At 43.1% G+C, this 50,982-nt stretch overlaps 1 protein-coding gene across 1 annotated transcript; it reads right to left on the bottom strand.

The window, feature by feature from the left end:
• Positions 1–4,527: 4,527 nt before the first annotated feature.
• CBL (Cbl proto-oncogene) lies at positions 4,528–46,820 on the bottom strand. Its single transcript, XM_069947545.1, has 16 exons — positions 46,549–46,820; positions 29,683–29,930; positions 25,566–25,712; positions 23,523–23,679; positions 23,128–23,249; positions 22,183–22,320; positions 21,890–21,977; positions 21,511–21,642; positions 21,233–21,433; positions 20,883–21,014; positions 20,397–20,759; positions 20,194–20,288; positions 18,152–18,304; positions 17,966–18,069; positions 10,526–10,699; positions 4,528–8,655 (listed from the first exon to the last, which is right to left on the bottom strand). Exons 1-16 carry the CDS (start codon positions 46,687–46,689, stop codon positions 8,396–8,398), a joined length of 2,655 nt encoding a protein of 884 aa, XP_069803646.1. The 5' UTR covers positions 46,690–46,820; the 3' UTR covers positions 4,528–8,395.
• Positions 46,821–50,982: the final 4,162 nt, after the last annotated feature.

Raw genomic sequence — 50,982 nt, 5'->3', positions numbered from 1 at the left:
CCTACAGGATGCGCAGCAGATTTGATGATGCAAATCAGCAGCAGATTTGATATCAATGTAACTAAATAACTGAACACAGTATCAAATCTGCATCATCAAATCCACTGCGGATCATGTATGTGTGAAGTCCACGCAACCTATAGGAATATTTCCCTCACCTACTTTCTGCTTGCCCCTTTGTGAATTATAAACCCTTGTTGACAAGAGTCCTCTTACCTTCTCTTCTGTACCAGTCTGTAATTTACTTAGTTCATGTTTATTGTACTTTTTTTCCCGCTGAGTATATACTTTTTATCATCTTGTAGCCATTGTATGTCCTGATTCTAACAGTTTTTACTATCTTGCTATGCCCCCTAGTTCCTGAGATTTTACTATGTGGTTGGCTTTCCTCGGTTTTCACTGAAATGATAGACAGTCAAGCAAACCTATATAACAGGAATTGTGGGGCGTACCAAAAAAACAGAATTACATACGGTAATGATGTTTCCGTAAGCCCATGACAGCACCCCTGGAGAGGACGTCCCACCGCAGGACAGGAAACCTGTGAAGATAAAAGTCTGACACTCCTCTCCACACCTCAGTTCTCAAAGAGTATTCCAGCGGAAAAACATTTTTCAGTTACTAAAATATAAATAATTTAAACAATTGCCAATTAATACTAATCATAATAGTAATAAGGGTGGGTATACCAGAGGGGTGCTGTCATGGGCTTACAGAAACATTACCGTAAGTAATTCTGGTTTTACCCAGACGCCCTATGACAGCACCCCTGGAGGAAAAACTAGAAATTTAATTAGGGAGGGACTACCGCAGAAGGAACTTTCCTACCAAAGGACAGATCGGAAAGAGGGTTTAGCTGAAGTCTATAATGACGAGGAGGTTGCCATAGCCCTTGTAGAGTGAGCTGAGAAGTAAGAAGGTGGCTCCTTACTCTGAGAAGTGTATGCTAGAGTAATAAGCTTGCTTAATCCAGCTACTAATGGTTGGTCTAGAGGCCATCTTCCCTTTATTAATTCCTGAAAACTGGACTAACAGGTTCTCTGATTTTCTAAAATTCTCTGTGGTTTGTATTTAGTGAGGCATTTCTAACATCTAAATTATAAAAGATTCTCTCCATATCATTGGAAGGATTGTTACAAAAGGTAGGAAGGACTATCGTCTGATTCTTGTGGAACTCCGATACTACTTTGGGAAGGAAGGAAGGAAGGGTTTTCATGATTACTCTATCATCTAGGATCTGAGTGTGAGGGGGAAAGGCTGAGAGGGCCTGTATCTCACTAACCCTTCTAGCTGTGGTGATAGCAAGAAGAAAGGAGAGTTTGAGGGATAGAATATTTATAGGCAGGGAGTCTAGAGGCTCAAAGGGAGATTTTGTAAGAGCTTCCAAGACTAAATTTAAGTCCCATAGTGGGACAGTTATCCTGGAAGGAGGATTCAACCTTACCGCCCCTGTGATGAACCTTTTGATTAGCAAGTTGTCAGCTAATTTTGCATTTAGAAAGGTACTAAGAGCAGATATCTGTACCTTGAGGGTACTGGGCCTTAAATTCTTTTCTAGGCCTGCTTGAAGGAAGCTAAGGATAAGAGGGATGTTTGGTTCTCCTAATGGATCTTGTCTGCCTTGTGTAAACCTTAGAAAGGCTCTCTATGTTCTTAGGTATATTGAAGAGGTTACTTCTTTTCACGAGGCCAGCATGGTGTTAATTACTGAATCTGACAGCCCCCTACCTCTCAGAATTAGCCGCTCAGCATCCATGCAAGTGTAAGTGCGGTGATATTGGATGAACTACTGGTCCCTGGGTTAAGAGGTCGTTGATTTTCGGCAGAATCCACGGCTGGTCTACTGAGTTCTCAGGAGTGTGAACCACTGACGTTTTGGCAAAAAGGGAGCTATCAAGATCATTCTGGCCTTGTCCTGGAGTATCTTTTTCAGTAACCTGGGAACTAGATTGATTGGAGGTAAGGCGTATCCCATCTACTTGCTCCAATCTTGAGCAAATGCATCTATTGCTGTTGGATTCTCTGTTGGGTCTAGAGAGCAAAATCTTCTTAGTTTTTTGTTTTTTCTTGAGGCAAACCAGTCTATCATTGGAGAACCGAACCTTTTTACCACCTTGTAAAATATTGTTTGATTGAGGGACCATTCTGTCTGACTGACCCTGGTCCTGCTGAGAAAGTCTGCTTGTTTGTTTAGACTGCCCTTCAGGTGGACTGCTGATATGGACTGTAGGTTGTTCTCTGCAAATAGAAAGATCTGCTGGGAGAGATGGAGGAGATCCTGGCTGCGAGTGCCCCAGTTTGTTGATATAAGCCACTGTTGAGGGGAAAGGTCCCGCAAGGCCTTGAAGACAGCATACAGTTCTTTGTAATTCGAGGACTGGTGTCAGATGTTGAGGCCACCTGCCCTGGACAAAGGTCTGATCTGTATGAGCTCCCCACCCCCAGGGGCTGGCATCTGTTGTGACTCTTATTATCTGTGAAGGGTTCCAATCTACTCCTTTTTCTAGGTTCTGAGGGACTAGCCACCAATGCAGACTTACCCTTGCCGTGGAGCTTAACGGAAATTTCCTGTTGAGAGACTGCTGGTGACCATCCCAGTTCTCTAGAATGTCTCTTTGTAGAAGTCTTGTCCTGTATTGAGCCCACCTCACTGACTGTATGCATGACGTGAGGAGACCCAGAACCAACATTGCTTCTCTTAGTGTAGGTGTCTGAGTAAGGAATAAATCCCAAGTTCTCTGTCTGATCAGATCCTGCTTTGTGGAAGGAAGAAGACATTTGCAGAGATGAGTCGAGAAGAGTTCCAAGAAACACACATTGCTTTGAGGGTAGTAAATTCGATTTTTTTCAGGTTTATATGTTCCACCCTAACCTCTGAATTATCTTGGAAACTAGTGTGATGTGGTGATGAAGTCTTTCTACTGAGTCCAACACTAGGAGGAAGTCGTCCAGATATGGTACAAATATTATGTCCTGCTTCCTGATGAAGGATGCCATATCTGCTATTTTTGTGAATGCTCTTGGTGCTTGTGAGACCCCAAAGGGAAGGGCTCTGTACTGGAGGTGAACCCATTTGTCTACTAGCCAAACAGCCACTCTCAGAAATTTTTGATTGGAATTGTGAATAGGCACATGATAGTAGGCATCCTCCAGATCTATGGAAGCCATCACACAGTCCTGGAATAGAAGGTTTATTGTGGACTTTAAGGTCTTGTTTTTGTATTGTAGAAACTTGTTTAGTCCCTTGAGATTTATAATTACCCTGAATGACCCGTTTAGTTTCTTGACTAGGAAGAGAGGTGAATAGAAACCCTTCTTTTGTTGGTCTAGGGGAACTTGGACTAATACTTGCTTTTGTATTAAGGAGAGAACTTCTGTTTCTATAATTTTTTGTTTCTCTAGGTCTGTAAATCTTCTGGTGGGGAGAAATCTGTCTCTGGGAAAACTCCTGAATTCCAGGATAAGTCCCATGGAAATAGAACTTAAAACCTAAGGGCTGGGGAAGATATCCCCCCAGGCCCCCGAAAAATGAGACAGACGACCCCCCATCAGGAGAACGTCATTGTTGGGAAGATTTTGGTTTGTTGTCTTTAGAGTTAAAGATGTATCCTTTTCCCTTCCCTGGTACTTTTCCCTTCTCTTCCCTATTGTCTTGAGTATTACAAAAGGGCTTTTTGTATTGCTTTTTCTGTCTAAAGTTTTCCTGTTGCTTTGGCTGAGCGGGGAAACCTTTTTTCCTATCAGAGGCTTTCTCTAATAGAGAGTCTACAACAGGCCCGAAAAAAAGATTGCCATTACATGGAATGCCACAAGGTTTTCCCCCAGCAGTAATATCCCCTTTCCATGTCTTGAGCCATAATGCTCTTCTAGCAGAGTTCGAAAGTGCAGCCGCCTTTGCTAATTTAATACTATCCGCAGAGGCATCTGAAAGAAAATCAGCGGCTTTAGCTTGGACAGGGATATCCGCCAGGACCTTCTGACAAGAAGGGTCGTCATTAATCTGAGTCTTTAACTTTGCAAGCCACACCCTTAGAGATCTTGCTACACAGGTAGAAGCTATACTTGTCCTAAGGATACCCGTAGCTGCCTCCCATGTTCTCTTATTATAGTACTCAGATTTTCTATCCATAGGGTCTGATAAAGTACCTATGCCATCAAAGGGAAGGCTATTTTTCTTTGCCAATTTTGCTACTGGTGCATCGATGGCCGGGGAGCTTCATCCCATATGGGACTCTTCAGAGGCTTTCCATCCGCCGGACAGGAAACCTGAACTGAGGTGTGGAGAGGAGTGTCAGACTTTTATCTTCACAGGTTTCCTGTCATGCGGTGGGAGGTCCTCTCCAGGGGTGCTGTCATAGGGCGTCTGGGTAAAAAGAAAAACATCGAAAGGCACCTAAAAGCTACAAGGTGGTATAAAGGAAACCCAATGTTTTTGGACTGACCACAGGCCCTCATTAAACATAGTGCTATAAAATAAACTGAGCGTGTACACATTAAAGACAAACTGCACTGAAATTTAACCAGACAAAAAAAATTTATTTTAAAAATAATTTTCTCCCCAACAACTTGTACAGAAAAACAAAACTGAAAATAAAAGAAAAGCTCTTTAGTCAACAGAAGAAAGTCATTAAATAAATAAGTTGTACTTTTTTTCTTTTTAGTATAATCTACAATCGTTAAAAGAACACAGGCATAAAATACAAACATATCAGGATGAGGGAATTCACGGGGGCCCTCATATGCAAGAATATTTACCTTGGGGTCTTGATTAAATGATCAAGACAGTGCTATAAAAAAAAATAAAAAAAAAAAAAAAGAGAGAGAGAGAGAGAGATAGGCATCGGCTGGGTCCACACATTGTGGTTGAATCTGCGCTGACACACAAGTCAACCTGATTTTCAAAACTGAAGTGGCTAAAAGCCGTGACTTCTACTGGCCACAAGGTATTACGGGTTAAACCGCCATTTAAATGAAAGGCCATTAACAACCAAAGTGCTTCTAGCTGCAGTCAGAAAACCTGTGAAACCAGCTTTATGGTCATAAAACATTCAAGCTTGTAACACTGTTAACACCCGGAGCATGAAACTGCATTGTGTGCTGGAAATGATCAGAGCGTGTTGGTCTTTTCTGGACGCTAGCAGCTGCCAAGTTACCTCTAATACTCTAGCGTTGTATTATAAGGACATAATATGGCAACTGCACAAAACCATCACTGACTGGGGCATAGAGGAGTTCATGGAGGAGAAAATTTTATCTATCTCCAATAGGTCAAACATGGTTGTATGCAACAAATGCCTTTACTGTGAATGGTCATTAGAAGACTGACAGCTCTGCTGAGTTAATCTAATATACAAGTAACCGTATACATACTGCCTTAGGCTGCCCACAGATAAGGGTATTACATGTGCGCTCTAGTGTCTGTGATATTACACACCCATGTTTGGAACTGTGCTCGGCTCAGTTCAGGACTAACATCCATAATACAGACACCAAAAATCCCATGAAATATGCTCGTCTGTGATGATCAATACACTGCACTAAACACAGATCTGCTACTGGATAAGGGGTTATTCATGCTTGCAAAAACACCGCTGCTTTCTTCCAGAAAAAGCGTATTTTTTGTCCTCAGTGTCAATGTGGTTTTATTGAAGTAATACCACGCACAGCCTGGGGAAAGGGGCAGTGCTGTTTTTGCAAGAAAGTAGCTGTGTTTTTTTCTAATCCTGGTTAGTCCCTTTAAAGGTCCTATTACACAGGCCTTAAATTGGCCACACATCTCCCAGTGTAAGGGTGGGTTTACACTACGGAATCCACGTGGATATGTTTCGGCAGATTCAGTCCCCTGTACCCGCTCGCAGCGGAGTGCATCTTCTTCCGTGCCATAGACACCATTCTATGAATGAATACGGAATCTGCCGGAACTTATCCGTGCGGATTACGTAGTGTGAACTCACCCTTTTACGGGAATATGTGTGGCCAATAGCTGCTTAAAGCAAACTGTTGCATAAACTCTAAAATCTAGCGATTGTTCATACAACCCTGGCCACACAAATATAGAGCCATGTAATAGGCTCAGCAGACAAGCGCCGATCAACAAGGTGTAATACAGCTCTTTGTAATACAGCTTTTAAAAAAGGACAAAAAAAAAAAAAAGTGTGATGCATATGCCGCAAACGCTACATAGTTCCTTTGTTTTATACAAGACTGCAAATAAATGTGTCACCAGTGATAGCAGATAACATTGTGATCTCAAATGCCAACATGTGCAAGGTATGCAAATGTAACAGGACCAAAAACCCCACAGCATGAGGTAAGTACAGATATAGAACATGTTACTGTGGAATTATACACACCCTAGGGTTAACACGTATTAACAAATGAATTCTGTTACAGGTCACAGGATTTTATCACAAACCAAAAAATTTAAGGGGAAAATAAAGAAATAAAAGTAAGATGGTAACAGACATGTAAAGGAAGGAGGAGGATGAGACCACACTGCTAAATGCAAAAAAAAAAAAAAAAAGCTAAAGCTGGCCTCAAAGTTGCATCCAGATAAAATGTTGTGCAGGGATAAGGAAATCCATTAACTATACCATTACCAGCCAGGCTGACAATCTGCTATAACCGTATCCCTCTAAATCTTATGGTGGGTCGCCCTATTAGGACCAAGGTCCAAAGAAATGTCATGACAATTGTCAAATAGACGTGTTAAAACACTTTGAAGCTATGTTTACACACCATCAAAATGTTGTCCGTTTTTATTGGGTGGATGTCATTTAAAATCAAACAGATGTTATCTTATTGGCAGTTAGATTATAATAACTGCAGTTTTTTTGTGATTAAATGACAGTCACCCCCAAAAAACGGACAGCATTTTGACGGTGTGTAAACATAGCCTAAAGTTGGCTCCAACACGCTTTAAGACACCTTCACTTTAGGCATGTTATACTAATTTCTCCATTGCCTTTTTGGTTAAATCCCAGGGTGTGAAGAATAAAGTGTTAGTTTTACCTTTCTCACTTCTCTGGATTCCAATTCAACTTTATCTTGGGAAAAAAAAGCAAGGGAAAAACAATGTGGACGTGAAAAGGTCAGTCTAGACCAGTAAAGTGGTTATTGATAGGAAATTACTCTACATCACTGGCACATCTGGATATACAAAGAAGGCAAGTAAAGTATAAATTCCATCATTTTTATAATTCCATAAGTATATAAAAACTGCAAGTGGAGCTCCTCAGGGAACTATATCACTATTTAGAGTAAAACCCAATTGAGCAGTTAAGAATGAATACAATAGATATATCTGTACGTACCTTTTACATACATGTGTGTGTATATATATATATATACACACACACATTTTACATACACATAAATATACTGTATATGTTACATATGTATACAGAGAATTACAGAGTCACAAAACCATCGGTATACTTGGTAATGTATTTTTAGTTAGCTCACTGAATCATGAAGGCTGAGGAGCACAGGTGATGCTGTATCATTACCCCAGATTTCCTTCCTCCCTGCACAAGATCTTTCTCCTTTGTAACTAAGCATTCCCCCTAATCACCCTGAGTTATGCGGCATTAGTTCACCCCTTAAGTTGGGAGTAGTAGAACCCAACTTCTGGAATGCATTATTGCCTTCAGTCACAGGATTCAATAATATAATTAAAAAAAAAAAAAAAAACACAACAAAAATACACAGCAGGTAACAGATACCTTGGGCTAAGAAATATGAGACATGATCAGTAAATGCCAACCATTTTAAAGGGCCATCATCAGGATTTTTATTCCAAGGCAACGTGATTTCAGTGAGTGAGGTCCCCCATTCTGCATCTATACAAGATAGATGTGAAGTATATTAAATAACACTGAATTGTTAAAAACAGGAAAAAAAGAAAAAAAAAAGTTGGCAAAAAAGTCAGGTTTGCCTATTCTCATCTTGAGAGCCGTACGCAAAACACAAAATCATAGGCCAATAGTGACCGACCGGCAGTTAAATTAGAAAGGGTTAAAGGGTGGAGAAGGTGGGTTCAGTGTATCCATGATAATCACCTGAGCCAATCAGAGCTTCCCATATCTGTATTGTCAGAAAGGTTTTTTTTCAGATGATAAAAAGGAAAAATCGGGGAAACTGAGCTTTGTAGAACAGTGTGTTCTGATTGGTTAGGAATCACCTGATTTGTAATGCTTATCAGTGGGCAGGCTTGTGCCCGTACCCTGTATGTTTCCAGTTAGGGGCAGAGTACAGACAACTTCCATTTATCCATGTACCCACAGTTACCCCCCACTGGTCCCATAGCTGCTCCCTGCTGACCATGAGCTTAAGGATCAGAGGTGCTCTTTACTCTTCTCATGACACTGTGTGGGAGTATTCATGGATCCAACTGCTATGTAGCCACATGAGGAGGAGAGGGAATGGCTACAAATTCACGAAGGATATTTCGAGCCATTTCAATGTTGTTATGAGCAATGAGCAAGGCTTTATTCACATCCTGTTGAGAATAGCCCTGGTTTAACAAACTTTCAATCTCACTGGAGAGCGGAGCAGGCCCTACATCACCAGCAGGGGGAGGGCGGCGCTCAGAGTTCATCCTCCTTGGGAAGGGTTTTGGTGGACGTTCTGGAACAGCCGAAGACTCAAAGGCCCCTGTAAACATAATAAAGCCATGTTTCATGTTATCCCAGAGCAATATAGTCACAATATTTAACAAGCCATTTTAATTTGAATTTTGTGCAGAATTCATAGAAGCCAATCAAGACAATGTTATCTGTTCAAGTGCCCCTGTAGTTTGCAAAAACGTATGCGTCAGACGCTGTTGAAGACAAGCTCCACAGATTTAGAATAGAGCAAATGCCGTGCAGTGAGACAGAAAAGGCAGCAAGATCAATAGGGGTCTGAAACCCAGATCCTGACATGTCAAAAGGTGTTTGCAAATTACAGGGACACTTTAAGCTTAAATGCAAACTGCATTAAAGGGGTTATCCAGTGTTAGAAAAACATGGCCACTTTCTTCCAAAGACATGACTCGTCTCCATTTTGGGTGGGATTTTACAACTACGTTCCATTAAAGTGTATAGAGCTTAACTGCAAACTACACCTGAACAGGGGACGAGTGTTGCCATCTCTTGAAGAAATGGAAGAAAAAATTTTTCTAACGCTGGATGGCGTTCACATAACAATACTAACATACTAACTAACTTTGGCCTAATCCCACATATACTGTGAAAGAGCAGAAGGGCCGCTGTTCTTTCATTCAGAAAAAAAAAATGCCAAGGATAGACTATAAACATTAAAAGGGGTTGTCCAGTGGAAATCAACTGGTGTCAGAAAGTTATATAGATTTGTAATTTACTTCTATTAAACAATCTCAAGTCTTCCCATACTTAGCTGCTGTATGTCGTGCAGGAAATGTTCTATTTTTAGTCTGACTCAGTGCTCTCTGCAGACATCTCTGTCCGAGAAATGAACTGTCCAGAGCAGGAGAGGGTTTCTATGGGGATTAATAGAAAACCGAGACAAAGTTCCTGTGTCGATCAGAGATGTCAGCAGAGAGCACTGTGTCAGACTAAAAATAAAACATTTCCTGCATGAAATACAGTTGCTGAGAAGTATGGGAAGACTTGAGATTTTTTTTTAATAGAAGTAAATTACAAATCTATATAACTTTCTGATACCAGTTGATCTGAAAGAAAAAATATTTTGGCTGGACAACCCCTTTTAAGCCACTGCTGATCAGCTGTGTGGCAGAGAAGCATGAGGATGTAAACCATAAACAAAGCGGGATTACTGTAGCTTCACACTACGGAATCCGCATGGATATATTCCGGCAGATTCCGTTGCTCACACCTGTTTGCGGTGGTGCGCCTATGTGTCTGTGCCTTAGACACCATTCTATGGCCGGGCCTATTCCGCTGTCTGCCGTAAGAATAGAAATGTCTGTTCTTTTGAATGGAGTATGAGCCACGGAATCCGCCGGAATTTATCAGCGCAGATTCCGTAGTGTGAACCTACCCTAATGAAGGCTCAGGTGTAACACAGAACACAGCCACAACACAATGTATGGAGCTGTGGTTCTGGCTTTGTTCACAGTGTATATTCAGCCAGAGCTGAGCAGAGGTGTCAGGGGTCTGAACCCTACCAATGAGATATTGATAGCTTTTTCAAGGGATGGACCGTCAGTCACTATGGTCATTTTACCAGGAATTCTTCAACGTCAATATAAGAATTCCGTCTAACAGGGCTCTGTGAAAAAAAGGTTTTTACTTTAACTCTTTCAACTCAAAACTGAACTGTGGCAGACCAGTCGCAACTGCCCATGTGAAGCAATACATGAGAACTCTCATAGTAATGTTTACAAGTGAAACAATAGGTCATCCATGTAAAGCATACCTGTATTAGGTAACTTCTCAGGATAACTGGTTGTGTGTACTTGAGGAATAATAATGTGCTGTAGTGCTCTTTATAAAGAAAAATATTTAAAATCCCTTTCTAAATCTTGTTAAAAGGTTTCCTTTACCTGCTCCAGGGTCTCTGCCAATGGTAATGGGGCTAAAGGCAGGTGCGGCATTAGAGATATCAGAAAGTGTCCGACGGGCTGAAACTATTGGCAAGGGGGGCTTTGGGATATCATAGCCATCATCGTCATCATCATCATCCTCTGGACCATTGCTGGACATTGCAGAGCACTGTTCTGCATTCAGAAGAAAAAACAAATCCCAGTATAAAACATGATACCAAATCTCACATCAGTCATTACCTCAAACAGTTATGGAAGTCACATTTTCTATATAATTAGGTGACAAATATACTAACAACTTTTAAACACTAACTTTTAAACACACACACACATACATACATACATACATACATACATACATACATATATATATATTTATATATATACTCATCCCCATGTCCTAACATGCTTGCATGCCTCCTCCTGCAAACCATGTTACACAGACATGGCTAAGCAGACGGTGATTTATGTGAGACTATCCAGTTCAGAAGGCTTCACAGGAATACATAACGTGTGTGAAGGTAACATGGTCTGACCACAAATGCCTTAAGGCATGAAGCAGGGAGGTAACATATGACTGAGAACAGACTGAACACGACCTGTTTGCTGGCTGTAGCCTTGGAGCTGCATCAAGATTGGTTGCAACACAGCAGGCTATTTCTAACCAAGGTCTGTTTTTGCTTAGTTACTTAGGCCCACGTCACACGGCCGAGAACGTTACCTGGATTTCTTATCAGGTAATCTAGGTAAATTTCTGGACCCATAAGGTTGTATTGGGCATAGATACCCTACAGGACATTTGTCTGGAATTCCATCATGGATGCCCTATAGAATCATATGAGAGCATCCAATATTCCAGACAGCAACAGATGTACATTCAGAATTAGAAATGCATTGCATGATGGCAACCCAGGCACGCTCCTAACCGATATTGTTCACACCTATACCGTGTCATGCTTGTTGCCAGAGTTAAATATAAATGCATGTGTTCACCTAAAAGGTCCAGAGATATGCAGATGACTCATTGACCTCAGACCTATTATTCTGGGGCTGACCAAGCTGTTATAAGTTGTAATAATCTGATATAAAAACTGACAGCTGCATTTAAATGCTGTTATAAAGTGCCACTAGTGCTTTAGTGGCGGTGATCAGGCTTCCCTTGATGTGATCTGGGAAGCCCGATTACATTACCTGTCTGGGACTCCGCATCGCAATGAAGCGGATCCTGGCTTGCAGATCGATTGCTTTGGGCTCCAGCAGCCCTTAGAATTGATGTACAGAAATATGGATTCCATGTAGTAGATATACTACATGGAATCCTATGGAAGATCATTAAAGTGTACAATGTTGCCCCCTAGTGGGGCTAAGTTAATGTAGTTGAAATAAATAAATAAAAAAAGTCTTAATATAAAGCCCCTCCCCATATAAAATTTTTTAAAGACCCACTTTTCCCATTTTATGCATGCATAATAGCCTAAATTTAAATCACCACATTCCTGATCATGGTTTTAATTTTTTTAAAAGCTGACAAAAATAGTAAAAGTTATACAAATTACATATGATTGTAATCGTACCGACTTGAGAAACAAACTTTTCAGTTTTGTCACAGGGTGAACCGCGTAACCCCCCACAATAAAAAATATAAAAAAAATAACGCTTTATTTTTAATTTCACCACGCATATATATATTTTTTCTGGTTTGACAGCATATTTTGCAAAGTACAATCAGTGGCGAAAAAATAAGGACTCATGTGGGTCTGTAGGTGAAAAAACGCAAGCGCTATTGCCTTTTAACCCCTTAAGGACAGAGCCTGAAATGGCCTTAATGACAAGAGACAAATTTTATGAATATGACCAGTGTCACTTTATTCATTAATAACTTCGGGATGCTTTTACCTATCAGTCTGATTCTGAGATTGTTTTCTCGTGACATATTGTACTTTACATTTCTGGTAAATTGGAGTCGATACTCATAACGAATCTTTATGAAAAAAAACCAAATAATGTGAAAAAAATGCATTTTTCCAACTTTGAAACTTTTTTGCTTATACAGAAAGTGGTTATACCACATAAATTATATATTAAATAGCATTAGCAACATGTCTACTTTATGTTGGCGGCATTTATTAAACGATCTTTCATTTTTTTTAGACAATAGGAAGCTTAAAACATTAGCAGCAAATTTCCAAATTTTCTGTAAAATTTCAAAATCAGATATTTTTAGGGACCTGTTCAGGTTTAAAGTGTATTTAATGGGGCCTGTATGTTAGAAAGCCCCACAAAGCACCCCATTTCAGAAACTGCACCCCCCACACTCTGCAAAATCCAGAAAGTGTTTTAACCCTTTAGGGGAGTCACAGAAATAAAAGCCAAGTGTGTAAGAAATTTGAAAATTTTAATTTTCTGTGCAGAGATTTTATTGTAATCCAATATTTTTCATAATTATAAACCTATTACCAGAGAAATGCACCCCAATAATTTTTGCCCCGTTTCTGCAGTTTATAGAAATACCCCATATGTGGCCCTATTGCGCTATTTGACGCAACCACAAGCCTCAGATATAAGGGAGCGCCTAGTGAATTTCAACGCCTCCGTTATATTTGGTCATTTTTGACTGTACCACTTCAGGTTGGCAGAGGCTCTGGGGTGCCAAAACCTAAAAAACACCCCTAAAAGGGACACCATTTAGAAAACTACACCCCTCAAGGAACGTAACAAGGGGTGCAGTGAGCATCTGGACCCCACAGGTGCTTCACATATTTTCCGAACAATATGGCGTGAAAAAATAAAAATTTATTTTTTTAAACTAAAACGTTGTCCTAGCCTTCAATTTTTCATCTCATAGAGGGATAAGAGGAAAAAAAAGACAAAAAATGTGTAGCGCAGTTTCTCCCGAGTACAGAAATACCCCACATGTGGACATAAAGTGCCAAGCGGGTACAGGACGAGCCTCCAAAGGGAAGGAGCGCCAATTGGCTTTTGGAAGCTGAATTTCACTGGAAAGGATTTCAAGGGCCATGTTGCATTTACAGAGCCCTCGTGCTGCCAAGACACTGGAAACCCCCCACAAGTGACCCCATTCTGGAAACTACACCCCTCAAGGAATCTAACAAGGGGTGCAGTGAGCATATGGACCCCACTAGTGACGGGCACACATGTGGAACAATGTGACGTGAAAGGGAAAATTTAAATTTTTTTCACTTTCATGGCACAAATGTGCCCGTCATCAAGGGGTCCATATCCTCACTGCACCCCTTGTTAGATTCCCTGAGGGGTGCAGTTTCCAGAATGGTCTCACTTGTGGGGGGTTTCCAGTGTTTTGGCAGCACGAGGGCTCTGTAAATGCGACATGGCGTTCATAATCCATTCTAGCCAAATCCAACCTCCAAAATCCAAATGGCGCTCCTTCCCTTCGGAGGCTTGCCCTGCGCCCACATGGCGCTTTATGTCCACATGTGGGGTATTTACGGACTCGGGGGAAATTGCTCTACACATTGTTTTTTTTTTCCTCTTTTAACCCCTTGTGAAAATGATAAATTCAAGGCTAAACCAACATTATAGTGTAAAAAGTGTAATATTTCATTTTCACGCCACATTGTTCCACACTTGTGCCCGTCACCAGTGGGGTCCATATGCTCACTACACCCCTTGTTACATTCCCTGATGGGTGTAGTTTCCATAATGGGGTCACTTGTGGGGGGTTTCAACTGTCTTGGCAACACAGGGGCCTTTTGAATGCAACATGGCCCCTCGAAATCCATTCCATCCAAATCCAGCCTTCAAAAACCAAATGGCGCTCCTTCCCCTTGGAGGCTTACCCTGCACCCGCATGGCGCTTTATGTCCACATGTGGGGTATTTCCGTACTCAGGGGAAATTGCGCTACACATTTAGTGTTTTTTTTATCTTTTAGCCCCTTGTGAAAATGAAAAAATCATGACAAGATTAATGATTTAGAGTAAAAATTTTACAAAAATTACACTAAATGTTGGTCTAGCCTTGATTTTTTCCATTTCCACAAGGGGTTAAAAAAAGAAAATGAACACAAAACGTGTAGGGTAGTTTCCCCTGAGTACGAAAATACCCCACATGTGGGCATAATGTGCCATATGGGCACAGGGCAAGCCACCAAAGGGACAGAGCGCCATTTAGAGGCTGGAATGGAGGATGGAGGCCATGTCGCATTTACAAAGCTCCTGTGCTGCCAGGACAGTAGAAACCCCCGACAAGTGACCCCATTCTGGAAACTACACCCCATAAGGAATCTAACAAGGGGTGCAGTGAGCATATGGGCCCCACTGGTGACGGGCACTTACGTAGAACATGTGCCGAGAAAATAAAAAATACAATTTATTTTCATTTTCACGTCCCAAATGTGGCCGTCACCAGGGGGCCATATCCCCGCTGCCCCCCTTGTTAGATTCCTTATCGGGTGTAGTTTCCAGAATTGGGTCACTTGTGGGGGGTTTCTACTGCCCTGGCAGCACAGAGGGCTTTTAATTGCATCATGGCATCCTCTAATGGGAATGGCAGCCATACCTATTTAGCTGGGGAAAAGGGACAATTCTAATTTATTTGGGGGTATTAGGCTAATTATTGGTTTATAAGGTTGAAAATGACAGGTGTCCATCAAATTCAACCTGTGTTGACCCAGAGAAAGGCAAAAAACCCTCGTAAGGCAGACAGTAGCCTCATCACAGGGAAAAAATTCCTTCCCGACTCCATAATGGCGATCAGAATAATCCCCGGATCAACGTGACCCCTGAAATAGGAATAAGGGACAGAATTTAGACAATGTAGAACTTCAATGACGTGTGGTGCGCCTTGAAGCGATCCAGCATGCAGAGGCCGGGGTGATCAAGACAGGTGTCACACTGGAAAATGGTGTCCTTCCTGATCCCCCTGTTACGCCACACTCTGAGCTTCTTCTGGGGTCTCCCGTTCTCCTGTGTGCGGGACGTCACCTGGAAAATGTTGCCCTGGTGCGATACGGGGTCCTTCATATCCAGAAGCGCTGGGTCCGCTCCATGGCTGCTAAATATTAGGGCTTTATTACTGCTTCTGATATGTTCGGATCGTACCGCAAGCTACAGTAGCTCGGGCAGCGAGGGACCGGAAGAGGGGGTGCTGGTATAAAAGATATCCCCGTACAGGTGGTAACCTTTATCCAGCAGTGGGAAGATCAGTTCCCGGACGATCTTCCCACTTGTTCCGAGGATGGGGGGGGGGGGGGGAGGGGGCATCTGGGGCTGGATTCGGGTGTCCCTTCCTACATACACTCTAAGGGTACGTGCACACTGCGGAATCGCGAAAGATAACCCTTTGTGCATTCCGCAGTTGGCACCCGCCGGTGGAGTGATGCGGGCGCATGTCTCCATCCGTGTCATAGACTCCATTCTATGCACGGGCGGATTCCGCTCTCCGTCAAACGTGTTCATTCTTTGGACGGACGATGGAATCCGCCTGTGCATAACATGGAGTCTATGACACGGGTGAAGACACGCGCCCGCATCAGTCCGCCGGTGGGTGCCAGCTGCGGAATGCACAAAGGGTTATCCTTCGCCATTCCGCAGTGTGCACGTACCCAGAGGTACGCTCACAGAGTTTGTAGAATTTCACGCCATACCGTGATCTCTTATTGGGACGGTACTGGCGGAAAAGACGTGTCTGGGGGGCAGCGTACGCTACGCTACCCCCAGACACGTCACTTGATGATGAGGATAATGAGGATAAATGGAGGAAAAAAGGATCCCCCCATTCATCCTCACTGGCTGTTTCAGTGTCGGAGGCAATAATAACGTATGCGTCCGACACCGAAAACACCCTGGAGGCCATCTTTATATGGGGACTAGTATATGGGGTATGTAGTGGTGTAGTGTCAAACTTTATTCAATGTAGTGTGGTGTAATGTAGTGTTTTTTACGTGTTTTTTTACAGTAAGTATAAAAAAAAACTACGCCAACAAAGGCGTTGCTGATAAATGCCGCACTTATGCGCGGCACTTATCAGCAGACCGTGGCAGTAGGATATAGAAAAAAAACACCCTACGCCAAAAAGGAGGAGTTGCTGATTAGCAGCGCACTTTCGTGTGATGCTGATCAACACTCAGCGGCAATAGGGTGCGAAAATTTTTTTCTACATTCTGAACATCCCTGTAGCTGCTGATAAGTGAATTACACATATCAGCCGCTAGGGGGCAGCAGAGCGCAAAATCCGGAAAAAGACCAGGCTGGAGCCGAAAATAGCCGGAAAAAGCCGATGGGGACCGCCGGAAATAGCCGAAGACCGAATGAGAAGACGGAGGACGCCGCGAACCCGGAAGACGCCGATCAGGACCCCGGGACAGGTGAGTAATGTACAAATACCTGCTCTGGACCCCTCAGCTACCTAGCTGAGGGGTCCAGAGCAGGTATTTACTATTTTGGGGGACTCTGATCGCCGTGCCACCGGCCCGATTGCCGTGAACGGCCGGTGCCGGCCGTTCACGGCAATCGGGCCGGTGGCACCGTGACCACCATTACTTTTTACAGTAATGGCGGTCGGTGCGGTCCTTGGACAGCACCGACCGCCATTTTTTTCCGGGTCATAGGCTCACCGATGACCCGAAAAGGTTCCCATCGCCGCTATTGGCTGATCTGAATTGATCAGCCAATAGCGGCGATCGTAAGCACGGGGGGTGTTAACCACCCCCCGTGCCGAGAAGCTAGGATGGCCTGCTATGATTTATAGCAGGCCATCTTCCCCGATCGCTGTGTGCGAACACGCAGCGATCGGGGAAACATCAGGTGTAAATTTACGCCCTGATGCGCTAAGTACCAGGGCACGAGGACGTAAATTTACGCCCGATGTCGTTAAGGGGTTAAACACGAGGAGGAGAAAACAAAAGCGTGAAAATGAAAATTGGCTCTATCCTTAAGGGATTAAACATTAAACATGCGGCCACTAGAAGTCTCCCTTTAAAAAAAAAAAAAAAAAAAGGCGGTCCATACTTCCTCCTGCTGATATTTTGTCTTTTTTTTTTTATTTTTTTTTAAATAGAAAAGGACCTAACTCAGGGATTGACCTGTGCAGTCCCACACATGGCTTAGATACAATATCATTGTCATGGTGTGAGCAACTGCTTGTTATGCGATTGTCCTCCGTGCATAGCTAGTGTGTCAGGTGTGCAGGAATGGTCTTGTTTGACAGAGACAAGTTGGCAAAGTTTCTATTTAATTACAGTGATGAGTGGACATTTTACTTTTATGTAGACCATGTATAACTCCTAATATGTCACAGCAGCTGTAGTGCAGTAGTGAGGAACATAAGAAAATGCACAACTGAGGTTGTTTTTTGTATTGTATGTAAATTAGCATATCGCAGGCTAGGGTTATTGAACTACAACTCCTATCATGCCCTGATCCTCCCTCCCAAGTTCCCTTTTCAAGTCTACAAGTCTCACCTGCTTCTCTTCCCGGCTCCATGACAACTGGCGCAGCTTGGCACTGGATGTTGTACATTGTCTCATATGATTCTCTCTCAATCAGCTGTTCACCAGGCCTAGAACTGAACAGAAAGCAATGCGGTATTCACCCAAACACTATTATATAGGTTATGGCATCAAAGGTGTTAAATTATCTGTGCAAACCTCATCGCAGGAGACATAGCATCCACTGGCCTCTTTGTCTCACATTTGGGTACCACAGGGGGATTTACAGGTCGAGAAGATGGGCACATATACTCTGAGTCATCAGCACTTTCTGAATGATCTCCTAATGGAGGTTTTGGCACTGGGAATGGCCTATATTGAGAGAGGATATGGGGAAATAAATATACCTGCAATCAGATCTACATGTACACACCGTACACAAATGTCCACATCTAAACAATCTCCTTGGTGGATGCAGAGAACGCTTTTACTAAAACATCAGGGGAAAATGAAAACTGGTAATTGTCTGTTATTTTGGCATCTAGAAAGTTTTTTCCCACCATGAAAAAATTCTAAGGATTTGGGCATGGGCCAATAGTTTGTAGATATAACCAGTCAAGTAGAATTCCTAATAATTAATTCAAAATGTGAACTTTGCAAATAAGGTTAAAAATCAAAACTTGGATATGGCATGTGAAAATAAAGCGTCCGTACATGACTTAAAAGGAGTTTCCTTTTTACTGTGGAGTACAGAATAGTCCTGTGTTCACCACATCATCAGTCAACGTTCCTGACAGTTTTAAGAATGTTCACAAAACCATTACAAATGGCTGCATAAATCCAATAGTTCATAAATGACATCATCTGTCGAATATAAACTAATGAAAAAGGTAGAATGGATTAACACTAAACATATTGTAGTATCCGTAAATCTTCCCCTATCAGGGGTGTTAAGAGGATTTTCAATTAAAACTTAGCTTGCCCCCCCTACCCAGAGGATGGGGACAAGTTTGAATCAGAAGACCCCTTTACATGCACTATGCACAGCTCTATGTAATAAAGTAGCAAGGTGTAAGTAATGTGCTGTGATCATAGGATCTACCTGAGCACCATGGAGAGTGCCTCCCAGGGGCTCAATAACAGTATGCACTAAATAACCTTCTCACCTCTTTGAAGGGGTAATGTAACCACCATCAAAGCAAATGTACTGCTAGGTACATCGATTGGCCTTTTTAACATGAATAGATTGGAGCTGGCATGGGGATGCTGGTGCCGTGGTCCTTTTTTGAACTGCCGCCTGGTTCTCGCACTGGGCTTTTACGAAACTCCGGCCATGCATGAAGCACTGGGGGTGGGCTCCCCGGCCCCCAGTGTGAATATCTCCCTTCTGTGACCCGGCTCCATTGATTACAATGGATCCGCTTCATCACACTGGGGGGCCAGTAGGCCCTCATCCAGTGCTTCATTCCCAGCTGGTGCTTGGTAATAGAATGGCACAGCTCAAAAAAGGACCACGTCAATATTTTCAAAATGTATGGTTTGCTTTAAAATCGTTATCCTTGATCAGAAAAACATATCACAGACAACCTGAGGACAAGAGTGGCACTGTTTTTTGTAAAAAGTGGCGAATGTTTTTCTAATCCTGGATAAAATATATAACTTGGGTTTGATAACTGCAGCACCACTAGCCCCTTATGGCTGTTATTGAAATGCTAATCCAATTATTAAACCACTGGGGCACAAGTGATTCACAGCATCATGTCTGGAGCAGAGCCTGAAGGGGCAGTACATGACACAAGGATTCATTTCTAGCTGCTCTCTGAAACCAACTTGCTTTTCAGTGTGTTTTTATGTAGGAAACATGATGAAGCAAGAAATGGTTATCCCCCCTTTAAATCCTCTAGGCCGATATGCTCAGTTGCAATTTTAAATCAATTTCCTCCAGTGACATTTCCTGCTTCAGAGCTGAGTCAGGTTTTCCATTTTAATGAATAAGCTGGATGTAGAGAATTTCTTGGCATTGTATTGTGATGCAAGGACATAGCACAAAGAAAGGAGAACAGAAAACAATGACCACTAGATCATCTAGTATTAAAAAAGGGTACATTACAAGTCTTGTCTAGAAGTAGAGGAAATGCATCCTGTATTTCATTATAATTTCATTGACGTTGAAGCCCTTTATTTAGTTAAAGAAAGTCCCTGGATGCAGCTACTGTGACATTACAAGTTGAGATTACGTTAAAAAAAAAAAGATAAGTTACCTGTTGGCCAAGGAGTAGATGGCATTGGCGGATGAAGACGGCTTCACTTTGGGATCATCTATATCAAGCCCTGCCAATAGCTCCACACATCCACTCTGGAAAAAACAGGAGAATTATCACGTAAACAATGAAAGTTTAATACTGTTGAGGGGCTTATGCAAAGTTAGTTGTTTTTTACACTTACAATTAAGCACTCTACTTACTGTACTAGCATTGTCCAAGCTCTGCGTGCTACCATGACGGTCTACCCTTTTATCATCAACATGTGAAGGCAACGTAAAAGGCAAAGAGTGTCTGTTGGTCAGCTCCTTGCTCCCAGTCCATGGGTCGCTAGGATTTAAGCTGGGCGTTGGAGCTTTGGGAACAGAACGAACAAGCCAAGGGTCTGGACGACTTGAGGGAATGGGCAGTGGCTTTTCGGCAGGTGTGGAGGGAAGAGGTCTCCTCTGAGGTCTGTTGTCACCCACCATTGAATGTGGTCTATCAGGGGGTGGAGGTGGTGGGAGATCTCGAAGTGTTGGGGGGACAGGCAATGGTTTGTCTTTGTGATGTAAACTAGTAGAAGCCTAAAAGATTACAAACATTTTAAAAAATTTGTAAAAAAAAAAAAGAAAAATAATAATAATTGTAAAATAAAACCCCACAAACTTCTGTTTTTGCAAACAGAAGTATGCATTTTTAAGACTTACCTTAGAGCTGGTGGCAGGACTACAAGCCCCTGGGGGATTTGAAGTCCTTTGCTGCAGCAGGTCTAAGCGAGGCGGTACAGGCGGTAGAGCTGTCGGTGGAGCAACTGAAAGTGGAGATGGAGGTCTTTCGACCTAATGGGGAAAAAAAATCCAACATTTTGATTAAATGCCCAGCCACACAATAAAGATTCCTATACTGCATTTAAAACCCATGACAACATGGGATATATAAATCACAAGATTTAAAAAAGTATGTTACCCAAGTTATATATTTTTATGTATAAACCAACCAATCCAATGTTAGACCCCCATTACATCACAAAGACAATCTATAAACATTTAAGGCTCACCTTGGCTCCAGCTAACATGAAGAGAGAATCATTTCCACTGTCGTCATCATCATCCTCATAACAAGGTGAAGGTGCCCCATCTAAACAGTGGCGTAACATTTCTGCCATGCCACCACCTCTAGGGTCAAAAGGGTCCACTACAATAGGTTCTGTTCCTTTTATTTCACAGCGGCAGAAAGGACATCCCTGACCTTCTGACTCCTAGTGAAGGAGAAAATACAGTATTAGAGCAAAGTCCTAACAGAATACAAGAACATTTCACAAGAAGAGACTCTCACCTGCCAGGAAGTGAGGCACAATGTGCACATTAGATGCCCACAGGGTTCAATCTTTACATCTTTATCATTCTCAGCACAAATCTTGCAGAGCTGGAAAGTGGAGCCCATTTCACAATACAGCTCATACTGCTCCTGAAAAAGAAAGAAAAGAATTAACATATAATAATAGCACATTATCCACAGTCAACAAGGGCATCCAAGATTAACAACTCAGTCATCAAAGATCCTCTGTCACACATGCCAAAGTGAATTTGGGTTAATGAAGATAAACTACAACATTAAGGCCTGTCCATGAACAGGAAAAAAAAAAAGAAAGCAAGAAGCAGACAGCCCATTTAAGGTTATGAACAAAACATGAATAGTTGCAGGACTATTTTACCTGAGTAACTTTGATGTGGTCCTGAGGGGTGGGTTCACATAGGCCTGTTAAATCTGGGTTCTGATTTCGGCCGTCAGGGAAAAGATAGCTGGCAAAAAAAACAAAAACTAATTGGCATCATGATCAGTGATTGAACTGTACAAACTCTACAAAAAGCACATCCTATACAGAATATCCTACTTTGTGTAGACTTTAGGTTGCCATGCATACACACACATATATACATTTATTTTACATTACCATATGTGTCCTTCTCTGATAACATGGTAAATCTCTATGCATATAATACTTACAATCCTTCCCGAAAGCCATCAATCAGAGCCTGGAATAGAGGTTTGTTGTGTGGAATGGTCTGCAAAATGTTGCCATCCCCTGTAACATATCCAATTGCCCATTGACCAAGTCTTGTGCAGCTCAGGCGAAATATGTAACTGCAAGAAGTGAAAACGAGCAAAACTTTATTGGATTATCCAGATGTGGTGGAAAAGCTGGGGTAATAGTTAGAGACAGGCTGCGCAACTTAGGGTGGAACATCTGGATTATGCCAGTGTGAGATCAACCTTAGAGCAAATTCGTAAAGGTCAATGCATTTATGGCTTAAAATATTAAATGTGTAAATAGTGTAAATAGTCAGGCTAGAAACATTGCTGTCTTTTCTAAGGCCCCGTTCCCACTGAGGAAAGGTAGCGGAATTCCGCGACGGAATTGTCCGCCGCGGAATGCCGTTAGCCTCCCGCTCATAATGGGAGTCTATGGGAGGCGCGCGCTCCTGCTCTGTCCGCGCTGAAGAATGAACATGTTATTAGGAGGCATCCCGGGCCTCACTGCTATTTGTAAAATATAAAGCAAAAATAAATAAATAATATTATTATTAATAAAAATAAATAAAAGACATAAAACAGAACTTATGAATAAAGAGGTATGATAACAATGCACAGGCCATTACTCAAATGTAATAAGACGCTCTATTCTGATGAAGATAGATTAGGGCTTACACCCATGACATCATAAAAAGGCCAATTCCATGCAAAAATCCACATGGATTAACATAATGCATTATATTCTTGTTTTTCTAAAAGATTTTGTAACACAAGCCAACATGGTGCCTGATGTGCAAAAAGCTGAAGAATTTTGTAACATTTTTGATGTAAACTGCCTTTAACCAAGTCTTTGAGGAACACAGGTCATGAGTTAAAACCATAACTGCGTCCTTCCTGTATTGGAGTTTGTGTGCTCACCTCCCAGGCTTGTGAATAAATTTCTGAAGTCGTGCTTTAACTTCATCGTAAGTCAGGAAAGCCATGTAACCCGGATGAGTCACAGCCAGGCTATTCCAGTTCCTGAGGAGGGAAGACCATGGCTGTTGGAAAAATAAAAGGAAGCATGAGTGGCTAGAATCAGACGCACATTACACCTATGAGAGTAACATGGTTCTACAGCCTGAACATTGGGTCATTAGAACAAGGTGATGGCAAATCATATAGTACTAGGACATTGTCAGTCCAGGTGATCAGAACAGTGGTCAGCTGTAATAAATGCACTAGAGTTACGCTCATGTAAAACTGACATCAATACCATCCCTATAAATAAAGCTGCAAGCTGAAGAAAATTAATCAAGGGGAAAACATTGTACCTGAAAAAGTCGAGTGAAGATGTCAAACTCAAAAACAGAGATGTAATCGTTGCATGTGAGGTCAATGGTGGATTTCAGAGCCATGGCTTCCAGACCAGAAGAAATAGGGTGGACATCGTGCAAGGCATGCCGGAATATTTTCCAAGGGACGATGGTTCTTTAAGAAAAAAAAAAAATTTGTTGAGTCTACCTGACAAGTTATAGGGAAATAACTACATTCCTTGTCTATCCTATCCCAAAGTTTTTCCATGAAACATGGCAAATATTAAATTATCAACTGACGACTAGATATAGGATGTACTATACGTATAGGTACTATACTATAGGGGTTGCAATATTTATCATGATAACTTTATAATGCTCATACTCCAGAGTGAGAAACACATGTTTCCTTAGGTGTGTAATATGTCAGACCTCACTGTACAAGAGGAGAAGGATTGTGATGGAAGCCTGGTGCATGCTATGGGCAGGTATCTGTGACCCCTCACACCAGCTCACTTAGGGTGGGTTCACACTGAGGAATGAACACTGAGAAGTTCTGGCAGATTCCGTTGCTCGTCCCCGCTCACATTTCCGTCCATCCCATAGACTCTAGATTCTATAATCTAGCGAGTTCTGCCGTAAAAATTGACGTGTCAATTCTTATGGTGGACAGCGGAATTCACCTGACCATAGAAAGTCTATGGGACCGGTGGAAATGCACACTGCTAGCCACATGTGTAGGACATAAATTGGTCTTTTCCAGATTTGGGGGGGGGGGGGGGGGGGGTACAAAACAAAACAAAAAAAAAAAAAACAGCGCCACCGAAGTGTATGGAATCAAGTCTTAAGATGAGAAGTGTAAGACATTTAAAAGAAAACGGTTGCTTTTTTCCATAAACATTGCCACATGCCATCAGGTTATGTGTGGTATTGCAACTGAAGTAAATTGAGTTGCAAGCAATGCCACCCACAAACTGAGAACAACCATGGTGCTGTTTCTGAGAGAAAGCAGATATATTTTTTTTAATCATAGATCCTGTTTTTACACTGGTTTTACATGAGCATTGTGGATTTATGCACGTGACATTTAGCACTATGGATCTACTCCTGGCAGGTCAGAAAAGCCTTTGTCATGTCAAAGTCTTCTTTGGAAAAGGCATTCTTGATCTACCAAAACACAATCTGATCCAGTCTCTGCCTATAAATATGCATCTCTGGCATAAAACTAACACTGCTGTATAAAACCAGCTTGGGGCTACAGAATGAGAAGTAAAATGTAGAAATGCATTTGGAAAGAAGAACAGGATGTTATGAGAAACGCTGTAATGTCATAGGGAAATGCAGTGCCATTAGTAGAGGAAGGGCTAATATCACTATCCGTTCTGCATAGAGGGAGTAATGGTAAATATATCTTACTGCAGCCAGCCCCCAGCAGGCAGTTAATGCAGAAACAAAAATTGCACATAAGTAGAAAATCCTGAAATATCAGCTGCTCTGTCATGGTGTAAAAGGGTTCAATGTTTTCTGCACTTTGTTATAAATAGATTTCCTGTTCATCAGGACCTGGACAGAATAGTAAACTCTAGTTTCTTCTAAAGTATAATTTAAAGGGGTTTGAAGGACATAAATGTTTCTTTATATATTTTCTAGAGAGTGCAATAGAAAAGGCATACCGAACTCCTTGGATCGCCTGTAACTTCTAGGGACCAGATGACGTCACCCCAGAAGCTGCAGAGAACCCAGGTAGGTCGGCATACCTTAACCTTTATCTTTAAAACACTCCCAGGAAAGTATGAAAATGGTATTTGCAGGGATAGCACCTTTAAACTATGATGTCAAGAGATTCATTAGCTTTCCACTGGAAATAAACACTACAATGGGGGGCCCTGGTCTCCTCTCTACCCCAATGCCCAACCACTGTAAAGGGGAGTTGAGTGTAACAATCATGACTCCTGTTATTCTATACATGGCGTTCATGACTGACAGAGCAGATTATGGAAATACAGTGACTGCCAATATAGTATTCATGGTCCAAAATAGTCCATTTCAGGGAAGCCATACTTTTCTCCAAAAGCTTTTCTCCAGAAGTCAGCAGCATCTGCCTTGGTAATCCGGAAATTATCTCCTTGAAACAATCCATTGGGAAATATTCCTTTTAACTCTGCAAGCATGTGGCTGAAGATGAGGGACAATTTGGTCAGGTTCCGCCTAGGGGGTAGGAATAAAGGAAACAAAAATTGTCAATATTAAAAATTAAATGCTTACATTAGAATATACTTTCTACAGTACAGCATATTTTGGTCATGAGTTGCTGTGTGACAATTTAGCTGCTAAAGAGTTAAGTCCAGCGTAGCAGGAAGTAGCAGTAACAGTGTCTGTAGGAAAGTTAACCCAGTTGCAAGTATTTCCTCTTTACACAAATGCAAATACTGTCACTAACCCCTGGTCCTCACACCATCTCTGAGCTTTATGCAAGTAACCGTAGCTTGGTTCTCACTACGGCAAGTAGCCAGCATTCCTCACAGTGTCCCACAGCTGGCACAACAGGCCCTGGCATTACAAGACGCTGGTGGGAGTCATCGCTCAATTACAAATTCCTTCCTTTCAGAAAGTTTTCTTAGATCTGCGTACGTACTCCCCTATACATCCTCTCTATACACAAGGGGGGTTGGGTGGATTTATCAATCCAGAAAACTAGTGTAAAAAAAATGTTGTAAGTTTCAAGCAAATCAATGGAAAAGTTGCAAATATTGAAGCCAATTCTTGACTGCTGAAAAATCTGTATCAATTTTACACAAAAACCACTGATAAACTTCTGCCACGGAGTATAACCAGGGAGCTTATCAGTGTGGCCCCTAAAATATCCTTATGAACAAGTGGTGGCAGCACAATGGGTCCAGGGCATTAGAAAGCATGATACAATGGTGCTTCCTAAACACAATTGCACCCTCCACCGCAAATCATTTCTGGAACAGTATCATTTAGGGTAAGCATAAAGAGACCACTATGAGATTATTACAGGCACACAGAATACAGTCAAAATTATTGTGTACACCCATAGATCAGAAATTCAACATATTTTACTTTACAGATAAGATTTGCAAGATAATGTAGACTCTCATAATACCAACAGAGGAGATCACCATCAAACCAGTCCTGTAATGAAAGAAAACCAGTCATCACAACATGCTGCCTGAATCCCAAATCTTTCCAATGGTTCCAGCTTCTCACTTTACCCACAATCTTACCCCCCCCCCCCCAAACCCCTTGTACCTGCTTTTAATCCAAGGTCTGTCCTGGGGTCCGTTCGGCAGGTGATGCAGTTATTGTCCTAAAAAATAACTTTTAAACTTGCAGCCCTGTGTCAAACGGCAGTGGCCTAAAGTGACTATGCATTAGGCTGGCCCAACCTCTCTGTCCCTCCTCTCCGCCCTCTTCATCATTGGGAATGCCCCAGGCAATTATTCTCCTATTCATCACCTGTGTGAATACTGCACATGGCCTGGATTGTTAAGGCACCTGTGTAGTTTTCACTGGAGATGTATAGGAAAAATGCTGCCAGTAGCATTCCTAATGATGAAGAGGGTGGGAAGGAGGGACAGAAGTGGTGCGAGGTTAGGGCACAGATACTCTAGGCCATGGCAGTTTGACACAGGGCTGCAAGTTTAAAAGTTGTTTTTAAGGACAATAACTGCATCACCTGCCAAACGGACCGCAGGACAGATCTTGGATTAAACGCAGCTATCCGAAGGTACAAGTGGTTTGGTGGGGACAGGTTGTGGGTACAGAGTCGCTTTAACAGAACTCAAGCAATAGAAGCAGACTCTGGACTATGTAAGATCAAGGGCACTTTAAAAATAATGTAGAAAATACACCCTGCACCTTCCAGGTCAAGTTATAGGAGTCTGATGAAAAATAGAAACTACTTGAAGCTCCATCACAGGAAGGGTTCTCTGAAAGAGTGATCTTGATGTCATCAAGGAGACAGCCACAATGACAGTTACCCAACATGGCGCAGGAGCATGGGCACATAAATTGACTATGAACCAAGATTATAACACCAACAAAGATAAAGAGTAGAGAATACTGATGCTTTTCTATTTGGCATTATATAGCAGATGTCTGGCAGTGGACATTCTGGCTTATGATCACACGCTCGGGCAGTTATATTTCATTTAACGTACATTTCTTCTTTTTTAGGCACCTACTCCAGACTTGCCATACCATTTACACAGTGATATAGAGCTATAGGGGGCAGCAAGGGATCACTCCTTTTAGAGAGCTTTTCTAGTGTTGCTCTGCTTTAAACAGGCTCCTAATGTAGACCACAAGGAACAAGTTTCACACAGGCCTGGTGGACTCTCTAACCCTAGAAATACTTCATCTATTTCTGTAGCCAAAGGCAGCAACCGTGCATAAAAATAAAATATCACCTCTCCATTTCTCTAGCAAGTTTCACAATGTTAATGCGTCAAAGCCCAATTCGACTGTGGTCACACTCACTTCCTCTCGCTTTTTCCACTGCACCATGTAGAACTTCCTACTTTTACTGCAAAACTTGCTGCAAATCTCAGAACAGTATAAGCCATAGAGTACGAAAATTTATTTCAAGAAAATTAAGTTGTCATTATGATAAACACAAAAAAAAACCTTTTACTTCTTTGCCTAGTACACACAGCAAAGCAAAGGTCATGGCTAGAGATGAGCGAATTTACCGTAGGAATTAAGCAAAGCGCTTAGTTCGTATCAGGATTCTGCTCATCAAGCTGCGGGCTTTGAAGTCCGCTCTACGCAGCTCCTCCCCGGGTGCGGGGAAAAACTGGATCCAGTCCTGGGAAAGTGGGAGAAGTTTCCCAGCACCTGGGGAGGAGTGGCTGCTGTGGAGCAGACTACAAAGTCCGCAGCCTCATGAGCAGAATGCACATAGGAGCAAAGCACTTTACTGCTACTGTAAATTCACTCATCTCTAGTCGTGGCTACAAGCAATAAGCTCTGCTGCTTTTCTAGTCTACTTTAGGCTGGGCTCAAACCTACCAGTTTTGGTGTATCTTCTGATGGTGTTCTTTTTAGCCAAAGAAAAGAGTGGACCAACAAGAAAGAAAACAAAGAAAAGAAAAAGCTCAAAATCCTGCCTGTGTGAATTAAGACCACAAAAAGTACTATCTAGCAAACGCTAAAGGTAAATCTGAACAAAAAAAAAAAAACGTGCTATCACATCAACAAATAGGTGATGTGTGCTCTATGCAAGACAAACAGAAAGCATATGGATGGATTATAAATGTTTTTTCTCTGACACCCACTACTGCATAAAAGTAATTACAAATACCAAGTAGTCACTGCTGTAACAATGAGGACTACATACTGCAGGAATTTTTCAGGTGTAGATCAAACCCCCCTCACCCACACTTAAAAAAAAAAAAAAAAAGGTTCAATGCTCTGTCCTGGACTCACTCCTCCGCTTCACTGCTTACCAAGGAAACCTTAGACAAGAACTAATACTGCTCATGGCTATACATACCTGTCTGTCTTCAATATGTTTAGATACAGCAAACCACGCTCAGAAAGCCTCATCAGTATACAGCCAGCAATGGACTTCTCTGTTAGGTGGTGTTTACACATATGCATTAGGATACAGAACATGAAGAGGTTCCCCAGCCCCATAATAAAATACCCATCTTGCTTCCTTATGAAGTCCTAACATTCTGCAATATGCTGGTCTCCTAGATGGGTAACAGATGGTAAACTTTCTAAAGTTCAAAGGGGTTGTCCAGGCTTAGAAAAACATGTCTTTCTTCCAAAAACAGCACTACTCTTGTTCTCAGTGTGTGGTATTGTAGCTCAGTACCATTGAAGTAATACCATACACAACCTGAGGACAGGGGTGGTGCTGTTTTCACAAGGTGGTAGCTGTACTGTTTCTAATCCTGGATAACCCCTATAATACTTAAATGAGCTTTTCATGCTAGTATGATTGATGGCCTATCGACACTTCCGCCGCACAGCTATTCAGCACATGTTCTACTCAGTGAATGAGCTGGATGTGGTGACCTCCATTCACTGGGTAGTGCAGGATTGCAAACAGCTGATGAGCAGGAGTGAGACGATCAGCAATTGACGACTGAGGACAGGCTATCAATTGTATTAGCTTCAGAATTTTTCCTCTAAGTAGAAAACAAACCTTGGTTGAGAATTTTCCTCATACATGCGTTCTTTGCCTTCCTTGAATAGACTAATTGTTTGCTTTGTCTTCTTTAACAGGTTTTCCATAAAAACTCTGAAGTACTCATTTTCTCCAAGAATCTCCATCTTTCCCTCGTAGCGAGACATAATGGTGCGGAGGTGCTGGTATGTGTCAGGGAGCAGGTCCAAAATATAGGGCGGGCTGTTCTTCAAAGCAAGCCTTTGGTTCTGGCACAACCGAACCACCTACAAAACAGGAACACAGAATAAGTGATTTGATTCATGGTAGATAACTGATGGCTTATACAGAGCAAATATATACTGCAGCACTGTACAGAGATTATCACCATTTACATTAGTCACTGTCACCATTAGGGCTCTTAATCTAAAATCCCCATCTTAGACATACAAAGGAAGAAGCTAGAAGAAACCCACCCACGCTTATCCACTTAATCTGCGGTCTAACTTGCCATGTGATTGAGTCAACCAATGGAAAGTAGAACAGTCGGTGACAACCTGACATTTATACATAGTGACGTGATCAGTGGTGGTAAAGCGAAACCATCAGCAGGATTGTGCATATGAACCTGCTGCTATGGCCCTGTTGCCCCCACCTCCTTTTCTCTGCGCTGATTTTGATATCTTTTTTTATGTGCCAGCCTTTTTGCGATATTTAAACCTAAAGACATATGTAAACAAGCCTTTTATGTGCAATGGGAGAATCCCTCGCCCCCGCGTGCATGCCTATTTATACCTATTCAAGTATGCAAAAAGCAGGGTTGTCTATGACGTGCATAGATATGCATAAGTAGGCGTGCATTCGGGTTGAACGGTACACTAGGGAGCTGAGGAATGCCCCAGTGCACTTAAAGGGAACCAATCACTGGAAAAAAGCATATAGAGCTTTTGAAATGTGCTGTTAGAGCACACAGCACACTTGCCACACGTGTTTCCATAGCCTCCGTGCCTTCCCCGTGTAAGCCGCAAAGTAACTTTATAAAACTGGCGCCCTGTATGCTAATTACCTGAGGTAGTCACCTGGGCGGTGTTCGGCTAGCAGGTAGTCACGGTCCCCTGGGCGTTCTTCCGCTGTAATCACGCCCCTCTGGGCGTGATTCAAATGGCAGAGTGGCTGTGGCGTCACTCGGGAGCGCGCCGTGCCCAACGTCGGCGCGCTTACGTACTGATGCCGGACGCCGCCGCACATGCGCAGTGCAGCCGCTTCCATTCCGGTTGCACTGCACCTGTGCAGAATAGCCTCGAACTCCGGCTAACAGGCTATTCGAGGCTATTCTGCACAGGCGCAGTACCGCCGGAATGGAAGCGGCTGCACTGCGCATGTGCGGCGGCGTCCGGCATCAGAATGTCACAGCTACTCGGCCATTTGAATCACGCCCAGAGGGGCATGATTACAGCGGAAGAACGCCCAGGGGACCGTGACTACCTGCTAGCCGAACACCGCCCAGGTGACTACCTCAGGTAATTAGCATACAGGGCGCCAGTTTTATAAAGTTACTTTGCGGCTTACACGGGGAAGGCACGGAGGCTATGGAAACAGGTGTGGCAAGTGTGCTGTGTGCTCTAACAGCACATTTCAAAAGCTCTATATGCGTTTTTCCGGTGATTGGTTCCCTTTAAAGACCTGATTTACATATCATTTTAGGAATAATTTTTACAAAAACTGTGGCACATAGGAAGATACCAATAGCGGCGGCTCAGGGAAGAGGGAGATATGAGCAGGCTCGTCTGTTTTCCTTTGAGGCCCTGTGCACCCTACTGACTGGGGCTGTGGAACAAAAATTATATCTTATTAGAAATCTCTTATTCGTGGTAATGGGAGAGGTTATGAAGTATGGTGATGCTCCTTTAAAATGAATGACAACTCTTGTACTTGCAATACCTTACTTCCATGTGTAGACACAGCTTCCGTGGGAAGTTTGGGTTGCTGTGGAAGTTTAGGGCTTGTGCGTGGACGTTACAGATGCTTCAGACTGCTGTTTTAAAGGCATCCCAAACTTCCCATCGGTAGCAGTGTCTGCACATGGAAGTTAGGAAGCCAGAATCATGAAAGATAAATAAAAAATAAAATACAAGATTTTGGACCAAATTTATCATACTGGGTAAAAGTGATGTAGGGTGCATTCACACGAAAAGGAGCCACAGGAAATTTTAAAGTTGCAAATTCAAAGCAAATCACATTTGGCCATGAAATCTGCTGTGGATCTGCTGCAGACACTGTACGTGTGAACGCACCCGTAAACTGCTGTTTTTCTAATCCTGAAAAAAAAAAACCTTTAAGAAGATGAGGCAGTTGTACTGTGCCCTCCTGCTTGGCAAGACTCCAATACATAGGGTCAGCCAGACAGAAGTCTTCACCCCTTTGCTTTCTGTGCTGTACTGTAACACCTGTTGCTGTTTTGGGATAGTCAGTGTGTATTTATAGGCTGCTCTGTGTGAGGATTGCACAATATTGCTATAACTAAAACCATGTTCACTTTAAATACAAAAGATGGTCATAGATGGGAGATAGCACTCAACATGTTATGTCAATAGTTGGAGATAAAATGCTACCAGATAACTCTAGAAACAATCATGTCAGAACAGAAAACTGGATAGGACAGACTAAAGTTCACTTTATAAGATCCGTTTACTCAAACTAAAAAACACTCAGAGAATTTGGCTGCAAGGAGCCTTCCTCAAGATGATGGGTTCAGTAGTATCGGTGTCACAACACACCTGGTTCACTCCAGGAGGAACAAGGACTACAGAGACCACCAAGGTAGTCTCCTGATCAAGTTTTTAAAGGAATAAAAAAAAAAGTTTAAAGTGTAACTGTCATGTTTTTTTTATTGCAGAAATCAGTAGTATAAGTGATTTTAATAAACTCTGTAATAGGTTTTATCAGCCAAAAAAGCCTCCTTCTGTACTCAAGAAGCAATCTCCCAGCCTCCCCCCCCCCCGACTTCTTATCTGTGCATTATCAGGCAAACACGTCACTCCTAACAGCCCCTCCCCTCTTCATAGCCACATAATGGAGACAGAAATCCTGCTTTATCTGATGTGAGGGGGGAGGCTGGGAGATTGCTTTTTCAGTACAGAAGGAAACTCTTTTAGTACATAAAACCTATTACAGAGTTTCTTAAAATCGCTTGTACTATTGATATTTAATGTTTTCAGAAAAATGACCTTGAAATGACAGTTACGCTTTAAGCTTGTTTTAGTGTTTTGCCCAATTGTGGGGATCATGTATATGTTTGTACATTGAAGTTTGTGTTTTTTTTTTATTATGCTTGATGAAGGCAAAATTATTGAAGATGAAACATGTCGCTTATTCTTTCTGTGTTCCTTCTGGATCCTGGAGTGAACCTTTGCCTCATACTGTGCTACTACTTGTCTCCATCATCCCAAGGAGGTCTCCCTACAGCCTGGTCCTGGTGGTGTCTTATCCATGCACTTAGTATCCAGGCGGACATGAATTTTATACTCAAGTATTGACTTTTTTCAGGCCTGACTTACATATATGTAGCTGTCTAATCCAACAATGATAAGAAGCTGCCGTGTGTTTGGCAAGATCTGCTTTGGTGGTTTTTACACTCAAACTGTGTGAGAAATTAAGCTACACGGTATGTTTTTCGTGTATTCTTTTGTTGAAAAGTGAGTTTTGGATGTAAAGGTGAGAAACACAAAGGGGGTGAAAAAGCTGCTATTTCCTGTTGTCACTTAAACTAAAAAAAATAAATAGAAATAAATGGGTAACACTTGAAGAGAATTGTAAGAAAATTGAATAAGAGAATTGTAAGAAAATTGAATAATAGATGTCATCTCAGAGACAAACCCTTAGTGTGGGACAGTGTACATATTTTAGAATGAAATTATATATTAGTAGAGAGAAGATAATAGAGAACTTATGCAATAAAGAAACCAATATAACCCTCGCCACCGTTCACACTCTGAGCAGTAAACTATTGTTGGACACTCACGGTTGGTGGTGCTCAGCAACCATGTAGTTAAAGTCCAGTGATACAATCATCTTTGAGCTGCAGCACTCACCAGCATCCTTAGAACTTCTTATTCCAACCTTATGGTTCCTTTTGTCTGTGTCATGAACCATGATGTTGAAATAAAGAAGTTTTGAAGATAATGGTAAGTGCCGCAGATTACTCTTCTGAAGAAGCTAATATAGAACGGCTCTTCTGGACCCGGCCCTTGTCTATTTGCAGCAGAGTTTTTCATGGTTATCATATGGATTGCCAGGATGACTTCAAAGAGATATTGGCCCAAATGTATCAGACTGCAACCATCAATGCTCAGCCCTCTTTTCTCAAAATGAGCTGTGACTGGCTGCTATATGGACGATACTGATACATCTTGGCTAGACTTGGGCTAGGTTCACATCTGTGTTTGACTTTGCACCTCAGTTCTGATTCTCTGTATAGAGTATTATGCCAGGAACAAGGAATGAGAGCAGACATGACTGTCCAGATAGTTACAAAGAGTGATAGATGTAGAGGGTAAGGGGTACACAAGATCCTACGATATCATGGAGACATCAGATCACTATTACCTGGAATCTGACCAGACTGCAATATGAGACTCTCAAACACATATAGGACTCAAGATATATCTAGCCAAATATGCTGTGGACAGACAAGTCTGATGCACAATATATAATTATGCAGCATGTCTAGGGAGCACTATGTGCCACTAACCGTTTCACTGGATACATAAAGCTGTTCTAGGGGCAGACATAACACCTTTAGGGCTGATTTTATTTGTGTATGTGGGTATAAGTCAAACAAAATTTAATATAAATAGTACATTACTGGGAAAAGAAAACTCATCCTTTAAACGGGCACTGAGGCTGAAGGAATGTCTGTTACCTACATCCTTGGCGCCGTTTCGGTGTTGTGTATTCTGAAATACTGTGCCCAGAAAGCTGGGCTACCCCCTCCCCACACACCCTTCAGCACCAATTTGGCCAGATTGGTGCTTAGGAGCAGTAGCCCTATCCCCAGTGCCCCTAACAGCTTACTCAACTTGACTGATGAACTGGAAGAAGTTAACTCCAAGCGCATTCTCTTGGATTTACTTCAAGTGACCAATACGGAATCCATTGTTAGGCCTGCAAAATTTGTTCAGAATGGCAGTCACAATTTCGGTTGTGCCTATTTACACATGTACAATTTTTGCAGATCTCTGAATAGGCTGTGATCCATGACGCAAAAATAAGATGTGGGCAAGTGTGGCCATGCAATTTTGGCACGGGTCACTGTCCAACGTAGTGGTCCGCGAATTGTAGATCAGTACGGATGCACAAAGTGCGACCACCACTACGGACACGTGAATGAAGATTAAGTCAATGGCACTGCTTTGGTTGCAAGTAGAGATGAGCGAACCGGGTTCGAGTCCATCCGAACCCGAACGTTCGGTATTTGATTAGCAGGGGCTGCTGAAGTTGGATAAAGCTCTAAGGTTGTCTGGAAAACATCGATACAGCTAATGACTATATCCATGTTTTCCACAAAGCCTTAGGGCTTTATCCAACTTCAGCAGCCACCGCTAATCAAATGCCGAAAGTTCGGGTTCGGATGGACTCGAGCATGCTCCAGGTTCGCTCATGTCTAGTTGCAAGCACAAACAGCTCAGAAGCATGCTTCTCTCTGCTGGTTCTAGTGATCAGTCTGGGAATGATCACTCAGCCCTTGATCGATCAAAACTTTTTTCACCGGAGCTCACTAATATTCCATTTATACAGCATCCATGACAATGCTACCAATATACAAGGATCTGATGCCCAAGCAAAAAATTCTCAAGAGGAGAATCCAATAAAAGCATAATCCCGCACCCTCAGTGAGAGGCTTGTAGAATAGGTCGCCTAGGAAAGTCACCTCTTACTAAGAGTGGAAACAGATGCAGCAACTGCTACAGAACAAGAGCTTCATTTTAGCAGCGGATACAATACAGCATGCAAGGAAATTAGAATAATCTTGTGAAAACATGTGCAGGTCTAGTAGTCACAGTATACTGTAGACAGGGTCATGGGCGATCAAGGCTCATTCTTGTGCATGCACAGTGTGGTTCCCCCACTTCCACCTCCGGCAGCTGCACACAGGCTGGAGGGGGCTGGGAAGCCATCTTTAGGGAAGGGAAATAGCTCTTTAAAAAAGTACCTACTGGTATTATGTTGGTGCCAGATACCAAAGGACACCTTCAGAGAAACTAAGGAGTCTATGCCTCAAAAGGTCAAAGCTGTTTTGGCAGCACGACAAGGACTTACACAATATAATGCTATAGCTGACTGGCCATGGATGCATGTGTGTAGTTTTCTTCTTTTTACAGCCACTTTACAACCTTTTTACATTCCCCCTACGAAATGCACAAATACTGATTTTCTTTATTTCTGATCACGGTTAGGAAAACTATCACCTATTCAAATAATTGCTGATCTACAGAGCCTCTTACCTACTTATTGGAAGAAGAATTTGCCTGTAAACAATTGTTGCTGTTTTAGCCTCTCATCTAGGGGACAGGTCCATTCTATTGATTATGAGGCATGGTGCTAATGTCACAGAATTGATCCTATATATCGGATATCATTTAAGACGCCCAGCATACATTGCCAGGACATACTTAGTCTTTATCTACTTTTTATCTTCAGCTAGAGGCTTTGCTCAATGTGTTCAGGCTGGGGCTGAGTCACTGTTTCCAGTAGAAGCTGTCTGGGGTTTCCTTTACTACAGAAGATCTCACAGGCCACAGCCACATCACAGTGACAGCTGCATAGGTTCCCGCATGACCATACTAGATATAGAAGCCCAAGTCCCATACATAAGACAACAGCTGGAGACAGAGCAGCTCCACAGGAGGTCAGACGCAGGCAGAGAGGTGACCGCACACTACATTACTGCTCCTAAAACGGATATCAGACAGAATACAAAATGTATATTGTCATGTGATCCCTCACACAATGGACCTTACATTCAGGAAAATTACAATTTTCTGGTTTTAGGAAATATACTGTTACACGCTATGTATCTTTTCTGTATAGTCCTTTATATAAAGTTCTTTAAAGGACTTCTTTTTTTCCCCAAAACAGCTGGGGAAGAGGTGGCTGAACATAACATACACTTAGGGCCCTATTACACGGAACGATAATCGGCCGAATTGGCCCGATTCTGCCGATTATCGCTTTGTGTAATAAATGCAACGATCAGCCGATGACAACGATCATCGGCTGATCGTTGATATAGGTTAGAACCTATTTTTGTCGGGGCGCCGACCGCGCACCGCTGCGTGTAATAGTGGTGCACGAGCGGCGACTAACGATATACATTACCCATTTACGTTCCAGGGCTGCTCCTGCCGTCCGCTTCTCCCGGGGTCCCGCGAGCGCTCTAACTTCACTTCGGCCTGTCAGCTGATAGGCCGCTCAGCCAATCACAGGCCGCGGCGGTCCCGGCCTGTGATTGGCTGAGTGGCCTATCAGCTGACAGGCCGATGTGAAGCTAGAGCGCGCGCGGGACCACGGGAGAAACGGACGGCAGGAGCAGCCCTGGAACTTGGATGGGTAATGTATGCCAGTTTAGCAAGGGCTGCAAGGACATCGGTAACGATGTCCTTGCAGCTCTTGCTAAAACTTTTATCGGGCTGTGTAATAGGCCCAGTAAACGAGCGACGATCTAGCAGATCGGTGCTCGTTTACAGGTATTATCAGGCCCTGCTCGGCCCATGTAATACCACCCTTAGGGTGGTATTACACGGGCCGAGCAGGGCCCGATAATACCTGTACACGAGCACCGATCTGCTAGATCGTCGCTCGTTTACTGGGCCTATTACACAGCCCGATAATCGCTTAACAAGAGCTGCAAGGACATCGTTACCGATGTCCTTGCAGCCCTTGCTAAACTGGCATACATTACCCATCCACGTTCCAGGGCTGCTCCTGCCATCCGCTTCTCCCGGGGTCCCGTGCGCGCTCTAGCTTCACAGCGGCCTGTCAGCTGGTAGGCCGCTAAGCCATCACAGGCCGGGACCGCCGCGGCCTGTGATTGGCTCAGCGGCCTATCAGCTGACAGGCCTCTGTGAAGCTAGAGCGCGCGGGACCCCGGGAGAAGCGGACGGCAGGAGCAGCCCTGGAACGAGGATGGGTAATGTATATCGTTAGTCGCCGGCCATGCACCACTATTACACGCAGCGGTGTGCGGTCGGCGTCCGACGAAAATAGGGTCTAACCTATATCAACGATCAGCGGATGATCGTTGTCATCAGCTGATCGTGGCATTTATTACACGGAGCAATAATCGGCCGAATCGGGCCAATTCGGACGATTATCGTTCCGTGTAATAGGGCCCTAAGTGTATGTTATGTTCAGCCACCTCTTCCCAGCTGTTTTGGGGAAAAAAAAAAGAAGTGGCGGCTGAGCAGCTGATGACGCGGCCGGCACTCGGGAAGATTGGAGGTGTTCGGGCCGGCCGGACGAAGATGACGTTTGGCACAAGATGGCGGACGCGTGTCGGCACGGATCAGGTATGTATAATGCACTACACTTCCGGGTACACGGGTGGGGGTGGTGGGACACGGGGAAGGGGGCCATTCACAGACATAACATACATTACAAAGTTGTATAACTTTGTAATGTGTGTTATTCTGTGAATAATTTGTTACCGCCGCACTACCCCTTTAAGCGCTCGTTTAGCAAACAACAAGCAATGAATTTTTTTTTCTCTTAAATGTTTAGACGCTTAGATAAGTCACTTTGAAAAGTTAATTCGGTCATAATTGCAATCGTAAATATGATCAGCATTGCGTTCGTATCTATACTGTAACAATCGTAGTTGCATTCGTATCTATGTACTGTGAACAATCAGTGTTAACACTGAAAGACTTGAGAGGGGTTAACAATGATTTTGATGTCTGCTCAAAAGATGCGATCAACATACAAACATATTTGTTTGTTGTTTGATCGTTGCCGCATTTACACCAGTAGATCAGCCTATATGTTGCAGTGAAATGACAGAATCAGGGATTTGATCAAATCCCAGGAAATGATAAAATGACCATGCGATTCCATCATTTCCTTAAGGATTTGATCAAATCACTGACCCCTTTCAGGGAAATGATGGAATGAACTCTATCATTTCCCCCTGCGACATAGAATTTGCTTGCCGTATCGCCTCTCTGCTCTGCTTCATGTTCCCCTGCTACACACCTCCTGCTCCCCCAGGCTGTCCACTCTGCTCCCGTCCACCCCGTCGCCATATGCCTGCCGGGAGGTGTGGCGCTCTGCTCCCCATCCGCCCCTGCTGCCATATGGTGTGCCCCTCTGCTCCCTGTCTGGCTCGTCACTACACGCCTGCCGGGGAGGTGTGCCGCTCTGCTCCCCGTCCGGCTCGCCACTATATGCCTGCCGGGGAGGTGTGCCGCTCTGCTCCCCGTACGCCTCGCCACTATATGCCTGCCGGGAAGGTGTGCCGCTCCACTCCCTGGCAGTCATTTTTTTTATTATTATTTATTTTTTACATTAAAGGGACTATCCAGCAATACAACAAAATGCCCACTTTCTTCCAGAGACAGCACCACTCTTGTCTACAGTTTGGGTGGGGTATTGCAATTGAAGTGAACGGAGCTAAATTGCAAACCACACCGTAGCTTGCAACAAGAGTGGTGCTGTCTCTGGAAGAAAGTGGCCGTGTTTTTACAGAGCTGGATAACCTCTTTAACTGACAGCAGTAAGGGGCAACCCAGCCTTGTTCTGCTGCCATCACTGGCTGTGTTGAGAACATCAGGGCTAAAGATGGGCAGCTACAATTTGCACCACTTTCTAACAAATCTGTAACTCTGTTAGGCCGCAGGAGGCATTGCTGCCTCTGCTAAACCTTAACTATGGATGTGAAAAGAAGGTGGTCTCTTTTTCTATTAATTTTCTATTAGGTTAAACAAAGCTTACAAGGGTTTTCCAACAGCACAAGCGTTATATACATTTGATGTAAATGATTGATGATGAAATGATAAAGGGCCCAACTGCCTGGGGCCCTGCATGCCCTCTCTCAAGAGTGGCAGTCGGCCATGGGTGCCATCCCTGCATTAAAATCTTTGAGATTGACAGATATAACGTAGTAGAGTTTGTTTGTCCCATAGACTTAGAATGGAGCTGCAGGGAACATGCTTGGCCACCTACCTATTCAGACAGACATATATATATATATATATATATACACATACATATACATACATACATATATACACACTCACCGGCCACTTTATTAGGTACACCATGCTAGTAACGGGTTGGACCCCCTTTTTCCTTCAGAACTGCCTCAATTCTTCGTGGCATAGATACAACAAGGTGCTGGAAGCTTCCTCAGAGATTTTGGTCGATATTGACATGATGGCATCACACAGTTGCCGCAGATTTGTCGGCTGCACATCCATGATGCGAATCTCCCGTTCCACCACATCCCAAAGATGCTCTATTGGATTGAGATCTGGTGACTGGGGAGGCCATTTGAGTACAGTGAACTCATTGTCATGTTCAAGAAACCAGTCTGAGATGATTCTAGCTTTATGACATGGCGCATTATCCTGCTGAAAGTAGCCATCAGATGTTGGGTATATTGTGGTCATAAAGGGATGGACATGGTCAGCAACAATACTCAGGTAGGCTGTGGCGTTGCAACGATGCTCAATTGGTACCAAGGGGCCCAAAGAGTGCCAAGAAAATATTCCCCACACCATGACACCACCACCACCAGCCTGAACCGTTGATACAAGGCAGGATGGATCCAAGCTTTCATGTTGTTGACGCCAAATTCTGACCCTACCATCCGAATGTTGCAGCAGAAATCGAGACTCACCAGACCAGGCATCGTTTTTCCAATCTTCTACTGTCCAATTTCGATGAGCTTGTGCAAATTGTAGCCTCAGTTTCCTGTTCTTAGCTGAAAGGAGTGGCACCCGGTGTGGTCTTCTGCTGCTGTAGCCCATCTGCCTCAAAGTTGGACGTACTGTGCGTTCAGAGATGCTCTTCTGCCTACCTTGGTTGTAACGGTTGGCTATTTGAGTCACTGTTGCCTTTCTATCAGCTCGAACCAGTCTGCCCATTCTCCTCTGACCTCTGGCATCAACAAGGCATTTCCACCCACAGAACTGCCGCTCACTGGATGTTTTTTCTTTTTCGGACCATTCTCTGTAAACCCTAGAGATGGTTGTGCGTGAAAATCCCAGTAGATCATCAGTTTCTGAAATACTCAGACCAGCCCTTCTGGCACCAACAACCATGCCACGTTCAAAGGCACTCAAATCACCTTTCTTCCCCATACTGATGCTCGGTTTGAACTGCAGGAGATTGTCTTGACCATGTCTACATGCCTAAACGCACTGAGTTGCCGCCATGTGATTGGCTGATTAGAAATTAAGTGGTAACGTGCAGTTGGACAGGTGTACCTAATAAAGTGGCCGGTGAGTGAGTGAGTGTATATATATATATATATATATATATATATATATATATATATATATATATATATATATATATATATATATATACCCCAATTCTCCACATTCCATGTGGAAACTGGGTCAGGTGGCCATACAAGGGAACTGATCCACATCTACCACTGCGGTATGAGACTGCGTTCACACTTCTGTCAGACATTCTGTTTATTTTTCAGGATCGGAGCAACTAAAAATAAATACTGCAAGTAGTTCAGGGGAGAAGGGCACAATCTCAATCGCTGTGGAATCTGTTGGCTCTATACAAATAATAAATTATAATTATTACTTTTATTATTATTATGTATTATTATTTGTATTATGTCCCAATTTAACTATTCATTGACCTTAATGGATTATTATTTATTTATAAAGCTCCCTAAATTCCAGAGCACTATACAAGCGATGGGGGAAACAAACAGGAACAATACAAGATCAAAACACATTACATGAAGGCAAATGGCAGACTGGTACATGGGGGAAGAGGACCCTGCCAGCGAGGGTTCAATCTATAAATGGATCTGCAGAAAATCAGCAAGTGTGCAACTACTTTGTCTGCAGATCCATTCAAGTTAATAGGAAGCAAAATCCACAGATTTAAAAGAGAATCAGTCAGCAGCAACTTACAACTTTTGACACTGTTAGATCAAGGAGACACATGGAACATTTCATAGAGACCAGTGCCCCCGCAGTGCTGCAAGTTCTTAAGTCTCCATTCTCTCCTCCTTTATGTACCCTGCTTGGGACTTTCAATCAAGTCCGGACAGGGCTAGGAAGGGGAGCAAGGAGGCGTTCCAGATGGCAGCATCGGGAGCTTGGGAATAAAAGCATTTTTTACAGTATGAAAGTACCATGTGTCTCCTTGATTCAACAGCTAACAGTGTCAGCAGTTTGGAAGCTGAATTGCAGCTGACAGATTCCCTTCAAGAAAAATGCTTGGGTATAAGAATAGAAGGATGTGCCTACAATCATAAGGGAGTCTGAGAAATGTCTCATTTTATTATGCTGTATAAAAACCAGCAATCGCAAGGAAAGAGGATCACCACTACACTATCGCTTCCGACTTCAGTTCAAGTGAAAACACTAAAAATAAGCATAGTTTATTTCCTGCGGGTCTCCCTGGTGTGAGCATACAAAATACACAACTCCACCATACCACAACCGATTGCTACTACATTGTGCTGCATGCCTGCAGTCACCACCATCACACATACAAGCAGCATATGTGTGACCAGAAGCAGGGAGCATACACGCAGCTCGCTGGTCTCATCTGTCCCTCCCGACCAACCAGCTCTGTCACACATAGTGCTCAAGTCTTAGGTTCTTGGCTTTGTGCTCCGATATCCATCATAAACCACCACTGGCTGCTGATATATAATGCTGCTATATAGATGTAGATAGATTCTCCTGATAGTAGAAGTGGTGAAGGGCCATGAATGGAGTTATTCTGCAATGGTGTGGGATATGTCTACCTAGTGTCTGAGAGGTCCAGGGGTGGTGACACCTGCTGTCTGCTGTGGTTGATACACTTTGAGACAGTTAAGGTCAGCACCAAACTTGGAAGGGTTTCCCAAGACTCCCTATCCTCAGCATAGACCAGGAATCTCATCAGCAGGGTACCGATTTATCAGCATTGGGGGGCCAGGATGGAAGCTGCACTGCAGTAACCAGGCACAGCCACTACTCAATGAATGGAGTCATCCACTTCTTGCCCGATCACTGTGTACGTGCCAATGCCGCAAACCTGCCGTTCAGACACAGACAGTCTATGCTGACGACAAAACATTAAAAACCACTTTACCTGCTGTAGCCCATGCTCCCACGACTAATGGCAATATAGCAGCTAGCACCCTCTACTCTAGCTAAACTGTCATTGCTTATTAAGGCTCTGACCAAGCTCGGAGGAGTACTAGCTGTGTGGGTGGAAGGAACTCTGCTGGATTCATGCATCAGTTGTGGTAATACGGAGCATATATCACCACCACAATGCTGTGGGGAGGCACCATAGGTGGCAAGCAGAGTGTTTATAGCTCTGTATTATGGAGCCCATGGGCTGTAGTGTATCACACGTACACCACTCTGCCATCTATGCAATACCTTAGAATAGTTACACACAGCAGTTGTCTATTTACCACTGTAGTTCTGATGCTGTTTTTGAGCCAAAGCCAGAACTACAGGACATGGGAGACCTTGTCTGACAGTGCTCCCTAACTTCCTTTTATCATGTAGGAACCCCCCCCCCCCCCAAAGTAAAAAAACAAACAAACAAACAGATTCTCACCCCGAGTAACCCCTACTAAAAGTAGTTTACAAGGATCTGAGAGGCGTTTCCATCCGGCTGGCACAAAGGAACTACAAGCTGCCGGACGAGGGGCATCCATGCTTCTGACAACAATTTTATAGAGGTAGAAATGATAATGATTGAGGAATAATAGTGTTAATATAACACAGCCGGTGCTGCACCGTAATGTGTGGGCAGACATAGCATATAAGAGGTACTCACATCTGGGACATGTATGGAGTATCTACAGGATATGTCACATTTGTTTTACAGATGCAGGTACTAGAGGTGGGACATGCATCTATCCTGAGAATGGGAAGCCCCTTTGCTAGTGTTGAGTGAACCGGTCAGAATGTTCGGGTTCTGCAATGTTATCCGAATGCACAGTGTTTGATTCCCTGTGGCTGCAGAAGTTGGATGCCACCCTAGGGCTGCCAGGAAAGCATAGGTACAGCTATAGGCCAGGACTCCCTAGGGCCGCATCCAACTTCTGCAGCAGCAGAGAATCAAATGCTGAGCTTTCACATAACACTACAGAACCCCAACATTCTGACAGCCATGTTTTTGCCATCTAGGCCACTGCACTCAGGCTGGATGGGGTCTGGACACATTAGGTGCACACGCAGTTTTACACTGGTGTCATTACTGGCATTCAACCAGCAGCTAATCCCCTATATACACGCTCACTTCGCTCAGCATGCATGTGTTTTTAGTGTGGGGGAGCCAGACTCCTCTGACAATGACATATCTCTAAGGCATGTACACAATGTACACCTCCAACATGTGCTGGATGCGTCAAGAGACTTCTAGAAACCACAGAAGTGGCGTAAAAAGAGCCTAAGGTTAAAAAAAAGGGATCAGATGTGGCAGTTCAACATGTCCAATGCTTCTCTCTCAATTACATAATCTGATATTCTGTTAGGAGCCCCCCCCCCCCCAAATGTTCAGCCGGTTGGGACCACTCTTTTCTAATAAGTATAGGGGGGTCCTTACACAACTCACGGTGGATGTGTGTGGTGCTGTTTGCATTTGGACACATAAGATGTTATATAACCCCCCCCCCCCCCCTTGGATCTGTCACCACAAGAGAATCAATTTGTGAGACGTTTGGGCTGTGCTGAACTTAAAACAAAAAAATATATATTTTTAATGGGTTGGTGTCTTGGTGCACAAATCCACCAACTACCAAAATGAAGTGGGAGAAGAGCTTAGCTATGTGCTTCACTCCCCAACTCGCTGCAGGAAACAAACACTATACACGTCTTTGGAGCCCATCTTATGAAGTGTGCTTCTCCGGCTCATTCTTTTTATCGATGGGTCGAGATTTTTATGCCCAAACCCCCAACTAAACTATCGCAGTGCCTTTATGACATGTGAAAAAGTATTTTACTTTAAATGACATTGACACTAGTGTTCTTAAAAGTCCTTATGACTGGTCACAAGTTTTAATCAGACTCCCAAGTGCCAAGACCCCCCAAGCGATTAGAAATTGCTGAGACAAACTTCATTTCCTGCCTTGCTGCTGACTTTGGCTCATTGGGGGACACAGGCTTAATTATAAGCCTATGGTACTCAGCAGCGAGCTGGGGAGTGAAGTGCACAGTTGAGAGCTTCTCCTGGCCATGTCTAGAGAATTTTAACTCATTTCCAGGACCCTGTCCAATCAAAACTTGTAACATGTCAAAAAGTTTCTTTTAAACGCAGTGACGTTTAAATTACATAATATATAGTGCTATATAATTTATTTAAATAGACGCTGTGGGAGAGCAGAAAGCTGATGTCAGGCCCGGGAGGGCAGTATCAGAGTCATTGAACACCCCATTCACACTCTGCACTAAGGGCATCAGACCGCTCTTTCATACCACAGATATTTTGCAGTAATCAACCAGATTTAATATGTCTCTGCAGGGCAGTCCATGAAGACTATCAGGTTTTATATTGCTGCAATTCTGGAAATAACTTGTGGCTAAGAATAAATGGTTATCACGCCGACCACCTTCACCCTGCTCAATATCGGCTGCACGGGCAGATCAGAAACCTACGTCTGTTTTCAGACAAGTTACCGAAATAAAAGGTAATTCACAGAAACCTTGCGTACATGATAAGAATGACAAAAAGAGGGAAGTCACAAACGTTTATTATTAGGAAGTGGAGCCAATGCTCACAGAAAAGGGAACCATCGCTTTATACGTCACAATAACACTGCACGAAACAGCGACAGGGTGTAATGTGTGATAAGGGTATGATAGTGGCACCGATAGACGGGGATACAGCTTACCACCTATTATGTGGCCTAAGCTGCTGTTCCCCAAACTCCAGCTCTGTAGCGGTTACACCCTACAAACAATATCCTGTCCATACAAACGTCAGGTGATGAGACCCCCATTAATGTCTCCAAGCAAAAGCCCCCGATTAAGCTACAGTAGAGTTCCCTAACCAGTCTCTCTGAAAAAAATGACATTTCCCATCATGCCGAGAGGCTTTGGCTGGAGGGAGTAGTAGCTATGCAACAGCTAGAGAGCCACAGGTTGGGAAGCACTGAGCAGCGATCTAGCAGGCGGCTCTAGGCTACAGTCAGGACTTCTTCTGCACGCACTATTTTTTCTGGACGTCTTTGTGGATCAATAGAGGAGAGAACGTATATCTGGAGATACAGCAAGCATCCGATTACAGAACCCCAATGATCCGTATGACGCCGCAGGATTAGTTGTAATATATTAATACCAATACCCTCCAGCCATATAACTCATGGCAGAGCGGAGGGGGATGTATTAGCGGAGAAGTGAGCGGTCCCATAGGGGGCACATCTATGGTAACTGCCTAAAGAACTCTCTCATTCCCACAGCAACCAATCACAGCGCAGCTTTTAGGTATACTACGCAGGACACCCAATAAAAGCTGCACTGTGATTGGCTGCTCCAAGCAATGTTAAATGCTGTCAGTGGATTGTTGGCTCCAGTTCACACTTCTTGTACATTGTGTGTAAACTAGAAGGACTAGGACCATGAGAGCAGTAGGCTGGCTGTAAGGACTGGTAACCGCTCAGTGTGCATTGGGATCTGGCATTAGCACATACAGGAGAAGAAAACCCACCTTATCCATCAGTTTCCAGCATTTCTCCACCGTCTTCCGGTCCACTGCCCCAGGCTGAGCAGCTGGGTGGTGGTGATGCGGCTGGAAAGCGTCTTTTACAAGGCCGATGAGCCCTCCACCTTTCCGCATATTAGTCGCCATGGTAAAGGAGTAGAAGGGAGGTTATTGCTACCGGAGAGCACCGCGGCTCCCGGACAGGGCCCTCCCAGAGTACGCCGGGTAGGGAGGGGAGATGACTCTCCCGGGGCCGTGCACAGCGCCGCCGCCGTCACTTCCGCCTCTCATGTGAAGGCAGCGCATACACTGCTGGCCAAAAGAATGAGTTCGCAGACAAAGCCCCGCCCACGTCCCTGCTGAGGGAACAGAGACATCTGATTGGATGAATTATTCTCAGCCGCCGCATGCGCAGTATAGTGTACTTTAAACTTTTGGCAGCCATAGTGAGTGTGGGCAATTGGTGTGGAGGAATCGTTCAGCTGTCCGCCCACGCTGCTCAGTGTGGCCTGTCTGCTGTAGCGATGTGCTGGGGGCGAATCCAGGGGGGCTCATGTCCTGGAACACTAATGAGAACTGACATGAGTGTCTGTGGGCAGATGCAGCTAGCTGTGTGAGCCGGCAATGCTGGAGCCCTGTGTTATCCACACCAATGGGATTCCTGGCCTTTAGAGCTGAGGAAAGGTTAGAGGGGCTGCACACAGTATGTTGTGGGACATACTAAAAAGAATGAAAGAAAGGGGAAAGATGAAAAATATAGAGTATATAGTGGAGTGTGGAGTATATAGTGGAATGGTCAGGATATATGTGGAGTATATAGTGGAATGAGCAGAATATACGTGGAGTATATAGTGGAATGAGCAGGATATATGTGGGGTATATAGTGGAATGAGCAGGATATATGTGGAGTATATAGTGGAATGAGCAGAATATACGTGGAGTATATAGTGGAATGAGCAGGATATACGTGGGGTATATAGTGGAATGAGCAGGATATATGTGGGGTATATAGTGGAATGAGCAGGATATACGTGGGGTATATAGTGGAATGAGCAGGATATACGTGGGGTATATAGTGGAATGAGCAGGATATACGTGGGGTATATAGTGGAATGAGCTGGATATATGTGGAGTATATAGTGGAATGAGCTGGATATATGTGGAGTATATAGTGGAATGAGCTGGATATATGTGGAGTTTATAGTGGAATGAGCAGGATATATGTGGGGTATATAGTGGAATGAGCAGGATATACGTGGGGTATATAGTGGAATGAGCAGGATATACGTGGGGTATATAGTGGAATGAGCAGGATATACGTGGGGTATATGGTGGAATGAGCAGGATATACGTGGGGTATATAGTGGAATGAGCAGGATATACGTGGAGTATATAGTGGAATGAGCAGGATATACGTGGGGTATATAGTGGAATGAGCAGGATATACGTGGGGTATATAGTGGAATGAGCAGGATATACGTGGGGTATATAGTGGAATGAGCAGGATATACGTGGGGTATATAGTGGAATGAGCAGGATATACGTGGGGTATATAGTGGAATGAGCAGGATATACGTGGGGTATATAGTGGAATGAGCAGGATATACGTGGGGTATATGGTGGAATGAGCCGAATATATGTGGAGTATATAGTGGAATGAGCAGGATATATGTGGAGTATATAGTGGAATGAGCAGGATATATATGAAGTGTATAGTGGAATGAGCAGGATATATATGTAGCGTATAGTGGAATGAGCTGGATATATGTGGAGTATATAGTGGAATGAGCTGGATATATGTGGAGTATATAGTGGAATGAGCAGGATATATGTGGAGTATATAGTGGAATGAGCAGGATATATCTGTAGTGTACAGTGGAATGAGCTGGATATATGTGGAGTATATAGTGGAATGAGCTGGATATATGTGGAGTATATAGTGGAATGAGCAGGATATACGTGGGGTATATAGTGGAAAGAGCAGGATATACGTGGGGTATATAGTGGAATGAGCTGGATATATGTGGAGTATATAGTGGAATGAGCAGGATATACGTGGGGTATATAGTGGAATGAGCAGGATATACGTGGGGTATATAGTGGAATGAGCAGGATATACGTGGGGTATATAGTGGAATGAGCAGGATATATGTGGAGTATATAGTGGAATGAGCAGGATATATCTGTAGTGTATAGTGGAATGAGCAGGATATATATGTAGTGTATAGTGGAATGAGCTGGATATATGTGGAGTATATAGTGGAATGAGCAGGATATACGTGGGGTATATAGTGGAATGAGCAGGATATACGTGGGGTATATAGTGGAATGAGCAGGATAAACGTGGGGTATATAGTGGAATGAGCAGGATATACGTGGCGTATATAGTGGAATGAGCAGGATATATCTGTAGTGTATAGTGGAATGAGCAGGATATATATGTAGTGTATAGTGGAATGAGCTGGATATATGTGGAGTATATAGTGGAATGGTCAGGATATATGTGGGGTATATAGTGGAATGAGCAGGATATACGTGGGGTATATAGTGGAATGAGCAGGATATACGTGGGGTATATAGTGGAATGAGCCGAATATATGTGGAGTATATAGTGGAATGAGCAGGATATATATGGAGTATATAGTGGAATGAGCAGGATATATATGTAGTGTATAGTGGAATGAGCAGGATATATATGGAGTATATAGTGGAATGAGCAGGATATATATGTAGTGTATAGTGGAATGAGCAGGATATATATGTAGTGTATAGTGGAATGAGCTGGATATATGTGGAATGAGCAGGATATATCTGTAGTGTATAGTGGAATGAGCAGGATATATCTGTAGTGTATAGTGGAATGAACAGGATAAATCAGTAGTGTATAGTGGAATGAACCGAATATATTAGGGCTGGGTTCACACTACGTATATTTCAGTCAGTATTGTGGTCCTCATATTGCAACCAAAACCAGGAGTGCATTAAAAACACAGAAAGGATCTGTTCACACAATGTTGAAATTGAGTGGATGGCCGCCATATAACAGTAAATAACGGCCATTATTTCAATATAACAGCCGTTGTTTTAAAATAACAGCAAATATTTGACATTAAATGGCGGCCATCCACTCAATTTCAACATTGTGTGAACAGATACTTTCTGTGTTTTTAATCCACTCCTGGTTTTGGTTGCAATATGAGGACCACAATACTGACTGAAATATACGTAGTGTGAACCCAGCCTAGTACTGTATAGTGGAATGAACAGGCTATATGTGTAGTCTATAGTGGAATGAACAGGATATATCAGTACTGTATAGTAGAAAGAACGTATATACCATAGAAACAAACCTCTAATACTTTTCCTGTGCCTGATAGACCTGGAATTAATAGGATATTTGTGTAGTTTATAGTGGAATTAAATATATTCCAAGGAAAGCGATACCCATTATTTTGCCATGTCTTTACACATCTGGAACGCACACATTTAAATGGGAACTCTGGGTTATGCATTTTTTTTAATATGGCTGGGGAAGGGATGGATTTAAAAAAAAAATGCTGATACCCACACCGGTCTCCATCCCTGGCTTCTTCCTGGTCTAAGACTGGACCTGGAGCATGACGTAGCAGGCCTGCCCAGACATTCAGTGGCAGCACAATATACACTGAATCCACTATGGACTGAAGATTTCTGTTCATTCAAGGTCTACCAGGCACAGGAAAAATAATACACATCTGTTACTTTGGAATATACAATCATTTCACTATACACTACACATATATCCTGTTCATTCCACTATAGACCAGTGCTTCTCAAACTTTTTCTACTGGAGCCTCACTCAACAGACCAAGGCAATGCCTGGGCCTCACCAGACTGACCAAGAGGGAGCCTGGGCCTCACTATCTGTGGTGAAAGTCCATTTAAAAGCTGAAATAATGCTAGGGCCGCCATTCATAGTCTCCCAAGCTCTATATGCTAATGAAGCAAGTACAAAATAAATTAATGATGTTGCTAAAATGGAGATATTTGCAAACAGCAAAAGGACTGTACAGATCATAGTTACTTTGTGAAAACTGGCTCCTCAGTTGGGCCTCACCAACAACTAGGGGGCGGCTCACTGGTGAAGCCCACCTCACAGTTTGAGAAGCACTGCTATAGACTACAGTTATATCCTGTTTATTCCACTATACACTACAGATATATCCTGTTCATTCCACTATACACTACAGATATATCCTGTTCATTCCACTATACACTACAGATGTATCCTGTTCATTCCACTATACATTACAGATATATCCTGCTCATTCTACTATACACTATGGATATATTGTGTTCATTCCACTATACACTACAGATACATCCAGTTCATTCGACTATACACTACATATATATCCAGTTCATTCCACTATACACTACAGATATATCCTGTTCATTCTG

Source organism: Dendropsophus ebraccatus, chromosome 12, assembly GCF_027789765.1.
Source record: "Dendropsophus ebraccatus isolate aDenEbr1 chromosome 12, aDenEbr1.pat, whole genome shotgun sequence".
Classification (NCBI taxonomy): domain Eukaryota; kingdom Metazoa; phylum Chordata; class Amphibia; order Anura; family Hylidae; genus Dendropsophus; species Dendropsophus ebraccatus.
This window is presented reverse-complemented; position numbering and strand designations above follow the sequence as displayed.

Coding starts and splice junctions, on each gene's coding strand:
- CBL (XM_069947545.1), bottom strand. CDS start 46,689: ATGGCGACTAATATGCGGAAAGGTGGAGGGCTCATCGGCCTTGTAAAA. Junction 25,713..29,682: donor GAGGAAAATTCTCAACCAAG/GTTTGTTTTCTA, acceptor CCTACCCCCTAG/GCGGAACCTGACCAAATTGT. Junction 21,643..21,889: donor ACCACATCAAAGTTACTCAG/GTAAAATAGTCC, acceptor TTTCTTTTTCAG/GAGCAGTATGAGCTGTATTG.